The sequence below is a fragment of the Rattus norvegicus genome, chromosome 15 (genome assembly GCF_036323735.1).
Source record: "Rattus norvegicus strain BN/NHsdMcwi chromosome 15, GRCr8, whole genome shotgun sequence".
Taxonomy (NCBI): domain Eukaryota; kingdom Metazoa; phylum Chordata; class Mammalia; order Rodentia; family Muridae; genus Rattus; species Rattus norvegicus.
Genome location: NC_086033.1, coordinates 32,678,676 through 32,750,764, shown reverse-complemented (window position 1 = coordinate 32,750,764; position 72,089 = coordinate 32,678,676). Strand labels below are relative to the sequence as shown.

The window sequence follows — 72,089 nt, the reverse complement described above, 5'->3', positions numbered from 1 at the left end:
CTCTTTTTCGAACTGCTGTTCTATTAATAAAACTAAGATCATGCATTCTGATTGTCCGGAGCTTCCAAATAGGTTTTCCTTAGTCTTTGTCCCCAACTTTTACATACATTTATAAGATACCCTTGATTTTGCCACTTTGCCCAGGATTCATGACATAGAGGTCTATTTGTAGCTTTATGATTTCTTTGTTCTTCAAAGCGCTATTGTTTTTCTTAGTTAGAAGACATTTTCTTTTACTCGTTAACTACTGTGAGGGCTTGAATAAAAATGGCCCCCATAGGCTCAGATATTTAAATAGCTGTCCCCAGTCAGTGGCCCTGTTTAACTGGGTTTAGGAGGTATGGCTTTGTGGGGAGAAGTATGTCATTGGAGATGAGGTTTGAGATGTCAGCTCTTTTTTTTTTTTTTTTGGTTCTTTTTTTCGGAGCTGGGGACCGAACCCAGGGCCTTGCGCTTCCTAGGCAAGCGCTCTACCACTGAGCTAAATCCTCAACCCCTCTTTTTTTTTTTTAAATATGGAGCGCTTCACGAATTTGCGTGTCATCCTTGCGCAGGGGCCATGCTAATCTTCTCTGTATCGTTCCAATTTTAGTACATGTGCTGCCGAAGCGAGCACCCTGATGACCTCTTATCCCTCTGAGATGATAAGCCCAAACAAACCCTTCCTTCTATAAGTTGCTTGTCATTAATTACAGATGTAATTAATACAACTTCTATTTGTGAGGCCAGATCAGTGAATAGGTACAAGGGTAAAAAGGAAGTTGGTGGTGTGCTTTGCTCTTTGCCCAGAGCTTTTCTACTTGAACTTGAAAATCAGAGTGTCCTTGCCTACACGGCTGCAGAGAATGGCCATTTTCTTCTATAATCAATTGTGGCCCAAAACAAGTACTCCCTTAACTTGTATAGACCAGAACCAACTCACTTTTGTTAACTAGTGAAAACTTCCCAGGAACTTGGAAAGTTACTCCAATGGAAGCTGCTGTGTCAATGTTTACTTCCCTAGAGGTAAGACCCGGGAGAATGGGGTCAATAAATGAGTCTCATACAATAGCCAGTTTTATTCAGAGCATCAGACAATTTATACTCTGAGGGTTAAGAGGAGTCACACGAGTAAATTGTACAATCACAAGGACAAGACACACATGATGGACAAGCCACATTCATCAGAAACATATTTTCCCATAAAGGTTATTGAATAAATAACAATAACCAGTTGTAATGAGTAATCAGAAGAAAACTCACTCCTACCCATTACACCTGGGAGGAAATGGAAACGCATTCCAAGAACAATTCTGTTATGAAAACACTGAGATCACAAGATTCTTGTCTTGTTTTCCTGGAGTTTTATCAAAAGTACTCAGAATCCTCCTCTCATGGATCATGTTCTGACATGTGAGAACCTGTTCTGATTTTTCTGGTAATGGAAAGATGAATATAACCCCGTCTTTGCCCTCAATTATCTCATAATCTCATGAAGACAGAAACAAGCAGTTACAATTCACGCTAGCATAAAAACTTATCTCTAGGGCCCTTCTCCCAGAATATAGAGGAAAAGAAGCCTCTGATTCTGGGACTGGAATCAGAATTTCACAGCAAAGGAGAAGAGGACTGTGAAGCACTCACAAGTGCCCACTAAAGTAAGCTATGATCCCAGGGCTCAGAGAGGGCAGAGCCATGAGGTGAACATGTGACAAACTTATGGAGGGCATGGAGTTAACCATGGCCTCTGATACTGACCATGGGGACTCAGGAAGACTGCTGATCTGTGTTGACAGGTGAGTGAGGAGAAGGCTGAGAGCTGGTTACCTGGAAAGTTAAACATGACGGAGGAATGGTCTGACCTTCAGAGTCTCCAGTTGAGCTACAAAGGTTTCAAGAACGAATAGGTAGGTCCTAGATCTAATATCCAGGATGTTGCTGGTAACAGAGAAGGGAAGCACAGTGCGGGTCCAGGAATCACAACGTAAAGTCTTAGCACAGACTGGGAAGGACCAAGTAAAGCCTTGCTTCATCTATAGCTCACAGATAAGAACAGACATACAGCAGATCTGGGTGAGCTGACCTACAATCAGGCAGTCATGCTATAGAGTCCTTGCTTCCTTGTGTGGCCTTGTATGTCTGTGACAAGTTACCCACAAAGCAAAACAGGTTGTGGTAATCATTTCATGGGGTCCCTTAAAGGACCAGATAAATGATACATGCAGGACACCTCGCATGTTACCTGGCCCATGGCGAATTTCATTGTCTGTGTTACAACTGATATCCAGGTCTCACCATTAACTCAAATGCAGCTATGGCAGGAACCAATGGCAGATTCTGGACTCTCTTCCAACTCTTTCTTGAGATAAAAAGGAGGGAATAAGAACCTGTAGTAAATTACACAATGAATCACAAGCCAGGCCAGGCGGTTGAAGGACTGGAAACCCTCAGCGTAAGGGGTTATAAGATTCTCTTCTTTTTCCTCTGTACCTTCTGAAATAGTAAAGCTGGTTGGGGGGTGTTGGGGATTTAGCTCAGTGGTAGAGCTCTTGCCTAGCAAGCACAAGGCCCTGGGTTCGGTTCTCAGCTCCAGAAAAAAAAAAAGAAAAAAGAAAAAAGAAAAAAGAAAAAAAAAAGCTGGTTGGGGACAATTTAAGGATACCACACTTAGTAGAATTACAAAAGGCACCTGACAGCACAATTTGGGTACATGCAGTTATTCTAGAACTTGAACCTTTTGATAGAAGAAACAAGTAGATACAAGCATAATGTTTTTGTGAACTGTGTAAAGGTTCTCCTTGGTATTCGAATGCTGAGTTCTCTGCCTTCATATCTTGTTTCAACCCAGATATGGTATTGCAATGCTTACGTCAAGAATGTTCTGTCTCAAGCTTGTGTAAACAATGCTTACCATTTATTCTCTGCCTTGTCAGTAAATGCTGACTGCCCAATGGCTTAGCAGAAGAAAGAATAGGGCAGGACTTCCACCAGGCAGGGAAAGGGGAAGGAGAGGAAGACGGATTTAGATTGAGCAATGAAGGGAAGGAGGAAGGAGTTCATGAGAGTTCAGCTGAAGAAGGGGAGGCACCAAATGCGAGTATTATGGGGATTTTGGCTGGAAAGTAGCCATGTTAGCTAAGGGGATTAATATAGATTATTGACTACCCAGGTATTGAAGTAAAGTTTGAAAATAAATCTTGGTCTTTTTTGTATCATTATTGGGGAATTAGCGAGGATAAAGTAAAACAGCTGCTGTATTAATGTACAAATACAGTTATATTAAAATTACCTTTTACAGGTAGACTTGGGGCATGTTTCTCCATTACCTTCCTCACCACACGAGAGTAGGAAAATAAACAGAGATTACAAGGGCCTCATCCTAAGTAGAGTACCAAGCCTTAGGGGAACAGGTCGGCATTACACCGGGTGGGGAGCTCTGAATTGATGTCGAGAAGTAGAAAATGCACATAGAGAAGAGTTCAAAATAGAAAATACATGCAGGGAAGCTTGCAAAGCTTCCTCCCTCCGTGACAAATCATGGTGCCAAGCTCTGGTCACCTTTATTGTAGACACGTTGCTTACTTACCAGTGTGTGCTCACACAGTTGAGCGGTTTTGCCTGGTGCCCCACTGCCTCCAACATTAAAACACACAGATGCAGCTGCAGGTCCTTCAACAATGGGATAAGGGTGTGAGACCCCGGTGATCTGGCATGGACCAGGTGGAAGGGAGCTACAACTGAAGAGAATCCCTGCAAGAACAGGAAGTACTAGCAGAGGCAGGGAGGCAGGTACCAGCATCTGAGTGTAGGAGTCTTGAATGTTCTGCAGAAGGATGTTTAGACTGGTCAGGAAAGCCCAGGTCTCCAGTGCACCCCAAGTCATCTCATAAAAGGAGAAGTGAGGTTCCATGGTTTTTACTTCTTCCCTTGTGGTGTCCAGGTGCTACTGAACACCAAATGGGAAAGAGTGGAGCAGAACTGAGTTCTGGTGTCCAGACTCTGGTAGAAAAGGCAGAAGTGAAGTCTGGCATGGGTGGGTCAGACCCTGGGGCAGTGAATGCTGGAGGGGGTGGTGGAAGCGTTTCCTCCAGAGATCTCAGTGCTGAAGCAGCTCCTTCAGAGGTTATTCCACAAAACAGCTTGTTTGTGTACACTGTATTCATGGTGAACCAGGGGTTATACAGTTTTGGAGAAGGGGCTGAGTATATCCAGGGTGGGCAAGGGTCAATGGCTGAAGGCTAAGGCACTAAGATGCCTCATTAGCATGGGGAAGCACACCAGGAATCTCAGGTAGGTGGTAGTGTCTGGGATCCCCCAGGTGGAGAAAGGGAAACCCCACTGACAAAGGGAATCTGCCATTTTGTGCCAAGATCAGGGCTTTCCAGTAACGCCAGACTTTGACCTTAGCCGCAGGGCTTCCTAATAGACGGATAGTGGCTCCATTCAGCGGGGTTGAAGTCAGATTGTAACTTCCCAGTCTCTGCTCATCTCCGTTCTTTGCCTCTCCAGGATCACAGAGCAAGTAAGGAAGGAAGGAAGGAAGGAAGAAATTGCCTCTACCCATTTCTGCTGCTCTAACAAAACATCGCAGAGGAAGTGACTCATAAATAATGTAGATTTATTTCCCATAGACATGGAGGCTGGTGAACCCCAAGTCAAGGCACCAGCAGGTTTGGTGTCTGGGGAAGTCCATCTCTCTGTTGCTTATTTTTGTGTCTTCTGGTGGGGGCGGATGCTGTGCCTTCATGTGGTGACAAGGTCCTAATGGAAGGAAGGATCCATCCCGATCCATCCCTGAGGGCAGGGAAGGACCCACTTCATAAGAAGTCACAGTGGGATTTAAATGTCTGACATTTAAGTTTCAGAGGGGCAACATTCAAACAATACGGGAAATAAGGTGATAGATGATGAGGAAATAGCAAAATACAAATCAAGCATCCTGTGGGGGCTTCGGGTTCTAAGCTGAGTCAGGACCAAGCCAGAGCATGGGAGAAATCTTTAAATTGAATGAGAGTGGAACTTGGACATGACTTTCTGCTACAACCAAAACAATACTTCGCCATCAAGGATAGACACTGCCTCAGGATAAAAGGGTGGAAAAAGTTATCCCAAACAAATGACCCAAGAAGCAATCAGGGATAGCTATTTTAATATCTGACAAAATAGACTTCTAAAAAATGCACCAAGAGTACATTGCACCAACAAACATTTATGCACCAAACACAAAAAAAACCTACCAGGACAAGTTAAATCACTCATCGACACACAGTGATGGTGGGTGACATCGATACCCAACTCTTACCAATAGGCAGGTCTTCCAGACAAAAACTAAACAGAGAGATGCTGGAACTAACTGGTGTTATAACCCAAAAGATCATAGTAGGATTTTACAGAACATTTCTCACAGACAAAAAAGAACGCACCCTCTTCCCCATAACTGACCACATACATACTGACACAAAACATGCCTCAACGGATATAGAGACAATTGAAGTGTCCTCTCTGACCACTGCTGACTGAAGCCCAATGCCAACACCAACAGCTACAGACATGTTTACGAACACTAAATGACTCACTGCTGAAAGGAAAATGGGTGAAGACAAAAAGTTAGAAGGAAATTGAAAGCTTTTTAGAATTGAATAAAAATGAACAAAAAACATCCCAAAGCCTGAGAGGCACAAGGAAGGTGGTTCTAAGAGGCAAGCGCACTGCACAAATGCCTGCATTAAAGAAAAAAAAATTAGATCTTACATCGGTAACTTACAAGCACACACGGGATCTCCAGAGCAAGACAAAGGGATAGATGGCAAGAAATACTCAGACTCAGGGCCTAAATCAATGGAATTTAAAAAAAAAAAAAAAGAATCAATGAAACAAAGAGTTGTTTCTTTAAGAAATTCAATATGATTGATAAATCCTTAAACAAATTAACTAAAAGACACAGAGAGAAGATACAAATTGATAAAATTAGAGACAAAAATGAGACCATCACAATAGACACCAAGACAATCCAGAGTATTATAAAAATATACACTTTAAATGCCCACACTATACCATACTTGAAAACTTGGGTAATTTTCTTAATATATAAACTACCAAAGTTAAACCAAGATCAAATAAGGAATTTAGAAAGACCCATAGGCCCCAGTGAAATCAAAACAATAATTAAAAGTCTCCCGACTTAAAAAAAAAAAAAAAAAGCTCAGGGCCAGATGGATTCAGTACAGAATTCTATAATGTTTTCAAAAGAGAATGAACGCTAATACTCCTCAAATTACTCTGTAAGACAAAAACCGAAGGAACATTGAGTGACTCTTTTTATGAGGTCACAATTACTCTGATACCTAAACCATACAAATATCCAACAAAGATTATGAAGCCAAGGCCTGGAGAGATGGCTCAGCAGTTAAGAGCACTGGCTATCCCCTGCAGCCGCTGCCGCCGCTGCCCGCGCGACCCTCACCCTTCACCCTGCTGGCGCCGCCGCTCCCCCGCTCCCCCTGGCCGCTCCCCGTCCCCCCCCCCCGCTGCCGCCCCTGCCTCCGCTGCCCTACTTCTTCCTGTCACCGCCCTGCTGACCTCCTGACTCCGCGGGGGATACAAGCGGGTAGCCTGGGCTCGGGTAACCAAGTGGATGGCAGACCTCTTCGGCACTCAGGAGTGGTATCAGGAAGCCAGCCTTGACCTTGGGGGACCTCTGAGAGCCCAGGTCCCATCAGCAAGATCAATTTTTTTAAATTAGATTCCTGTGACTGGAATAACAAATTATGCAAACTAGGTGGACGGACAATAGTAATGTGTTCTCTTAACAGTGCAGGTGGCCAGAGGTCTAACAAAGGATCTGCAGTGTCCACAGCAGCCTGAGACGTGGCCTCCCTTTCTGCCTTTGACAGGACCTTGTTCTTCCTCTGTGTCACGCGCCCAATGTCCCGCCAGCAAGAACGACGCGCGGCAACAGGATTCTTCTGCGAGCAAACCTTTACTGTGTTACAGCTCTTCTCAGTGTTACAGCTCTTCTCAGTGTTACAGCTCTTCTTAGTGTTACAGCTCTTCTCAGTGTTTCAGCTCTTCTCAGTGTTACAGCTCTTCTGAACAGGAAAATCGCTCGGCTTATATAGACAACAGTATGCTAATTATCTCTCAGGGATTGGTGGGGCTTGGATCACCCCACTACTTGTCCTCCAGGGATTGGCGGAGAATGAATCACCTCATTAGCATATTAATGGCCAACTAACACCTGGTGCATAAACAGCACATGTGCAGTACCGCTGTTCACCACTAGAGGGAGCCCTAACAGGGGGACAAGCCTGCACATGTGCAGTAAGTCGTTTATATCCAGACAAGGCTGGATGTTGGCGCCATCTTTGTTTCGCCGCGCAGCTCTCTACACCTCTGGTGCTAGGGAAGTATTTCCTTTACCCCAGCTTCTAAGGTCATTTCCTTTCTTAAATCTGAGTTGATGTTTTCATATTGAGATCCTCCATTGAGCCATGGTACTTTGATCAGCTGGATGTGGTGGCACATGTCTTTATTTTTTAAATTAATTTATTATATATAAGTACACTGTAGCTGTACTCTCAGACACACCAGAAGAGGGCATCAGATCTCATTATAGATGGTTGTGAACCACCATGCGGTTGCTGGGAATTGAACTCAGGACCTCTAGAAGAGCAGTCAGTGCTCTTAACCACTGAGCCATCTCTCCAGCCCAGCACATTTCTTTAATCTCAACATTTGGGAGGCAGAGACAAGTGGATCTCTGAGTTCAAGGCCAGCCGGGTCTACATAAAGATCCAGGCTAACCAGAATGATAGAGCGAGAACTTTGAGAAAGCAAAGCAAAGACACTCATCACATGAGGTCTCACACCCAAGCTCCATCAACCATCCAGTTTGCATAGGCTAGGCCTTCTCTTTAGTCCAGGCTACCTTTGAACTTGGCACCTAAACGCTTCTGCTACCCAAGTAGCTGGATTATAGGATTGGGCCGCCAACCCTGGTTTAGGCACCTTCTACCTGTCTCCTCAGAACTTAACTGTTTTCTAGGCCATGTTCCTCACTGGCCTGGGGCCTTGAGTGGTCTGAGAGCCCGTGGGCAGTAGCTGACACACTGACCCTGGTATAGGGAAAAATATGCCTGCTTTTCATAGTGCCTGACTTTCTGCTTCTCTGTCTTCCTAGTGCCTCCTTGGTCCCCACCCTATTGTCTTTCTGTCTTTCTGCCTTCCTACTCTCTTTCCTGATGTGTGGCTCTCCTCTCCCTGCTGAGAAGCAGAGACGATCAGGAGAGATGGTAAGTGCTATCTTTTAAAGACAACTCTTATGGGAGCCCAGTTCTCCAGGCTTGAGAGCCATAACTACTGCTGGGGGTTGAACATTGATCAAGACGGATAATAAAGTTAATCGTTACCCCCCCCCAAAAAAAAAAGCACTGGCTACTCTTCCAGAGGTCCTGAATTCAATTCCCAGCAACCACATGGTAGCTCACAACCACCTGTAATGGGATCTGATGCCCTCTTCTGGTGTGTACTCATATACATAAAAAATGAATACTTCTTTAAAAAAAGAAAAAGAAGGAAATTACTGAGCCATTACTAACATAGCAAAAATTCTTAATAAAATACCAACCAAATCCAAAAACACATAAAAAAAAACTATCCACCATGATGAAGGCTTCATTTCAAGGAAGTTCAATATATACAAATCAGTAAATGTAATCCACCACACACACACACACACACACACACACACACACACACACACACACAAAACCCAGGAAGACAAAAACCACATCATATTCTCATTAGATGCAGAAAAGGCTCTGACAAAATCCCTTCATGATAAAAGTCCTCAAGAGGCTGGGGATGCAAGGGACATACCTCAACAACATAACAAAGGCAAAAATTCACGTCAAACGCACAGTGAATGTCAACCTAAATGGAGAGAAACTCAAAGCATCTCCTTTAAAAGCACAAACAAGACAAGGTTGTCTACTCTCTCCACATCTATTCAATATATACTTGAAGCCTTCGTTAGAGCAAGAAAACAACTGGAGGAGAACAAGGGGAGAACAAATTGGAAAGGAAGAAGTCAGAGAATATCTTTACATGCAGATGGCATGATGTTATACATAAAAGGTCCCAAGAAGGGTAGCATGGTAGAGTTGACCTGGTTGTGGGGATGGCAGTGGGGTGGGGTGCACTGGCCTCCAAGGGTGTGAATGAAGGACAGCTGGCCCTGCCACTTGTCAGTTGTGTGGTGGCATGGGTGAAGGAGAGAGGCCTTCTCCTCCCTAGCTCCTTTGTCACCTGCAGCAGGCAGGAGAGCTGGCCCTGGGGCAATGAGAGTGGGGAGAGCTATCTCTGCTTCTCATTTGCTGTAGCACTCAGGAGAGTGGTCCCTCACCTCTCCTGGGCAGCACAGTAAGGCTGAACCTGGTGGTGTGGACACTGGTGACCCAACCCAGAGGGTGTCAGGGTGGAAGGCCTGGCTCTGTCACTTGTCTGTGGTATGGTAGCCTGGGCAAAGGAGAGTTGCCCTTCCCTCCTCTGCCCCTTGCCACCTATGGCAGGTGAGAGAGCTGCCCCGTCCCTGTCCCACACCAGCTTTCAACACTTGGGAGAGCAGGTTCTGCACCTCACCTGGGCAGCACAATGGAGAAGGTCCTGATGGTATGGGCACAGGTGAGCTGGCCCCAAGGGCAGAGAGCAGGAGAGATAGATGGCTCTGCCCCTTGCTGGCTATGGCACTGGGTGAGCTAGTCAGGACAGTGCTTGGTATGGGTGTAGGAGAACTGCTGGTATCACCCAGGGCTGGATCCAGGCCTTTGTGTTGGCCTGCCCCAACATCTACCCCATTGGTAAACTGCTAGAGCACATAAAAGAGCCCATCTTACAGATCCAAAGCTGCAGGGTCTCTGTGATACAGGGCAACAACAGGACATCCAAGAGGAGTCCAAGTGAGATTCCGGTATTGATGGTGTAGCAGAAGCAGAGGCCTTGAACCAGACCAATGACTCAATGTAATGAACATTTGTAAGTGAAGATGTGTGGACAGAGGGGGAAATGTGGAACACACTGTGACACACTATACCTTCCATGATGAGGGTTTTTTCTTTTTCTTTTGGTGGTGGAGGTTGCAAGGGCAGAGAGCAGGTCTGAAGAGAGGGGGAGATGAGCAGAGTGGGATTGGGGTGCATGACGTGAAATTCACAAAGAACCAATAAAAGTTAAATTTAAAAAAAGATTCTAGAGGAATGGATACAGAAGATGTGGTACATTTACACAATGGAGTACTATTCAGCTATCAAAAATAATGATGTCATGAAATTCATAGGCAAATGGGTGGAACTAGAAAATATCATCCTGAAGAGGTAACACAATCACAAAAAAGGAAAACACACATGGTATGCACTCACTGATAAGTGGATATTAGCCCAAAAGCTTGGATTGCCCAAGAAACAATCCACAGACCACAAGAAGCTCAAGAAGGGGGGCTGGGGATTTAGCTCAGTGGTAGAGCGCTTGCCTAGGAAGCGCAAGGCCCTGGGTTCAGTCCCCAGCTCCGAAAAAAAGAACCAAAAAAAAAAAAAAAAAAAAAGAAGAAGCTCAAGAAAAGGATGACCAAAGTGTGGATGCTTCAGTCCTTCTTAGAAGGAGGAACAAAAATCTTCATAGGAGGGGATTTGGAGGCAAAGTTTGGAGCAGAAACTGGAGGAATGGCAATTCAGAGCCTGCCCCACCTGGGGATCCAGCCCACATACACACAGCCTCCAAAACTATATAATATTGCTGATGCCAAGAAATGCATGCTGACAGGAGCCTGATACAGCTGTCTCCTGAAAGGCTCAGCCAAAACATGACAAATACAGAGGCAAATGCTAGCAGCCAACTATTGAACTGAGAACAGGATCCCTGTTGGAGAAATTAGTGAAAGGATTAAAGGAGCTGAAGGGGCTTGCAACCCCATAAGAGCAACAATACCAACCAACCAGAGCTCCCAGGGACTAAACCATTTCCCAAAGACTACACATGGACAGACCCATGGCTCCAGCTGTATCTGTAGCAAAGGATGGCCTTGTTGGTCACCAATAAAAGGAGAAACCCTTGGTCCTAGTGTAGGAGAATGTTGGGGGGGAGTGGGAAGGGAGGGGTGGTTGGGGAGGGGGAACAACCTTATAGAAGAAGGGGAGGAGAATGGGATAAGGGGCTTATGTCCGGGAAACTGGGAAAGGGAATAACATTTGAAATGTAAATAAAAAATATCCAATAATCAAAAAAAAAAAATCCTAAAAACTCCGCCAGGAAACTTCTACAGCTGATAAACACTTCAGCAAAGTAGCATAAAAACAAATAGCACACAGACTGAAAAATCAGGGGAATAATACCTTTCACAGCTGCTTCAAAAAATATATAACTTTTGGGATAATTCTAACCAAGCAAGTGAAAGACTTGTATGATAAAAATGTCAAGTCTTTAAAGAAAGAAATTGAAGAAGACATCAGATGGGAAGATCTCTCAATGCTTAGGGAGTGGAAGGATTAATATAGTAAAAATAGCCATCTACCAAAAGCAACCAAGGCAAACCCCATCACAATTCTGACAACTGTTCACAGAAACCGAAAGGAGACTTTTCAGTTTCTCATGGAAACACAAAACACCCGTGACAGACAACGCACTCCTGAACAATAAAAGAACTGCTGGAAATCTCGCCACCTTCCCTTTCAAGTTGTACTATCAAGCTCTAGTAATAAAAACAGCTAAAAACAGACACACTGAGCAATGACATCAAACTGAACACCCAAACGCAGGTCCAAGCATCTGTGGACACCTGATTTTTGACAAAGTTAAGAATGCACAGTGGGGGGGGGGAACGACAGAATCTTCAACATATGGTGCTTGTCAAACTTGCTGCATGTAGAAGAATGTAAATAATCCATATTTACCACCCTGCACGACGCTGAACTCCAAACGGATCAACGACCCCAACATAAGGCCAGATATCCTGAATCTGACAGAAGAGAAAGTGGGGAATGGTTTTAAACTCACTGGCACTTTCTGAGCGGACACTAAGAACAACAATAGTTAGTAAACGGGGGCCTTATAAAACTGAAAGGCTTCTGTATGGCAAAGATACCATCACTCAGACAAAACAGCAGCCTACAGAACAGGGAAGGTTCTTTACCAAGTGCCTAGCCAAGGATTATCATCTTAAAAAGTATAAAGAACTAAACAAACTAGACATCATGAAAACGAACAGCTCAATTGAAAAAAATGGGGTACAGAACTAAACAGAATTCTCAGAACAGGAAACAAAGATGACTGAGAAACAATGTTTAACATCCTTAAGATGTTGGGGAAAACGCAACTCAAAATTACTTTGAAATTTCATCTTACCAATCAGAATGGCTAAGATCAATTAAATAAATGACAGCTCATGCTGGTAAGGATGTGAGGAAAGGGGACCATTTATCCACTGTTGGTGGGAGTACAAACTTGTACAGCCACTATGGAAATCAGTGTGGTGGTTCCTCAGGAAGCTGGGAATAAATCCATGTCAAGATCTAGCTACACCATGTGTATTGGCTATGATTTCTTTTGCTAAGGTAAAACACTGTAACCAAAAAGGGTTGGAGAGGAAAGGATTTATTTGGCTTACACTTCCATATCACCTTTCCTCAATCAAAGGAAGTCAGGTCAGAAACGTATGCAGGACAGGAACCTGGAGGCAGGAGCTGATGCAGAGGCCATGGAGGGGTGCTGCTTATGAACTTGTTCCCCATGGCTTGCTCTGCTCACTTTCTTATAGAACCCAGGACCACCAGCCCAGGGATGTCACCACCCATAATGAGCTGGGCCCTCCCCCATCAATCACTAATTAAGAAAATGCCCTACAGACTTACCCAGGAGCCTGATCTTATGGAAACATTTTCTGTCTTTTTTTAATTGATAATATATTTTTAATTTATTCTTCTCTTATACAACATATCCTGACTGCTTTCTCCTCTCCCCTCCTTCTGATTCCTGCTCCCCTCACCCCCAGATGAACGTTCCTCCATTTTTCTTTTTTTAAAAAAAAGGGTAGTCCTCCCAGAATATCCACCAAACATGACCTAACAAGACTCAATAAGACTAGGCACAAACCCTTGTATCAAGAATGGATCCTCATAGGGAGAAAAGGGTCCCATGAGCAGGCAGAGGAGTCAGAGACAGCCCCTCTCCCACTGTTAGGAGTCCAACAAAAACTCTAAGCTAAACAACCACAGTGTATGTGCAAAGGACCTAGTGCAGATCCACGCAGGCTCCATGGTTGCTTCTTTAGTGTCTGAACTCCTATGAACCCTACTTGGTTGATTCTATACATTGTGTTGTCATAGTGCCCTGAAGTGGAAACTTAAGGGTTCTTTGGAAAGTCAGTTGGATGGTGTTTTGCTGGGGTGAACAGGTGAAGGAACATTTCATTAAAGCAGACACAGAAGAGTGGATGTTCTGCTAAAGCAAGCGTGTGAGAGGATATGTGATGAAAGGTTACTTCCTAATAACACATATGTATTGGTCTACCTTACACTATGTAGTTGAGCTGCAGTTGTCTGGACGACATGGAGAGAAGCATGCCAAAAGCCTTCTGGTGTCATACTACAGTTTGTTGTCACTTCTGAGGACTCAGGCTGATTGGGTGCACATGATAAGGCAAGACCTATGCTGAGGCAAGGCACGTAGAGGGCACGTGATGTTTGGAGGGTATAAATAGGGCTCCATGGAGTGATGGAGACAGAGCTTTGCTTGCTGGTATAGCTAGCTGTGCAATGCTTGTTGGTCTCTCAACTTTGCTGATCTTTACTTCCCTAAGAGAGGTATAGCCAAGAACGGGTGGTTCCTGTTGGTCCCCCCTACTGACGTGAGCCGAGGCTGAGAACTGGCTGTCTTTTCTAGGTCAGATCACCGCTGTTGGTGACCCACCTCTACTGAACAGGACTGCTGGTATAGCCACGAAGTGTCTGTGAATGGATCGAGCTACTGGCGGACTGAACTGCTGATTTCCAGATGACACAGTTGGGAAGTTGCTCCAGGGAACCTTTCTGGACAGGTCCATGTCCCCTTTCTCTAATGAGAAAGAATTCTCATTAGAATCTCAAATGGCTGAAAACACATAAAGAAATGTTCAACATCCTTAGCCAGAGAAACGCATATCAAAACTGCTTTGAGATTCCATCTGTTAGAATGACTAAGATCAAAAACACAAATGAGACTCCATGCTTGGGAAGATGGGGAGCAAGGGGACCACTCCTCCATTGCTAATGAGAGCGAAAACTTGTACAGCCACCATTGAAATCAATATGGCAGTTTCTCAGAAAACTGGGACTCAATCTTCCTATCTTTTGGACATATAACCAAAAGATGACCCATCGGACTCACAGGACACTTGCCCAACTGTGTTCATAGTGGCTTTATTCATAATAGCCAGAAATCAGAAACAATCTAGATGTCCTTCAACCAAAGAATGGATAAAGAACATATGGCATATTTACATAATAGAATTTTACTCAGCTTTTATGGAAAAAATGACATCATGAAATTTGCAGGCAAATAGATGGAACTAGAAAAAAACCATCCTGAGTGAGGTAACCCAGACCTAGAAAGACAAACATTATATGTGCTCATTTATAAGTGGATATTAGCTCTTATGTAAAAAAAATCACAGTACAATCCATAGGTCCAGAAAAGTTAAGTAAAGAGAAGTCTAGGAGAAGAAGCATGGATCTCCCTGGGAAGAGGAAATCAGATAGATTTTGCGGGTGGGTTGAGGGCAGGTAGAGATGAGAACAGGAGCAATCAGGCTGGGGAGGGAGGAACCAAGGAAGAGAATATGAAGAGAGATTCTGGGGATAGGTGGGTATTTAGGGGACTATGTGAAAACCTAGTAGAGGTGAACCTTTTGGAGCCTATGAGGGTGACCCTAATGAAGAATCCTGGTAATAGAGGAGGTGGAGCCCAAACTGACCATCTTCTTTAGCCAGGCTAGGCTCCTATTGGTGGGACTAAGGCAGCAACTCAGCCATGAAATCAATGACCCACAACTTGTTATGTCTGCAAGATATACTGGGGCATTGGTGGCTCAGAGCTTGTGAGAGTGGCCAACCAATGACTGATCTAACCTGAGGTCCACACCACAAGAGGGAGCCGTGCCCAACACTGCCTGCATGGACAGGATGTAGGTGCCTCATAGACCCAAGGTAGAACCAAATGTGACTGACCTCCCTCCAAAGTCAACCAAAAGATTCCTAATGATGTTCTGCTATGCTTAAAGATTGGTGCCTAACCCAACCATTATCAGACAGGGAAGGAAGTATCTCCCAGTGAAGAGGAAATAGAATATATAATTAGTTAAGAGACAGAGGGATCTTGGAAATGGTGGATTAAATGAGAAAGGAGAGGAAAGTGTGGGGAGGGTAAGAGAGGGACTACAAGGAGGGACAAGTAACACCAAGACATTTGAAGGGTCCTATGGAAACCTACTTCTGTTGAAGCATCTTAAAATATATACATGTATGAGGGAAATCTAAACAAAGTCACTGAACAATTGAGAGAGACAATGCTCCAACTAGATATCCTTTGCCACTAAGTGAAACTTCTGTGCCAGGAACGGGTTATATAAAATTAAGTTGTTGGCCACAGAAACCCCAAACAACTCAGGTTATTATCAAGGCTGTCGGTTGCACTCTGCAGCCTGATAGCAAAGCAATGCTCTATTGCTAAAGACAACATGTATAGTCCATTGAACGTAGAGAAGTTGACCTGAGGCCTAACTAGGACCTTCAGTCCTACTGACTGGTGCTCAAGGTATTGGAAGGTTTTCTGCATGCTACCAGAGGAGAAAGGTAATGGTCAATCCAGCCTTAAACCTGTAATCTACAGTCTGCCTGCTTTATAGACTGGTGCGATCGTGGCACAAATGTTGTCCGAGTAACCAGCCACTCTCTAATTGGATTTAAGCCCCACTCCTTGAGATGGGACCCATACCCAAAATTGTTCAGGTGGCCAAGAACCTGAGAGTAGGTAGGCCATGAGTCTAGAGGAAAACCAAGTGCTAATCATTATGCTAAAAGTACATCGCAATAAAAGGACCCATGACATTCTGCTGTACCTGTAGATCAGTGCCTTCCTCAGCCATCATCACAGAAGCTTCTTTATACAGTAAATGGGAACCATTGCGGATATCCACAGCCTGACAATGTGCAGAGGGTCAGAGATTTTGAAACACTCAGTCCTAAATGGGATGTTTCTACCAACTCCTTTCCCGGGTCTCAGGGAGCTACGTGGAAGAGGTGGCAAACTGTAGGAGCCAGAGGGAATAGAGGACCACAAAGAAACAGTGTCCTCCAGATAGGATAAATATGATGCATTTATGAACTCATAGAGACTGTGGCTGTATGTACAGGGCCTGCATAGGTTCAAGAAATATGGGATCCTAGAACTAAGAGGGAGCAAGTAGACAAGGGCCCCCAGCTCTAACCGAGATGCTCTCTGAAGCCCACACTTGTTTGGAAAGGAAAAACTAGTCTTCTCTTATGGAGTCTCGCTGGGTATGTTAGCCACACTGCAGGCTAGGCCTCATGCCAAGGAGTAATTGGTCAACACAAAATGAACTCAATGGTATTTTTGTAGAGTTTTTAATTTCTCTATTGCTTTAATTGCATTTTTGTTTTATTCATCTTTTTGCTTATCTATCTTGGTTTCCATTTTTTGTTTATGTGGGCTTATGTGTGTGAGAGAGAATTTCTTTTGCTGTTATTCTTTATTTGTTTCGGTTGGGTTTTTGTTGTTTTTTTTAAAGCGAGAGAATGAAGGGATGTTGAGCTGGGTGCCTGGGGAGGTGGGGAGAATCTGCAAGGAGTTGGAGAGGAGAGTATAATCAGGGTATATTGTTTGAGATACTCCTTTTCAATATGAACCAGGACCAAAACTGTTAATACTTAGAAAGTAAAACTATTCGGTAATAACTGAAAATGCTCAGGAAAAAAAATATTGGGTCCACGCAAGATTTTATTACAATGTGGAAAATGGGGTAGAACATGGCACAGAAGCCAGGGTATTGCGGATAGTCCTTTCCCCTGCTGTAAAAATAGATATTGCAGAAGGGCTCCAAATAGAGGCTACAGCAGCTTCCTTTCTCACCACCCAGTGTGCAGCACCTAGACTCAGGAGAGGTACCCTGTTCACACACTAGAAGTTTTATCTCTTCTTTGACATTCTCTGAGGTAAAATAAAACCTGTTCCTGAATGTCTATGTTAGGTGCTTGTCTTGTTGCTAAGCTCAAACACCAGACAAAAGAAGCAGGAGGAAGGGAGGGCTTGCTTTGGCTTCCAGTTAGAGGGGATACATTATTTCACGTGGGAAAGGCACAGCAGTGGGAGGAGCAGGAGGCTAGCTGGTCACATTGTGTCCACAGTTAAGAAAGGAAGAATCACAATCCTCACACTCAGCGTTTTTTCTCCTTTTTATTCAGGACCCCAGACCCTGGAATTTGGATAGCGCTGTCCCTCTAATTAGAAGTTGCTCTGTCATTCCCAGAGCTTTGTCTTTCACGCACCTGTGGAGCTGTGACTTTGATAATCGTTATAAAACCACCACAGTCTCTAATCAGTTAATATATGGGTTCTGGCATCATGCCCTCTGTAAAATAACTTGCGTTCACCTGAAGTCTACTCTCCTCAATTTACTTAAATTTATCTCCAAAATGCTGAGATATGGAGGTGTGAGGTGATAAATCCCCCTTTCCCTCCCTCTTTCACGGGAGTCTTGCTATACAGCCCAGGCGGGCCCCAAGCTTGCATTCCTCCTGTCTTAGGTTCCTGGGTGCTGAAATAACAGATGTGTGGTATGTTACATTGCCCAGTTTAGAAGACCTACTTTCAAGCATTCACCTGGGATGACAAACGTATTTTGTAAAAATAAGTGCCATTTTTATGCGAGGTAATTATGTATTCTTCCAGAGAGTTGCTAATTATATAATGTTCTGAGGTTCAGTGTGATGTTTCAGTACATTTATACATAACATATTGATCAACACGGGAGATTTAGGTTAGCCATCACCCCAAGCAGTTATTATATCTTTGAAATGAGAGCATTAAAAAAAACCTTTTCCAGCTATTTTTAATAGCTGACATAATAATATTACTATAGCCACCCACCTGGAACACCAGACCTCCTGTCTGGATGTTCTGTGTCTGTTAACCACCCTTGAACTTTCTGACCACTCCTCACCTTTGGTAATTACTGTTTCCCTTCTGTGAGCTCAGGGTTCCTTGATTCTTCATAGGAGAGAAATCACAATGTATTTGTCTTTCTGCAACTGGTTTGTCTCACTTAGCACCGTAATCTTTGGTCTTATCCAGGGTGCTGCAAGAGACAGTTGTTTTGTGTGACTGGCATGCCACGGCACACAGACATTTTCTTTGTCCGCTGGCTTATCAATAGACACCTGGATTAATCCATATCTTTACTATTGTGACAGGAGATCAGAGTCTCCTTCATATGATGGCTTTCTTCAGTTACATGTTCAGAAGTGGGATAACTGGATCACTTAATCTTTTTGTTGTTGTTGTTCTTTTGTTGTTTGTCCTTATGACTCTCCTTACAGTTTTCCACAATGGTTGGGTTATGTAGATCGGCACTAAGTCTGTAAGAGCTCCCCTCTCTACGCCTCCAGCAGCTTATCACTTCTCTCTGTGATTATAGTCATCTAATAGGAATCAGATACATTGTTGTGAACTGGATTTGCATTTCCCCCTGATTAGATGCTGGCTGACCATGCTTTCTGATACTTGTTTAACACGTATCTCTTCCCTTGATAAATACCTTTTCCGGTAATTTTCCCACTTTTAAGTTGGGTTATTTGGTTCTTTTTATTAAGTTTTACATATTATGGTATCAATCTCCTGTCAGATGAATACTTTGCAAATGTATCCCCCATTCTGTAAGCATTTCTTTAATCTGTTGGGGTTTTTTTGTTTTTTTTTTCCCATTTGGTTTGCTACAGATCAGCCTATGGTTTGATTTATTGCCATGTGTCTGGTTTTTTTGGTTTTGTTATCTGTGTCTTTACATCTTGTGTGTGTGCAGTTAGTGCAGACCAATGGTCAACTGTGGATGTCATTCCTCAGGAGCTGCCACAAAGTCCCTAATTTGGTCTAGAACTCATCAAAGCCAGGTTGATGGTGCACAACTATAATACCAGAACTCAGGAGGCAGAGGCAGAAGGGCATGAATTTGAGGCCAGGGTAGGCAACACTCTGTCTCAAACAAGTAAACTTACTACATCTAAAATAATTCTCGACTGCACAGGGAACATTCTTCAGAATGAACCTGTATGTTGGGTCATAAAACAAGTCTTATTTTTTCAGAAGATTTAAATCCTATAAGTAATTTTTCTGCTCACAGTGGACTAAAACTAGCAATTAGTAATAGAGGAAATGGTGCAAACCGTGGAAATTGAGCAGTACACTTTTGAATGACCGATGGGTCAATGAAGAAATTAAAAAGGATATTTAATATTTTTGACGTAGAAATCGGAACACAGCAAGGCAATGTAAAAAAGCAAAGTCAACAGCAGTAGACAACCAGATAGGGAAACTCAGGAAAACATCAAATTAATTAACATCCCACCTCAAGAAATTAGAAAAGGAAACGGAAATAAAACCCAAAACCAGTAAAGGAAGAAAAAGAAAATAAAGAATGAGCAAAAATAAACAAAACAAAGACTTTAGAATACAAAGAATAATTTAGAATATAAAGAATAATAAAGTGTAGAACTTGAGTTTGAACAAGAAAACAAAACCAAAAACCCTTTAGTTAAAGTAAGAAGAGAGAGAGAGAGAGAGAGAGAGAGAGAGAGAGAGAGGGAGAGAGAGAGAGAGAGAGAGAGATTCAGATACCAACTAAAGAGTTGTGGATGATGCTGTACTCCTGAGATGGAGGCGGCCAGATGAGGCATTCAAGGCTGGTACCTAACTATGACCGAAAGAGGAAACGTTACCACAGAGATGGAGATGCTGGAAACGTAAGCTGAGAGTTGGTAGAGTGAGACTCTGGGACTGGCTTGGGCCTTTGAAACCTCACTTCCTCCAAGGGCACACCTTCTAATCCTTTCAAATAGTGCCTGTAACTTTAATATTTTCAAGTCCTATTTTTTATTCTATTTATTGGATATTTTTTATTTATACTTCAAATTTTTTTATTTATACTTCCCCCCCACCCAACCACACACTCCTTCCTTCCTTCCCGCCCTGACATTCCCCTACACTGGGGGATCCAGTCTTGGCAGAACCAAGGGCTTCTCCTCCCATTGGTGCCCGACAAGGCCATCCTCTGCTACATATGCAGCTGGAGCCATGGGTCTGTCCACATGTACTCTGGTTGGTGGTTTAGTCCCTGGGAGCTCTGGTTGGTTGGTATTGTTGTTCTTATGGGGTTGAAAACCCCTTCAGCTCCTTCAATCCTTCCTCTAACTCCTTCAATGAGGACCCTGTTCTCAGTTCAGTGGTTGGCTGTGAGCATCTGCCTCTGTATTTGTCTCTAGCAGAGCTTCTCAGGAGACAGCTATATCAGGCTCCTGTCAGCATGCACTTCTTGGCATCCGCAATATTGTCTGGGTTTGGTGGCTGTGTATATATGGGCTGGACTCCAGGTGGGGCAGACTCTGAATGGCCATTCCTTCAGTCTCTGCTTCAGACTTTGTCTCCACATCTCCGATCTCCTCCTATTGAATATTTTTGTTCCACATTCTAAGGCCTGAAGCATCCACACTTTGGCTGTCCTTTAGTTTCATGTGGTCTGTGGATTGTATCTTGGGTGATCTGAGTTTTTGGGCTAATATCCACTTATCAGTGAGTGTCAAATCCTATTTTTAACGATGGTTCTTAAACACCTGAACCTTCCTTGTAGCCCAACACCCACCAGAGGTAGAAGGAAAGAAACAACACAGGGAAAGTGGACCGGTTTAGAAATGGTTCTTTGCAGCAAACCCTATCTGTGTTGTCAGGAAATCAACAGTTCAGTTCACAGGAACCAGCAGCAGCAGCTCGATCCACTTGCAAACACTTCACGGATACACCAGCAGAACAATTTGGTGGAATTGGGATGGCAAACAGAAATTAGTAATGGTAGCACTACTTAGCAGAGACAGCCAGGACTTGGCCTTGGCTTGAGTCAGCAGGGGGGACCTGGAGGCATGCTGGGATCTCTCAGTGAAGTGAAGATCAGCAAAGACACGAGACCACAAGCTTTGAACAGCTAGCTTTATAAGCAAGTCAAGCTCAGCCTCCATCAATGTCACCCTCCAATCATCACGTGACCTCCACAGGTCTTGCCTCAGCACGTCTTCTGTCTCAGCTGACATGATTCTGTCAATCAGCCCAGGTCTGAAGAAATGGTGAGAAGCCTCAACGCATCACCACAAGGTTTTTGGTGCATTTCTCTCTATGGAGTCCTAACAAATGTAGCTCAACTATGCAATGTAAGGCAGACCAACACATACGTGTTGTTAGCAAAGAATCCTTTATCACGTGTCCTTTCACGTGCTTGCTTTAGCAGAACATCCTTTCTCCTGTGTCTGCTTCAGCAAAATGTTTCTTCACGAGTCTGTCTTAGCCTTCCACCTGTGTCCACTTCAGGAAAATGTTCCTCCACATGTTCGTCCCAGCATAACACCATCCAATACTGTTGACTTTCCAAAGAACCCTTAAGTTTCTTCTTCAAGTGCCAGCCCCTGGTAACCAAGAATTCAAATCTATGAGTCTGTGGGATGTTCTTATTCAAACAACCACATAGGGTCTCCATATGTAGCCCTGACTGGCCTGGAACTCTGTGTAAATCAGTCTGGTGGTTTGTTTGGTTGTTTGGTTTTTGTTTTTGTTCTTTGAGACAGGGTCTGGAGATGGGAGCCCCAGCCTTAGCCTCCCAAATACACCAGCATAATTGGCTTTTATTCTCGTTTTTGAAAGACACAAAGCACAACTCCTTTTGTTTGTGTCTCTTGGTTCCTACATTTAATTTCTCATTTGTAATTACATTTTTAATCTCTCAATTTTTTTCTTTGATCTTTCTTTTATATTTTGTGTATCGTCAAGGCCTGAATCTGGTGCCAGCAAGCACACACAGCTATCCTCACTTTCTTAACATGCTGGGTATTAACAATCATGGTAGGTTCTCCTTTTGGCTATAACCTGTTCTAGCCTTGCTTACTATATATTGCAGCCTTGAGCAATCTTTTCAAAAGCATCTTGCCTGCCACGTTTTCTAAGATTTGAGGCTGTCTCTCCATATTTCTCCATACACGTAGCCCCATACACATGGCCCAACGTGGTCAGCTTCTCCTGAGTAGCAGTTGTCCTTTGCCTAGAAGATGTCCCCCTATCTCATCTCGGATTGATCACTGCGGTGGAAAAAGTCGCAGCCACGTCCATAGTTTGTTCCATGAAAATGATCTACTTCTTTTCTGCTTGGAAACTTGCAGAATTCTCCCTTCCCTCTTGTGCTTTAAATTTTTATGAAACTATGTTATGGTGTTGCTTTTACTATCGATTCTTCCTGAAACTTTGGTAGCACCCTTGTTACTTCTTTTTTCACCCCCAAAGTATTCACCCCCAAATCTGAGAACTGATTCTGATCTTCTTGTCTGTGTCCACCACTCTTGGAAACTTCCTTCGTAAATTTGGTCTCTAAATTTAACAAGTTCTGATGAATCTTACTTTTTACTTCCCTTTCATCCTGGATAGCGTAAGTACAAATGCAGAAGGGTAAACAAATTCTTTTAATATAAGTAATATACACACTGACTGTCAACCGGGAGGCCCCTTCAATGAACACAGGTTGACAATCCTATCTGGCTAAACCAGGAATGGTATGAACTATTCCGACCATTTTGCAGAGTGAAGGATTTACAGGTTTCCAGAAAGGTACAGAAAGTGGTGGGCCACTGCAGCTAAACACAGTGTTTGGAATCTGCCACAGGTCTCGCACCTCTCCAGTCTTGCAATAATTCTTCATATGATGGTCAGAGAGGCGATTAGAAGGCAAATGTGGATAAATTCTTCTCGTGAGGAGCTCACCCAAGAGGACTCGAGGTTGTGCCCCGTGTGTAAACCATGGGGAAATCATGCACATGCAGGTGAGCATCCCAGCATGGCTTACGACTGGCTTTTCTGGAGAGGGAAAGCAGGGGATTACATCATAGCAGCTTAGTATGTCTGGAGTCCAAGGCCAGCTCTTGTCTGGTGGTCTGCATGAAGCCTGGATCAAGGAGTCAACAGAGTCCTGGTTAATGGGCTAGGACAACACAGAGGAGACCTCCATACTCCTTTCTCCCGGAAGAGCTGCCAAGACCCTAGCCCCAGGCTCTTACCAGCTCTGCCAAAGCATGTTACTGGTTTTGAGAAGAAACTATATTCCTTCTCCATATATCAGGGCCTCAGGGAAAGCTCCAGTGGGTCAGTCCAGCCCTCCACAATCTGCCTGCATTGGCTTGTACATAAAATAGAAATATGTGGCTCACACAATTGGCTCTTTCCATAAAGGACTGGATAGAGATATTTAGATATTCAAGGTCAAGTGGCCTCTGTTAAAACTTCCCAACTGTCTATTGTAACTATCTAATGTGGTGTGCAAGCAGCCACAGGCAATGTGTGAATGAATGGCATTGCTGGGCTCCAATAAAATAACATTTATAAAAGCAGGCAGCAGGCGTGATTTGGTCTGTCCCTGATAGGTGACAGTTGGTGACTCTTGTGGTGACACTACAGATTTGGAAGTTAATACATCACTGCACATCTTCCCCAATTCACCTTTTCCTTTGGTCTCCACCAACATCACTGAGTGGCATCGGGCACAGAATAGGTTCTCGGTGTTGAATGCAGAGCCTGGCTGCATATGACTGGTGTTTCTGGATGGACACAAAACCATGCTTCTGGCCCAAAGTTGACAGAAGCCCAATGTGAGTTCCTTGCACAGTGCTGGGAGCAAGAAGAGGGTTGCCCCCTCCATAAAATTAGGATAAGAAAAAGGTTCTCCACTGGTCCCCTCTTGTCTTCATGATAGGACTCAATGTTCCTGACTTCCCATGAGGGTCTTCATGGCCTGGTTTCTGCTCCTATCTCTGCCCTCACATCCTTCCTCTTGGCATCTGATCACTGGTATACCAAGCTGCGTCCTCTAAGTGCTTTGTGATTTTACACACACTGTTCCCTCTGCCAATAGTGCTGTCCCCCTTCCCATCTCCTCGGCATGTAAGTACTGAGAATTGTACTTTTCAAGTCCCCTTCTCCCAGTAGTCCAAATTCTTTTTGTTGTGACAAACATCTGAGAAAAATCTCCTTAAAGAAGGAAATATTTATGGTTTCAAAGGTTCTAATCTAGGTCACTCCTTTTCCTTGATCACTCTTTTCTCTGTGATATCTCCAGCTTGGGTCAAGTTGACACACAAGACCAGCCAGTACAGTATCAAACACAATAACTTATGTCACATTCATGTTTCCTATAAAGAGAAGCCAGTTCTTTTCTCCTCTGTAGCGAAACATCCTTGGCTCCACTTGAGCCTAGAACATTGTTGGAGGGCATCGTAGAGCAATGTGAACCAACTCAACCCCTGGCTTATTTTCTGCTAAGAGCTTCTAAATGACACCTGACCATATACCACGGATTTCCAGCGAGATTCCACTTGCCAGTGTTTCGTCCCATTTCCTTCACAAACAAACTCATGAGTTTAAAGTCCTGTTGTTTGAATGCGGCTGCTATTAAATATCCAACTTCACTCTTCTAGGTAAGGACCCTGGCCTAAACCGCCAGCTCACCCATCTTCTCAGCCCGCCCTCCAGTACCACAGCCCTGCCGGAGACCATCTATTCCTTACCTGCTGACTGGACTTTCTTCACATAAGAACCCCAGAGTGGCACTGCTAAGTCTAACCCATGCCTGCAGCCTACCAAAGACTTTCTTTCACAATGGACTGTGATGTGGGTATGTGAGGCGGAGAAACCTTTTCTTTCCTAAGCTGTTTTTTGGTCCTGGTGCTTATCACAACCATGGGAAGCAAACTAGGATGGTAAAGCCATTTTTAACTTTCAGGTTATGATGCAGAGCACCTCACAATGGAATTCTCACAATAAAAAAAACGTTCCACGGAGGCAATCGTTTCTGTAGATTAACACCCTAATGTATAGATATAGCCATCCAGGCCGATAAGCAGACATTGCCAGCATTGCCCTTAGAGTCCCTTCCTTTGCCACATGGAGTCCTTTCTTCACCACGAACCCGCACCCTTTTGTGATAGAATTATGTTTGCTTCTCCCCACATTGCTATTTCCTATCCCCACCTGTATCCTTAAACACCTTGATTAGTTTTGCAGGTTTTTCCCCTTTTAGCATCACGTAAGTGAAAATCATATACTATGTAATCTTTTGTTTGTTTTTAAAGTGTAATCATTTTACTCTATTCTAATTTGACTACATTGTGTCTGTTTATTGGAACTCTGTTCTCTAGGGAATGGCGTGGTCACTGATATGTGACCGGGCCTATTAAGAACCCCTGGCACAGGTGGGGGAGAGAAGGTTATCATACCCTCACCTGAGTTTCCAGCCACCATTCCCTTCTCCCCTAACTGCACTTCATCCTGCCACATCTGCACATTGTCGTGGGGGAGGGGCTAAGCTATATAGAAGGTAAAATGTTGACTGTGGTAGAGATGATGTGGCGTTTATAAATTGTCACCTAGACCTAGAAGCTTTTCTGGTGATGCAGCTGCCCCAGAGTCACCCACACTCCCCTAAGTAACCCCTCACCCATGTTCCTATAGGTGATCTCATGTTTATGGTCCCCCCTGTAGGTTAGTGACCTTCTCACCCACACCCCTATAGTAACCCAAGAAAACTCATTTCTCTACCAAGCTGAGCAGGATGGAATTGTTTCCTGAATCTGTCGATGCCCTATTTGGAGTGAACAGGCATTTCTTTATATCTCCTCAGGAAGTCACACAATGTGTTTTCAGTTCCTTCGTTTTGATAGGGTATTTATGAATAGACCGTTTATTTATACATTCTGCTGCTAATGGATGTTGGGTGGTTTCCGTATGAGTCAGTTATATACAGAGCAATACAGGTGCATATAATTCTGTTGCCTAGGAACCAGATGAGAAATTGCTGTTCCGTATCAGGTGTGGTCAAACCTGTGCACAAAACCATCACAGTGGTGTCAGGTTTCACGCCAATGGAAGCGTTCAAAGGGCTCCCATTACTCTGAGTCTTCGCCAACACGTATTCTCAGGTGTACCTTACCTGGGTTTTGTTTGTTTCTTTGTTGTTTTCTTTTGTTTTTTTCAAGTTTTCCAGGTTGGCTGAGCGCATTTTTATGCTGTTTATAAGTGTTTGGAAATGTGTTTTGTAAAGTGTCTCTTCATCTTGTCCTTTCCTTTGGTTAGTCTTAATTGTCTCCTCCCATTCATGCTTTTCCTGTGTCATCATGAAGATATGCCCATTTCCCCAAAGGCTTCCGTGCTAGAAGGTGGTTCCCAAGGCATGCAGTGTTGATGGGTGAAGTTTGGGGCAAATGACAACATCACAAAGGCTATGGCTTCATGATTAATCCACCAATGAGAATAAATTTAAATACATTATTATTGAGTGGTAAAACTGTCAAAGGCATAGCCTGGGTGGGGGAAGCAGGCTTGTGGGGCGCTCCCTGGGAAAAATGTACTTGACTCTGACATGTTCAACCTTGCACGACGCCCCCCGCCCCGTGTGCCTCTGTCTCTCTCTGTCTCTGTCTGTCTCTCTGTCTCTCTGTCTCCTTCCTGGCTGCTCGAGACTGAGAACCCAAATAAATCCTTCCTCCCTTAATACCTTACCTCAGGCATTTTCTTTTGTGGTAACGAAAAACTACCATGCTAAGGTGGTTTGAAAAATGCCCTCATAAGCTCAGGCACTAGGGCATTTGGTCCCCAGTTGGTGGTCGTGTTTGGGGATGGTTAGGAGGACCATCCTTCCCTGAGGACATCTGTCAATGGAGATGGCCTCTGAGAGTATAACGCGCTGAAAACTTCTGGTACTGTGTTTCCTGCCTGCAGATGTGGTCTCTCTGCTCCAACTCCAGCTGCCATGCCGGCTGCTTGCCACCATGCCTCCCACCAAGATGGATTCTGCTCCCTCGGGACCTGAAAACCAAAAGAAACGCTTTTTCCCGTAAGTCGCCACAGTCATGGTGTCTCATCACAGCAACAGAAAAGTGACTGATTCCAATACGTTTTTACTTTCCTAATAGTGTACTTTACATTTGTAACATGTTACTAATTTCAGTATTAACCTTTGCAGGTGGTAGGCTTTCTTGTATGCTGTCCAATGTTTCCCTATCCAGAGCCCAGAAACATGTCTCCTAAAAGGTGCACTAGCTGCTTCATTGAACTTGATCAAGTTGCCCAAGATATGTGATTTTAAATCCATCAAAGGGGGAGGGGGGAATTTGATTTTCTTACTAATCTAGAATGCTTACTCTCTGTCTCCCGGCAACCTTCAGGTTCACATAGCAGAGGCTATCCCACATGATCTGTGGTAACTCTTTCCCTCCCTCTCACCCGCTACCCCTGCCTCTCCTCCTCTTTGCTCTCCTCCTCTTCCCTGATATTTGCGCACAGCCTCCCAGTAGCTCCTTCCCCGTTGCCTCTTCAGCAAGTCCACTCTGGCCTTTGCCTTCATGGTACAGCAGTTAACCCAGCTGTTCTAGTGAGGCTTCCTATTGCTGTGATAGAACACCGTGACCAAAAGCAAGTTGGGGTAGGGGGATGGTTTATTGGGCTTATACTTCCTTTTTACTGTCCATCATTAAAGAAAGTTAGGACAGGAACTCAAACAGGGCGGAAACTTGGAAGCAGAATCTGATGTAGAGGCCATGGCGGGGTGCTGCTTACTGGCTTGCTCCCATGGCTTGCTCAGCTTGCTTTCTTGTAGAATCCAGGACCACCTGGCCAGGGATAGCATCACCCACAATGGGCTGGGCCCTCCCCCACCAGTCACTAATTAAGAAAAGACCCTACAGACTTGCCCACAGCCCAGTCTTATGGAGGCATTTTCTCAGTTGGGGCTCCTTCCTCTCCAGGGATTCTAGCTTGTGTTAACGACATAAAACAAGCCAGTACACCAGCCAAGTCACAAGACATGTCCTTCTAGAGAGACAGGCAGGGAGTTAAAGTTCTAGAAGTCCTTATCTGGGGACTGCTCTGGCTAAAACCCCTAATCCCAGCACACGGTCTTTTCCACCTCCATAACTTGTAAGCTGTGAAGACAGGATGGGGCACACACATCTCCTTGCATCATGATGCACTGATCACTACTGGCCCGTCTGGGGCGCCCTCTTATTTAATTTAATTTATTTTTCCTATCAAGCACTTCCATTGCTATTTCTCCATCTTTCACTTTTATGCAGTCATACTCGCCCATGTTGTTTTGTGTGAACACATTTTCCCTTCTACAGACAATGTTGTGACATGGATTTTACTCTGTGTTTCTAGCCGTGTGGATGCACATGTACGCATGTTTGGACATCTCAAGCTAAGTGTATGCCCGGTTCACTGAATCGTGTTATACCCAAAGCCCCTCTAACTGCTGTCTCACAGGCGGGGGGAAATCAAGACAGGGCTGAGACATATCACAGTGACGCATTCAGAGATGTATACAGTGCTACCAATGCAAAGGGGCTGACCTTGAACTGGCCCACTGAAGTGATCTAAAAAGCAGTGGCTGTGCCCAGCTGAACAAGCAGTTTTTGGAAGAATCTCAGACTTCCCTGGGATCCCTCTAGGTACCATTTTTATCTTTCTTCCAGCCCAACCCCAAAGACTCCCTGGAACACAGGAGAAATGAAGGTGCAAAGTGTTGAAGTAAATGGAGCGGGGAGTTACAGGAAACACCTGACTTTGGGGACATGGACCTTGCTAAGAACTGGTACTGCTGTTCCCATGGTGGTGGCGCTTGAGATCTTTGATTGTTGTAGACATAAAAAATAAATAACCTGAGAGGCTTTGGCAGGTGACAAGGAGATCACTAGTACCAGGATTCCCCCTCCCCCAGGGTCAGCATTTACAAGCACAGGCAGCAGGGGAACAGGTCACAGTGGAGCCAGGAGCTCTTCTCACTCACCCCTGGGGTAAAAGCCAAGGACCCAGCCACTGGTGGTGAGTCACAGGGAGGAGCCAGTCATATCTACTTCATTGATGGGTTCAAAGAAGTTGAGAATTAGGTGGAAGGAGACAGGTGAGAGTGACAGTCAGAGTCGCCTCCGAGAAGTTAAATTTATTCAAATTTAGAATGAAGCGTCTACTCCATTCTCTCTGAGTTGGAGGCATCTAACAGAGCAGGACAAACACGATGCATCCAGTGAATTCCAAGCAGCCCCGCTCTAACCTCGAGCAGACAGCTGACTAGATATGGCACCAATAAGCCTGCTTGCTGGACACGAGAAAGTCATTTGAGTCCATTCTGCCTAAATGCAGGTAGCAGGGGGTGAAGGGAGGCAGAGGGCTGCCTTGCTTTTATAAACCACTGTGCACCGAGAGTGAATATTGGGATGTTCTTCAACTAAAATGAGAATGGAAAGAAATAAAAAAGCAAGCAGAGAAGGAAGTAGAGAGGAAGACACGTTTACTCAAGGGTGCTTTTGTAAGAGGTCAGTGACAATCTCCTGGATGGGCAGAAGAGAAAATGGAAGAAGGCGATAGCATCCTCCTTGAAGATTTCCTGGGAAGCTCATGAGCATTCTAGCCACTAACCTGCGGTACAAATGGGAAGAAACCACAGTGACATTTTGGGAACAGATGGGCTCCCATGACAACCTTCTCCCTATCACCTTGGGGATCTTAATCTATATGTTGGCAACCCTGCTGATGGGGCTGCAACACTGTAAGTTCTCCAGGGTCCCCTGGTGGGCATGGGACTTTCCTACTTCTCAGATTTACTCTGCTATATATTCATGGTGCCTAAAGGTCTTGTGGCTGTGGCCATGGAAACAGAATGCTCCTCCATAGGCTTCAAAACTGCTGAGGAAACGCCTTTGCCTAGTTATAAGTCCAGTTGAGACCACTGTGATCCCCAGTGTCCAGCAGAAAGAAGTCTTCACAGTTAGGTGTCTGTCCATTGAAGATTCAGACACACACCTCTCCACTCCTCAAAGACCTAGAAAAATTTTTCTTAAAACAGAAAAAAAAAAAAAGAATAAAAAAGAATAGTTAATCCCCCAGGTGTAGCCAACACAGCAGCCACATTGCAGAAAACAAACAAAACCACACACACACACACACACACACACACACACACACACACACACACACACTAAACCAGGAGTCAAAGAAGAACCCTTGAAGATATGGCCGAGTGCTGGATATGTGCAGGGTCCAGGATCCAAGCTTTAAACATCCTCAGAGGCTTACAGTGGAACCCCAGTGTGTGTGCCGACTGCAGAAACACTTGTAGAGCCACTGAGACTGTAACTGCACAGAGCGAGACAGCAGGTGGTTCTTGGCCAGCTGGGGAGATGTGAGTTTGAGCTGAGTTTGCCATTTGGCTTGCTTTGACTTCAGATTGAAGGACTCAAGGGGAAGGGTAGAAGAGACGAAGGCCCAAGTGGATGTGGAGGGATTCCCTCATGGGCTGGAACAGAAACAAGCACAAGCAAGTGGCCAGCCGGACTGAAGGCGTAGCATCCCACTGCCAGGGTGGGGTGTGTGCCAAGGCCATTTCTTGGAGCAATACCCAATTTCCCTCTGGGGAAATCAAGGCAGCAGTTTAAGTATCTATGGGGACTTGGAGGTGTGGCTCAGGGAAGAAGCACTTGCCTGGCTTGAATATGGCCTTGGGCAAATAGCCTTTCTCCAAGTAGCCACTGGGAAGGCAGAAAAGGGTTCTGAGAGAGTAGGGCAGCCTGAGAAAGAGTTAAAAGGGAGGGTGACAGCTGATGGTGTAAGCAGGGAGGTCGGTGACAAGGACAGAGGGACCCTGGGACTCGGCTATATAAAGCATCTTATGTGGGGATATTCTTGAGGCCTGGGACCCTTTGAAGATGCTCCATTTCCCAAGCTTCATTGATCCATGGTAGGAATCTGCTTCGGTCCATTGCTACAAGAGGAAGGCCATCATGTTATTGTGGTGACAAGACTTACAGAAGGAGAGCTAAAACCTCCAGACAATGTTGACCTGGTTGCCAGAGACTGGGAAACACTGAGTGGTATCTCCCGAGAGCCCCAGGAGAAGGCTGTGGCACCATCCTGTCCTTGTGTAATAGCCAAAGACACTGAGCCCAGGCAGGTGCAGATAGCGGCCAAGGAGGGATTCACTTGTAGGTGGGAAGGCTGGAGAAAACTGTGGGGATTGTCTGGTGTCAGTGTCCTTCTAAGGGTGGGCTGCCGCTGTTTAGATAAGGCTTCTCTTACCAGGATCTCAGGACACTCAGACGCTGGTGACAAATATGAGGAAAGGAGCCCCTCGAGATGAAAACCTTAGAAGACAGAGGGATTGGACCCTTGAAACAGGCGTGGTGTCTGCAGGCAAAGAAGCTGCTAGGATTTGCCAACCACACAGGAAGCTAAGTTGTGTGAGGAGGCTCACAGGTTTATTGTCAAAAGAAAAATAAAATGTGGATTCAGGCTCAGTGGTTCTCAGCAGCAACTCTCTCTCTCTCTCTCTCTCTCTCTCTCTCTCTCTCTCACACACACACACACACACACACACACACACACACACACACACACACACCATTCCCTACACTGACTGCCTCTGTCTTATTTTCCTCACAGTGTGAGGGACAGAGCCCAGGACCTTGTGCAAGCCAGACAAGTGCTCTACCACTGACTCTCTACCCAACCCCTGGCACCTACGACATTGATTCCTTAACAGGCCTGGCTGTCATTCAGTCTTCTGGCCAAACACAATCCTGGCCCAAGGGTTATGCTGTAGCTGCACCCAAAACTACATCCTCCATGGCCGTGTACCACCACAGTGTTCTCCCTCATGGTAGAGCTGACATCTGGACAGCTCTGGACTGAACTCTGCTTAGAAGACTCGAACTGAGGTCTCCACCAAGCTCTAATGCACGCTGACTGGTAACCCCGATGCTCTGGACAAAGGGTCTCACATGTCCTCAACCCCTGAATCTCATGCTTTAGGCCCCCAGGAAGATGTACTGTAGGAGGGATAGAGTGGGGCCCCCTCCTACCTTACAGATTTTAATCCCATCCTACACAAACTTAAGCTTAGTGAGAAGAATGTCCGATGAGCAAAGACAGTCAGGGATCCCAGACTCCCGAAGGAGACGGCCTTCCCCCTCCACACTTGCAGACACCTGTCAAGGAGTTCGCTAGAGTCTCCAACCTGAACAACTCAGAGGGCCAGGCCTAGACAGGACTGCAGAAGGAGCAGAGATGATGCCAGGAAGACGCGTGGCTTTGCAGGCAATGGCCTGCTGAGTGCCAGGCTGGGCTCTCACTGCTCTGCTCTAATAGAGATTAGCCCTGCCCCCGCTACAGGGAAATGAGAGGCTGTTAGTCTGGGGGAGGGGTGGGGCTTAGCCTAGCCAGGGAGAGCACAGAGGACTGGTGTGGGAGCAGCTGAAAGCTGCCAGGGCTCTGCACGAATCAGTCCTGGCAACAGGTACCTCACCTGGATGTGCCATGGAGCCAGCTCTACAAAGGACAGGCAGGACAAATTGTGTTTATATTCTAGGCCTCCAGCAGCTAAGGAGAGTGTTAAGTTTAAATCTGAAATACCAGAGGCTGACATTTGAACAACTGGTCCCTAACTTGTGGTCCTTCTTTCTGGCCAGTAGAAGCAGGTCAGAGAGGGCGAGTCTTTGACTGTTCCACTGCCCCTGGCCCCAGGCTACTCTTTCTCCCTACTGGTCTACACATATGAATAAGCTACTGTCACACACCACCTGAACCCTAGCCAAGCCCTTCCTGCTACCGTGCCCTCCCAGCCGTGATGAGCAGACATCCCTTTGAAGCCACCAACCAAAATCAACCTTTCCTCCCTTAAGGTGTCAGTGATGTTGGCCACAGAAGTAAGAAAAGTAGCTAATGCAGAAAAGAAAGGAAGAAAGAAAGAAAGAAAGAAAGAAAGAAAGAAAGAAAGAAAGGAAGGAAGAAAGAAAGAAAGAACTAAAGAATGAAAGGAAGGATAGAAGGAAGAAAGGAAGAAGGGAGGAAAGGAAGAAGGGAAGGAAGGAGGGAAGAAGGAAAGAGAAAGAGAGAGGGGATGGGAGAAAGGAAGGAAGGAAGGAAAAGAAAGAAAGAAAGAAAGAAAGAAAGAAAGAAAGAAAGAAAGAAAGAAGAAAAGAAAGAAAGAAAGGAAGGAAGAGTATACTCTTGTGGAAGAAGAGGGTCCTTGCTGGACCTCCAAGCCATGGAGAGCAAATGTGCTGGCTCCTGTCCACAAACTCAGATGTTTCTCCCAAGGCCCCCTGGGAACCGCAGAGAAAGCAGCAGGAAGCCTGCATTGAGAGATAATCCGGCAAGACAAAGGCTATTTGCTGGCTCTTGGCTCAGACAGAACTGAGCTGAGAAGCCCATAGCCCATCCCTGTGTAAACTGACTACCCTCAGACACTTCATTTCTCTGGGTCTCAGTTTTCTCTTCCGCTACACCGAGTTTCCTGGTCTGGTTCCACTGTAGCGCCGGCTTGGAGGAACACTGTGGTCTACAGTGCCCCCTGCTGTGAGGTTTTGAAAAAAATCTCTCATCTGTGTTAAAGTAGCTCTTCCTGGGGGCTTGATATCTTAAAGCCACTCTGTCCTTCAGGCTAATGAAAGAATTTTGTAGTTTCAGTTATCTTTGGCCTGAAACAAAACAAAACAAAACAAAACAAAACAAAACAAAACAAAACAAAACAAAGAAAGCCCCCAAACCAGGAGGTTGGAGCTAGATAGAGCAGTTCACTGAGAAGAATTCATTCCAAGGTACGTTGCCTGCAAGTAGAGAACGAGTTCGGCTCTCGATCATTCCTAGACTAAGTGGCTGGAAGCCCGGGGGATTGATAAAAGCAATCAACCCAGTGTCCTGGTTTGTTTTCTGGTGCCGTGATAAACACCATGAGTGACAGCATTGTGGGAGAGAATCCGGTTTAGTTAGCTTCCGTACATCACTGTCCATCATGGAGGAAGTTGGGGCAGGAACTCAAGCAGGAACCTGGAGGCAGGAACTGAAGCAGGACATGAAGGAACACCGCTTACTGGCTTGCTCTCCATGGCTTGCTCAGCTTGCTTTCCAAGACCACAAGCCCAAGGACAGCGCCAACCACATTGAGTTGAGTTCTCCCACATGAAGTATTAAACCAGGAAGCTGCCCCCCTATGGACATGTCCACAAACCACCTCAATGGGAGTAATTCCTCCAGCTGAGATTCTCTCCTAAATGACTCTCGTTTGACTCGTTAACAAAAAACAACAACAAGCACACGTGCATGTGTGTGTGTGTGTGCATGTATGTGCCTGTGTGCATGCATGTGTGTGTGCACATGTGTGTATGTGCATGTATGTGCATGTGTGCATGCATGTCTGTGTGCGCATGTGTGTGTGCATGTGTGTGTGCGTGTGTGCATGTCTGTCTGTGCATGTGTGTCTGTGCATGTGTGTGTGTTTAATATAAACACAGCAATGTTGTGGCATTGGATTTTATTATCACATGATATTTGCTTCCAAACTGCCCCAGCACCCGCTCCATGAGCCTCCCCTGACCCACGAGGTACACAGACACCAGCAGTGATGATAAGCATTGGACAGAGCCTTCTGTGAAGATACACAGGTGTAATAAGTGGGCGGTGAGCTTACCCAAGCCTGAAGCTTCCAGAAAGATGGGGCTGAGGGTAGGAAGATGAAGGAAATCGGGGAGGTGGGGAGGCTGGTGCTAGGATCTCCTGGGAGAGTCAGTTCTTTGGGGAAGTTACCTCAGAGAGTCCTGATACTATCTCCTCCCCAGTTCTCCACAGCCAACCACATGATGGCTAGATAGCAGCTGGAATTCCAGAGCACATGACCTGGGGACATACAGCCATCCGTGGGAAGCCTGAAAAGTGCTCCACCACCTAGGAAGGCCAGTCCCGCCAGAGAGATCCGTTCATAGTAACATGGGTTCCGAACCTCACCTGAGCAAACTAGGTTGCTGGCCACAGGCTCGGGGGACCACAGGCAGGGAGCTGCCTCACCAGGGACTGAGGGCAGCCTCACTTGAGATCGCATCACATGGGCCCGTCCCTTGCAGTTGCCACTGCCTCCCTACTTTCAGAAGATGGGGTACATCACAGATGATGGGGACCCCTCCCCCCGGTGGCCAAATTCCCTCCAAATGTCCTATCCTTGTGTCGATCACACACTGTGAGGAAATGTGGACACATGGCTCAGGAAGTGATAAGAAGATGGTGAGATGGTTCAGCAGATAGACTCTTGCTGTCTAATAATGCAAGCCTGATGACCTGAGTTCAAGCCCCAGGACCCACATAGAAAGATAGAAAGATACAATTATCCTCTGGCATCCACAAGCCTGCGGTAGTACTTCCCCCATATCACTCATCATCATCACCATCACCACCATCATCACTATCATCATCATCATCATTGCTATCATCATCTATTAAAATAAGTGCCAAGAGAAAAGTTCTAGCACATGGAACATACTCCTAGCTCCTCCCTCTGGGACATTTCATTTCCTGAACTCCTTCAAGTGTCCCAGAAGAGAGCAGAGAACAAGGCAGCTTTGGAGACCCTTATTTCCCCCCTCACTCCAACAGGCAGGGCCTCTCCCATCATGCTCACCGTCTGGACACAGACCAGGGCATGCAGGGCTGTTGGGTTATCCAGAACCACTGCTTCCTAGACACCAAAGGCCAGAGTGGCTGTAGGGAGGAGCTGGAGGTTGGCCTGCTTCTCCATATGACCCCAGAATGGTGCAGAAGGGACTTGGGGATCTTTCTGGCTTCCAGGAATACTCAGGACAATCTTGCTAGTGCCATGGACTCCACAGACTGGGCCAGGGTATAGCACATTCCAGGAAAGCAGGTCAGAGAGCCCAGGAAGGACGCTAGGAAAGCTGGTGTGTCAGTGTCTGCCTTAATGAGTGAATGTGAGAATTCACACGCTGTAAACAGTAGCTCTATACCGATGCCTTGGGAACGCTGGGGACTGGGAGTGGCTGGTAGCCACAATGGGATGGGTGAGTGGAGGACCGTGGCTTGATCATCACCTGACCAAGCGCAACGGCACATGATTAAGGTCAGCCTTGCGTGCCAGCTCTACTGAGGCCCAACATCCACAGACCCTCTCCGTGTAACACGCTCACTCTATGTACACCATGTGACCATCCTAAGCCAGATGCCAAGCAGTGGCAAAGCCAATCCTGAGAGAGTTGGTGACACTTCCTTCCTCCCATCATTCTTCAGAGGTCTGCTGGTGAGACATGATATCCACTCCTCAAGGTCCCAGTCTCAACAGGAAATAACACCAGCTAAGTACTCGAACTGTGTCAGGCCTTCCCACTGTCCTTTACAAAGGCCCCGGGTGAGTAGGCTTGGAACCTAGATTCCAATCTGAATCGGGGTGCAAACTACCCGCTCTTGCCACAGTCTCCCATGGCTTCTGAGAATGCAGGAGACTGAAGACAGAAATTCATTTGGGAAAGAAGACCATCCTTGGAGCTGGACAACAAGACAGGAAGTCGCTCAGGGGTGTGTTAGAACCATAGATTCCACTCTCTGCCATGGATACCCCAGCAACCTCCAGACACATGCAAGCCATGGACTCCCATGTATTTACCCTTCTTCTCACCTAGTGATGGTAACCACTTGGTTGGCCACTAAGTGAGGCAGGTACCTCCAAGGGCAAACTGATATCAATGCGCCTTCCAAAGGGCCTGCCTCCCTTTCTCTTCTCAAGATTCATGGTCCACACTGAACTTGCTACGGGCATTCTTGTCCATCATTTTAACCTTTTAAACACACGCTCCATGACCTTAAGTTGAGCATACTTTAGAGTCACGCCTTGACTGAGCATGCCAACTGAGCACATGCCAACTACCATGCAAGATGTTTAGCCTCCCTAGATAAATCCCCATGTTTCCTTTGAGGAGGACTCTGAAATTCAGGTCACACCATCTTGTCCCAGCTCAAATCTGTGTCCGCTTCTCAGCCTTCTACCCACCAATTTGGGATTCACCTGACTATGGTCTATATGTATTAACCAAAACAATGAACATGTATGCAAACTAAATGTGAACTGAAGTAACTTCAAAAGATGTGATTTAAGGGGTTGGGGATTTAGCTCAGTGGTAGAGTGCTTGCCTAGCAAGCACAAGGCCCTGGGTTTGGTCCCCAGCTCCGAAAAAAAAGAAAAGAAAAAAAAGATGTGATTTAAAATTAATTTCTATGCTGGACATACTCCTGGAAATGACTCCCACTCTCTCCTGCTACAAGTAGTTTTCTCTACAAGTTTTCTCTACTCTTTCAGGTCTTGGCTGTGTTTATCTTGGTTTTGCGTTCACCAAGAGGTAAACCCATGACACTTGGTTCCAGATAGGGCAGAGCTCCTCTCTTTCCTGTTTTTGTGAATCTTATGGAAAGAGCCAGGGAGCAAAGAAGAGTCTCAAAAATCCATGGTAGCATCACTGAGTGTGGTAGCCAAGTGTCACACTCCTGACCTATGAACCCAATCCCGAGAAGACAGACAATCAGGATGATAGATTGCATGTCTCCATGGTGTCTTCCTGATGGTGCCTTCTATTGCTAACCTCACAGGAAATCCACAGAACGCACTTCCAGACTCACTTCCCTGTCATAGCAGCTGTACTGGCTGGTTTTGTGTGTCGACTTGACACAAGCTGGCGGTATCACAGAAAAGGAGCGTCAGTTGTGGAAATGCCTTCATGAGACCCAGCTGTAAGGCATTTTCTCAACTACTGGTCAAGGTGGGAGGACCCAGCCCATTGTGGATGTTGCCGTCCCTGGGCTAGTGGTCTTGGGTTCTATAAGAAAGCAAGCTGAGCAAGCCAGGGGAAGCGAGTCAGTAAGAAACATTCCTCCATGGCCTCTGCATCAGCTCCTTCTTCCTGACCTGCTTGAGTTCCAGTCCTGACTTCCTTTGGTGATGGACAGCATGGAAGTAAGCTGAGTAAACCCTTTCCTCCCCGACTTGTTTCTTGGTCACGATGTTTGTGCAGGAATAGGAACCCTGACTAAGACAGCAGCTTATCCATTATCAGTGAAAACATGGTAAGGTAGGTACACAGGTCTTTTTTGACCACTACCTTGTCTTAGCCACTGATCTATTGCTGTGAAGAGATACCATGACCAATGCAACACTTATAAAAGAAGAACCTTAATTGAAGGCTTGCTTTCAGTGAGCTAGCCCATTACCATTATAGCAGGGAGCATAGAAGCACACAGACATGCAGGCATCACTCTGGAGTGTGAGCTCTGTATCCTAATCCATAGGCAGCAGGGACAGAAAGAGACATGGGGCCTCACATGAACTTTTAAAACCTCAAAGCCCACTCCCAGTGATGTACTTCCTCCAATAAGGCCACACCTACTCCAACAAGGCCACATCTCCTAATCCTTCTAATCCTTTCAAAGAGTTCCACTCACTGGTGACTAAACATTCAAATATACGGTTTAAGAGGACCATTCTTATTGAAACCACCACATTCCACTCCCTGGTCCCCAAAGGCTTGTAGACATAGCAGAATGCCAAAAAAAAAATGCATTTAGTCCATCTTCAAAAGCCCCTATAGTCTGTCAAAGGCTCAACACTATTTAAAAGTCCAAAGTCTCTTCTGAGACTCAGGACAATCTCTTAACTGTAACACCTGTAAAATCAAAATAAAAAGGCTGATCAGGTACTTTTGACATACAGTGGCACAGACTTGTATTACTGGTTCAAAAGGAGCATAATGAGTAAGTACTGGACCAAAGCAAGACCTAAAACCAGCAGGGCAAACTCCAAATTCTGCCTCTCCATATCTGATATCAAAGCAGTCTTCAGATGTCCGACTCTTTTTAGCTTTGTTGACTGCAGCATACTCCTCTCTTGGTCTGGTTCCATTCAGTCTGCTTTATTTGTCACATATCCCATGACACTGCCATCTACAACACCTTGGGGTCTCCAACACAATCTAGGCTTCACCTTGGAAGCTTCAGGCTATGGCCTCCCTGGCTTTCCATGCAGAGACACCCTGACACATGCCTGGCCTCAAAGGCCACAAAAGGACATTCCTAAGCCACTGATTGGGACTTCACTAACCCTTTCTTGTATCCTTGACTTTAAAGCCAGAACCACATGGCCAAAGCTGCCAAGTTCTTCTGTTTGTTGGGGCTGGAACATGGCCCCCTCACTCAAGTTTCTGTGGCTGGTGGTTTCCCTCACTTCTTTAGTTTCTTTTCACAAGTTGGAAGCTGAGCTAGGTGGGGTCTTGCCCTGAAGTCACCACTCTCTTTATTCCATTTAGCATTGGGCTTATCTTTAAATATTTCATCTCGAGTCCTGGACTTAGCTCCATTATACTTTCTGGTGCCCCTTTTCTCCTCGCACTGTACATTTTGGGTTTTTTTCTTGTTTTTTTTTTCTTGCTCAGCTTATTACTTTCCATTATAGATCTGTGTAAGACTGGCCACTAATAACCAATGACAGAGCCAATGCTAGGCTGTCTTGAAATCTTCTCCACAAATGCCGTTAATCCAATACTCTTCAATTTAGCAATTTAGCCTCAGACAGATGTTTTAGGACAATGGCAAAAGGCAGCCACATTCTTTGCCAAACCATCACAAGAATGTTCTCTAGGTTACTCGCTAATATTCTTCACCTCTGGAATTCTTAAGTTGGGCTCCCACATCCATATTTCTCTCAGTATTACTCTCTGGCATGTTCCTACTAAGATGGCCCATAAAGATCTTCTTAAAGCATTCAACCACTCTTCTAGTTTAAAATCCTAAAGTCTTCCATATCCCTCCAACAAGCAGCATGGTTAGGCTTATCACAGCAATACCCCACTCCTGATACCAACTTTTGTCTTAGTCACTGTTCTGTTGCTGTGAAGAGATACCATGACCAATGCACCACTGTAACAGAAAGCATTTATTTGGAGATGCACTGACAGTTTCAGAGAATTAGCCCGTTATCATCATAGCAGAGAGCATGATGGTACACAGGCAGACACAGCCCTGGAACTGAGAGCTTTATATTCTGCTCAATATGCTGTGGGTTAATGTCAGTGGCTTCAGTGGATTTGAGGTAGATTTCTGAGTTTATGTACCGATGAATAAACTAGTCTTTTGAAGCACATGGGAAACCAGCTGAGCCTGTTAGTCATTCTGTTTGTGCGCATGTTGTTCACCTATGTGGGACAGATTAGCTCTCAGGCTACTGTGTGTGCATCTTTAGGTAGTCTAAGCTCAAAGGCAAACAGATTTGCCTGTCAGAGACCCAGTGGGAGGTTTAAAGGTTGTTCTCTGTGTAGGGTTTTTAAATTAAACTTTACTCTTTCAGAAACAAACAAAACAATCAAGGAGCCATGTTTTTTTTAAACCACTTTTTAAATTTTAAATAATAACGCTATTTGCTAACGTTTAACGAGCTTCAAAACCTTATTTTTATATAATTCACACCGTATGAATCACTCTGATTTGTCTGTTCCACATATCCATGCAAAATAATTTGTTGAAATGAAATGCACCCAATTTTTTCATATTTAACTAGACATATCTATGTTGCAAAAATAGACTCAATTTTTATAATTATGCTTTTCTATATTGTGCGTTTTTTTCAACATAACATTTTTACTGATCTGGGAATTTCATATCATGTACATATCACACTCCCTTCCCACTTCTTCCATATATGCCTCCCTGCCTTGACTCTTCTAACCTCCCACCAAATAAAACCAGAAAAAGGTAAAATAAAAATAAGAATTAAAAGAACATAGAAAACAAGTCCAATTGTGTTATTTCTACCCTCACTGGAGCATGGTCGAACGCTCAGTTGCCTGCCCCTTAAATAGAACTTAGTGCTCCCCCTCTCCACCCCAACCAGAAGCTCTCAGTTGTGGAAAACTGCCCTTCCCCATCTCCATCACACACACTGAACAACAAAACAGCTGGCAATTAAATAACATACCTTTTGTTACAATGCCTTTATTATTCTTCAGTTAAAGAGGAGGCTAAAATGTAATTTGTAAATATTTATAAATAAACAACAAGAACGTGTCACATTTTTACCTGCATGTTGGTATGTGGTACCACAAAACATGCCTGGTGCCCATGGAATCAGAAGAGGACGTCAGATCCCCTGAAACTACAGTTACAGATGGTTGTGAGCCACCATGTGCGTCCTGGAAACGACCCCTGACCTTTGGAAGATCAGTTAGTGAGGATCTCTCCAGCCTCCAGTACTATTTGTAGCAAAAGAATTTTAAAAATAGATTCATTAGTTAGAAACTATTTATGAAAAGCTAAGTATTATAAAAGTAAGATTTTGCCACAAGTAGCTACTAAAAGAATAGCAATAAACTCAAAAGAGAAAGGACATTAAAAAGATAAAAGCAGGGGATGGAGAATGACCCGTGTTTAAGAGCACCGGTTGCTCTTCCAGAAGATCTGGGTTCAATTCCCAACTTGCACATGGCAGCTAACATCTGTCTGTAACTCCAGTTCTAGGGGATCTGACAGCCTTACACAGACATATGCAGGCAAAACATCAATTCACATGAAAAATAAATCTAAAAGAATAAAAGTATAGCTGCAAAAATATATATATTCATGCAAATAACTTGAAAATTGCTAAACAATTGCATCCTAGTTCTTTTTTTTTTTTTTTTAATTGAATGTCCTGACAAAAGCAACTTAGGGGAGAAAGGGTGAGCTAAAATAAATCCTTTATCCAGCCCTCCCATAAAACAAGGTAAAAGTAGAAATCACTAAAATTGAAATTAAATTTGCCAAAACATTAAAGGTATTTTCCATGGGTATTTTTACTAGCATTTGTATTTCTACCGAGGTTTGCCTTTTCTCCACTTTTCACTTTTCTTCTCTTACTAAATTTCTCTAAGGTAAAAGAAATATTACTTTTGCTTTTAAAATCCTCTTTCTTCTTAAATGTCCACAGAGGGTTGTAAAGCGGTATTTATCTTCAAACGGCAACACTCACGCAAATGCTGCACTCTAGAGATATCCTGCCGTGAAATCTGTTCTTAGAATTTGCACAAATTGCACATGAATAGTTGGGTGACTTATGTGACGACTGGACTTCCAAACATTTTCTGCAAGACTGCTGTAGTCTAAACCTACTATGAGAAACCTCCACCCAGACTTCCAGGACAGAGGCAATGGTGGGGGTCACAAGGAATCCTCCAGAGACATTAAAGACAGTTCCTCTCTCCTGAGAAGCATGATCCTTTGGGAGCAGTGACCAAGCCTTGTGGGTCCACAAAAAGGAAAGACTCAAACCTCTAAGAATGATCTGGAGTGCCACAGGTTAGGGCCCATAGATTCTGAAGCCTGAAGGGAGGTTTGAATTTTATTCCTAGAGATTTCAGGTGGCCAGAGTGGTGTCACATATGCTCTCCTGGTCCTCCAGAAGGCAAAGCAGAAGATGAGGCATTTAATGCCAACCTGGGCTACACAGAGAAGCCCCATTTCAATGGGATGGGATGGAATAGGCTAAGAAAGGAAAGAGAAGGGAAGGGGAGGGAAAAGGGAGAAAATTAGCATTCGTTCCCATACAGATTGTTAGTAACAGCTAATTAGGCTTAAAATCCTGTCACTGAACTGCCAAGCAAGTTGTTATATCTGGCAAAGGTCACTTAAAATTGATAGGGATAAAAGAACACATTTTATTTATTATATGTTTATGATCACCGTGTCATACTTGAAGCTGAATCCACCGATCCCCTGACCATTGTAAGCTTGTTCTTTGTATATAGTAGGCCCATAGAGTGCTTCGAGTCTTTAAGAATTAACTTTTGGACTGAAGAAATGGCTCAGTGGTTAAGAACACTTGCTGCTCTTTCAGAGGACCCGAGTTTGGATCCTTGAATCCTAGCACCCACATCGGGCAATTCACAGTCACTTGTAACTGTGCCTCCAATGAGGGGATCCAATGCCTCTTCTAGCCTCCATGGGCACCCCACACACACATGGAATACACTTATACACACACACACACACACACACACACACACACACAAATATAAACAAAAATAAATCTTAAAATGAATTCAAAGCCTCTGTCTAATAATTCTCTGAAGGTATTTTTCAAAGAACAATCACTGTGTTGTTGATCACAGGCCTACAGAAAACTGAGACAAACCTAATGTGTTTGGCCTACAAAGAAAGAAAAGATCCAAGTCCTCTCACAATGTACTTCTCACTGCCCTGGGGGAGGGGCCCTCTCTTGTATGGCTTTGCAAACACAGGAAGAGCAGATAAACAGAGTTAGGGGGTGGTGGCGCATGCCTTTAATCCCAGCACTCAGGAGGCAGAGGCAGGCAGATCTCTGTGAGTTCAAGGCCAGCTAGGTCTACAGAGCTAGTTCCAGGACAGCCGGGGCTACACAAAGAAGCCCTGTCTTGAAAAAAACAAACAAACGGGGGAAGAGGAGGGGGAGAGAAGAGGGGGAGGAGAAGAAGACAACCTACCGTTCTGAATAAGGAGCAAACCCTGAATAAAATCTTCAACTCCCAGAATAGACAGGGCTGTTATTAAAGGAAGTATCACCATGTTGGTCACCAATCCATTGTCCCATTGTAGCAAATACCTGAGATGATCTCTTTAGGAAGAATGGATTAGTAGTATTTGCCCAGAATGTATAATGCCCTGGGTTTGATTCCCCAGCAACACATACGCACAAGCACACGCACACGCATGCAGGCACACACTTTTGCGGGGTTAGGGCTGTGGTTGGAGGCTAAGAACAAATAAGCTGGGGAGGGGCTGGTTCATAATATCAGCTTGCCGAGATCAAGCACTACGCAGGAGACGAGCCTCCTGGGAGAGTAAAGGAGAGCTAGCATTCCTTACATCTGCTCTTTAACTGCAGGTACAACATCACCAGCTGCCTCAAGCGCTTGCCACCGTAAATGCACCACTGTGATGGACAATACCTTTGAGCTATAAACCAGAACAAACTCATTCTTTCTGAGGTTGCTTTTTTGGGGGGAGTATTTTGTCATAGCAACAAGAAAAGTAAAATAGGAAATCATACAACCAAATTTCACTGTAAGAAATTCTAGCCTGTCATAGTGGTGAATGCCTTTAATCTCAGCACTAAGGAGGGAGGGAGGGAGAGAGAGACTGAGAGAGAAAGAGGGACAGAGAGAGAGAGAGAGAGAGAGAGAGAGAGAGAGAGAGAGAGAGACATTACAGCATCATGCAGGGTGGGGGAATGAGGCAGAGCAAAAACCCTTTACCTTGTGGCCAGGCTGAAAAAGGAGTGGGGTGGAGGTGGGATGGCAGCAGAGGAGGAGACCAGAGTCTTGCAATCTTCTTCAAACATATTCCCACACTGACCTGAAGAATTCCCACCCATCCATCCCCATCCCCCATCTCCCCTCTCTCATCTCCCATCTCTTAGGAGTTTCTGCTTCCTCCCTTATAGTAGCACGCTCAGGCAGAGCATCAGTAAGTAGGCTTTGGGATAACATTCTAGATCCAAACCACTGCAATTTCCAGCTTCTCATGGCTCATGAGATAGTAATCTATCAGTATCTGCCATGCCGGGAAGAATTACTAGAATGTAGCCTTCTTGGGTGTCAGAGGGCGTCATCTCAGAAACATCTAGCAACTCATATCAAGGAAAAGTCAGAGAAACCATTCAGAGGCCCACGCTGCTGGAGCCCGCTGGAGAGCTGCTCTGTGGACCACCAGGGGAAAGCTGTGAACCGGAAGTGCTGTTCAGAAATAACGGAAAAACTCTTACCCCTCCGGCACCACCCTAGTGCTAAGGCTGGTGACGCTAGGGACAAGTGCTACTATGGTAACACATGCATGCAGTCACAGGAGTGGGTTTGGAGAAGAAAAGAGAGGAATTTAATAATGAGAGCAATCTCTAGCCAACTGATGACCTATTTGCTTCACTGATGTGTGTATCCTTTCTGTGCTTATATACAATTATTTCAAGAATGTCTCAAGAAGTGGAGTCCAAATGTTCAATTTCCATCTTGAAAAGGATATTCTATTTGGTGGGGGGGGGGAGTCTAGAGGAAAGGAGTTAGAAAAAAATAAATAAATCAGAGAAATATGAAAAGCAGGAAGTGGTATGGCTGTTACAATTACATTATTTGGCTTTTAAACCCACTGCAATCAGCAGAACACCAAGCTGCAGGACTCAAAACCCAGGTTCCGTAGCTTTAATATCTTAATACCGTTATGTCTTGGATATGAAAATGCACCCCAAAGGACTCCTGTGTTGAAGGGTTGGGGCTCAATGCGTCAGTATCCAGAAATGGGGCTTTGGGCTTGGCTCACAAGGGTTTCTGATGCCATCAATGGGTTAACCCATGGATGAATTAATAATTTGATGGTGTTTATGAAAAGTGGTGGGAAAGTTAGAGTCTAGTGGGAGGAAGAGTTCTCTCTGGCCCATCCCTTGCCCTCTCTAGTCCCTCCCCCTGCTCTCTCTTGGCCCTTCCCTCGCCCTCTCTTTCTTCCTGATGTCTGTGAAGTAAGGGCTCAAATTTTTTCCACATGTTCCTCCCATCGTGGTATCCTGCTACAGCATTAGAGCCAGCCAGCTATGGACCGGAAGCTGTGACACTATAGCCCAGAACTCTCTCTTTCCTTTTAGTTCCTTTCTTCTTTTCAGTTCCTTTCACAGCACTGAAAAATGAACACAGTTACAATACAAATGGGTTTGGTTTTTAACGGAAATGATGCTTTCCTAAGAGTGATACTATCTTCTCTGAGTAACCTAATGGTGGAAAAGGTCTCTAGCTTGTGAACTGACCAGGAAAGATGCCCAGTCAATTCTGAGTGAATGAATGGCAATCCACAGATAGTGTTTCTCCTTCCCCTCCTTCCTCTGGACAGATAGAGCTGGAGTGGTTGACAGGCAGTTGACAGATACAAAAGCTAAATGTCTCTCTTTTCATTGTTCACTGCACTAACCTGTTCTGGGGAAACTTGAATAAACATCTGCTGACCCCATCAAGACACCAATGACAGAAGCAGAAATTATTCTACTCGTCCAGCTTGGCGAACCAATGAGTTTGCCTACTTACAGGATCACGGACGAGGAGTATGGGAAACCGAGTGTGGTCGGTGACACCACTAAAGGAAGCCTCCCCACAACACCAGCAACTGCTTACATATCCTTGAGGAGAGGCCTCATGAACACCTCATGGGGTGCTTGAGCATCCTTTGTTCTCGGCCTCACAAGCCTTGTAAGCTCCTCTTCCCCACCATGAGAGATTGCTGGTCACCCTGATCTTGAGAGGGTCTCATGTGTGCAATCACACCTACTCAACTTTTAAGGCAGCAATGATCCTGCCATGCTTAGAGGACAACACAACGCAGCATTCTCAACTGAGAAAATCTCTCTGTAAGATTGACCTGTGGGTGAGCCTGTAGGGCACTGATGCAGGAAGGCCTGGTCCATGTTTGTCTTGGGGTTACTATTGCTGTAATGAAACACTGTGCAATTTAAGGAGGGGAGGGTTGGTCTGACTTATGTCTTCTGATCGAGGTCTATTGAGGGATGCCAAGGCAGGAGCTCAAAGAAGGCAGGAGCTGGAGGCAGGGGATAAGTCAGACCATGAGGGGTGCTGCTTACTGCTTCCGTGGCTTGCACATCCTGCTTTCTTATAGAACCCAGGACTGCCAGCCAAGGAGTAGCATCACCTGTAATGAACCCTCCTCTGTCAGTCACTGATTACGGAACTGCCTTACAGGCTTGCCTGCAGCCCCAGCCTATGGAAGTGACTTTCCAATTAAGGTTCCTTCACCTCAAATGACCATAGCTAGTGCCCAGCTGACATAATACCAGCAATCATGATGTTTATCATAACAATAAACCCCCCAGTAAGACAATGGTAATACATTGCAAAATAATGTGAGGTCTCTTCCTTCAAGAAAGTCACATCTGGGCTGAAGAGGCGGCTGGGTGGTTAAGGCGGTGGCTCTTCTTCCAGAAGAGATGGGTTCAATTCCCAATACTCACGTGGTAGCTCACAAGTGCCTATAACTGCAGATCCGGGGATCCAATGGCTTCTTTTAGGCTTTGCAGACACTGGGCATGTACACGGCATACAAACATGTGCAGACACTGGGCATGTACACGGCATACAAACATGTGCAGACACTGGGCATGTACACGGCATACAAACATGTGCAGATGATACATCCATACACATAGGAGAAAATTAAATTTCAAAACTAAGATTCAAATATTATAAAAAAACAAACAAAAGCCAACCAACCAACAAAAACAAGAAATTCACATCTGTCAGGCATGCTATAGGTACAAACCTATAATTTCACAACTCAGGAGACAGATGCAGGGGGATCAAGAATTGAAGACTAGCCTTAGCTACATGAGACAGTGCCAAAAACAAAACAAATCTAAACGTTTTCACAGTCGGTTACAAGACTGATTAGATGTTTTTGAAAAGCATGTGTCAGCATGGTATAGCCATGCTATATCGTGAGTAACTATAAGGTACAATGGGGAGTAGGGTATGGGCTTTAATCCTAGGCTTCAGATTTAACAACGTCAAGTGAATGACAGGGTAGGAGAAGATGTGGTAATTTGGGAATGTTCAAATATTCAGTACAGCAAAAACATAGAATCATTATCGAGGTAAAAGATTAAGATCGAAGGGCATGGTGGACAATGGGAGCTGTACACGCCCATCTGCATTAAGGAGAAATGGTTTGCCCTGTTTGCAGAAAGGATTGAAGAGGAATAAGGCTGGGTGTGAGGAAAGCATAAAAACCTGCAGCAGAAACTTAAGCAAGACACTCCAAGCTTAAATCAGGCCCTGGGACCATCTTCAGGGAGATCTGGGAGCTGGGGCTCACACAGTCCCGGGCCAAACTGAGGCAACACAGTAGGAATAAATATGTAGTTACAGAATTGAAGAAAAATCTGTGAAACATTAAAAATCTGTGAAACAGAATCCTACGAGAAGGTAAAGAAACAGTGTGGAATGGTGTACAGACTTCTTACGAAAACAAATGCTCACATACGGTCATTTTGGAATGGTAGGAGAAGAGCGTACTTGAATGGACAAACAGTGGAAGAGAGGTAAGAGAGTTTGAGAGATGTTGATTTGGGGGCGTCTAAAGGATGTCTGAGGGATACAGTGGACTACAGATCACGAGAGTCCAGTCAAACAATAAAAACCTGGAGGAAATCAGTGTACAGATAGCAACAGAAGGAAGCTTGGAGAAGAAGAAAGTCACCCCAAGGGTGATGTTGGTAGATTAAGACTCTCCTATAGAAGAGCCAGGATCACACCGCTGGGAGCTAACCATTTCAGAGATGTACACAGGCTTGGAAACTAAGACAAGAGACTAGCAGAAACAACAAAAAAAAGAAGAGTACCTCTCAAAAAAATCAATGAAAGACAAAAGCTGTAAACAGCATTAAGTTTAAAGAAGAAGTCCATAAAAGTGAAGTTAGAAAGATACATCACCTTCAGACATGAGAGAAGACAGGAATAGGGAGGATTCATCACAGACAAGTAAAAGAAAACAGGCTTCTGTATAGGGACAGCTAAACACACAGTTGAACTCTGCCTTCTGTGTAAGTACCAGCAGCCTGACTGAGCTCTTGGCAAGATGGGGTTTGTTGTGTAGCATAGACAAACAGCACAGAGACAGAGTTGCTTTTTTTGACAGCCCCTGGCAGATCGATAGCCATTTAGAAACGGCTCTCACAGCTGAGCTAGCTCCATAAAAGTCTCCTTTTGCTTTGTCTAAATCTTTTCAAAATTAATGTTGTTTAAATCTGAATGCAGACCTTGTCCCTTCTTTCATAATTAGTGTGATCATCAACCTTCATCATCAATGGATTTAGAATCCCCTGAGAGCTCCAGGATACACGGAAGACCAGCTGTACATTCAGCCTGAGCAACTACTGGATTCTTGGACTTTCCACTCATAGGCAACCATTGCTTGATTAGTTGGACCACAGCCAATAAGTCATTCTAATACATCCCCTGTATGGGGGTAGGGGGTTAATACAGGGGAGATGATAGATAGATAGATAGATAGATAGATAGATAGATAGATAGATAGATAGATAGATGATAGATAGATAGATGATAGATAGATAGATAGATGATAGATAGATAGATAGATAGATAGATAGATAGATAGATAGATAGATATTCATTCTATACTTTCTGTTACTCTTGAGAACCCTGACTAATACAATAATTATATACAGAGAGATGATAGATCTTCTGTCATCCCTTAGGTCTTCAGCATACCTTCTGTGAGGTCCGAATTGAGCCTCTTCCAGGACCTCTTGAATGAGACTCATGGAGGCAGTGATCGATGCAAAAGCAAGAGGAGTTTAATTCCAACATGTTGGGGTCATCCCACTTCAAGGGGAGATGACCCTGAGCAGACTCTAACAGGGAGTTATATACCTTGTAAACAATTGGAGAAGAATTCAAACAGTGGAAACTAGGCAGGGTACTTTTGATGGGGTAAAGCAACTTTCAAACTGACTCATGGTCAGTGAACCATTTTGGACTTTCCTTGGGGAAGGACAGTTGGGAGTCACGGTGGCTTTGTTTGACAGTTTGGCTTGCAGTTGCTCCAGGAACTAAACTAACCCTGCCCTCCCTGAAAGAGAGGGGGTCTTTGTGCTTAGAGGTTTGTGGTAGAATTCTCCCACTGGCCTCAGATTGACCCCAATTCTGGCTTTTTTACTTCTACTTAAAGTGCCAGACCAATCTACTGAATATGACACAACTATGGTTACAAGTTCTGAAAGAGAAACAACCAAGTGTGATGTCATTATTGCATCCAACCCATTTCCATCTCAAGCCTTTTTTTCTTCATGAGTATGAAACCTATGCCTGAATAATGCATGCAACCCATCCCTCAACAGATACAAATGAAGGAGGAAAATAAGAGTAACCTGAGCTAAAGACACCTAGCAAAGGAAAGAAAGGTCAATGAGTAGCAGCTGTCACCCCAAACAGGGGGAGTGGACACTCTCCTCTTAGTGAGGAAGTAAAAATATTAGTCACCCAGTATGGCTGCCTACAGTCCTGCCCACTGGATAGAAGTCCTCTGTTACACACTGCCCTTCCTGGAAATTCCTGAAATACCTGGAGGGATGTGGGGGAAAAGAGTCCCTTCTAAAGACCAGACTTCTTTAGCAGACAACTTGCTGTTGGCTCAGTTTATGAGAAGGACTCCAGGGCTGTCTCTGAGGCTGAGAAAACATCAGAATTCATTTGTCTCCCTTGACATTTCACTGATAATCAAGACCCCTAAAAGTTTAGTTAGAACATTTTAGTGAGTGCTGGGGATTGAACTTAAGTCCCCAGGCTTGGCAACAAGCATCTCTACCCAACGAATCATCTTGGCAGCCTCTGAGTGTATCCTTTTTAATCTTATTTGAATGACAGTCCTTCTTTCGGTCTTATTTTTAGAAACATGCAATAACTTGCAGTTCAATGAAATGTAGCATTTAATTGAACTTTAAATTTTAAAATCTTTTTCAAGGATACTAGACAATGATGAACTTTATAGATAGATTGCCTTGAAATTGAGGTCTTTCATAGAATGTTAGTACTAAGCGCCAGAAAGAAAAATGAAGGCAAAGAAAGGAATATAGCCAAGGTATGCAGCTTTATAAAAGGGTTACTGTAAAAATTACATTTGAATAAAGACCTGGATGAGGTTGTGGCAGTTTGAATGAGAATGGCCTCACAGTTTATAGGTTTGAATGTTTGGGCCCCAGTTTTTAGGATTGTTTGGAAAGGATTAGGAGGTGTGGCCTTGTTGGAGAATGTATGTCACTAGGAATGAGCTTTGCCATCTCAAAAGGCTATGCCAGGTCCAGTCTTTCTCTCTGTCTCCAACTTGCCAATAATATATGAGCTCTCAGCTGTGACTCCAGGGCCATAGCTGCCTGCCTGCTGCTATGCTCCCTGCCATGATGGTCATGATTATACTCACCCTATGGAAATGTAAGCAAGGCCCCGATTAAATGCTTCTTTTTAATAAGTTGTTTAACTGTGGGGTGTCTTCACAGCAATAGAAAAGTAACAAAGACAAGGTAAAGTTAACGACTTGAAGATGTCTGAAGGGAGAATGTTACAAAGAGAGTACAGCAAATGAGACTATCCTAACAGGCCATCAGCCTCACACAATAAGAGACAACCAAGCGAGGCCCAGGTAACGTGAGTGGACTTGCAAGAGACTGGGGAAGGCCATACAAATTTTATGGAAAAATTTAGGCTTTTTCTGATATTTTTTCTGATAATTTATATAGGTTATTTCTGATGTGTTTATTTTATTGATGCGATACCTAACACTTTTAGAATTATTTCTTACTTCCAGTTCCCACCTGTGCTAGGGACCAGAGCCCCAGCACTGGACTGGATCCCACACAGCTCACACCCTAGTTGCAGCTCAACTCCAAGGTATTCTGACACATCCATTATCACAGGATTACAGGGTCACAGGGTCACAGGATCACAGGAAGAACATGCTCCACTCAGAGACAAGAAGACCAGATAACACCAGAGATAACCAGGTGGCAAGAGGCAAATGCAGGAACATAAACAACAGAAACCAATTTGATTTGGAAACATCAGAACCCAGTTCTCCCACCACAGCAAGTCCTGGATACCCTAACACACTTACAAAGCAAGATTCAGATCTAAACTCTCATTTCATGAAGATGATAGAAGACTTTATGAAGGACATAATTAACTCCCTTATAGAAATACAGGAGAATGCAAATAAACAAGTAGAAGCCTTTAAAGAGGAAACACATAAATCCCTTAAAGAAATGCAGGAGAACACAATAAAAAGGTGAAGGAAATGAATGAAACCATCCAGCATTTAAAAATGGAAATAGAATCATTAAAGAAAACTCAAAAGGAGATAGCCATGGAGATGGAAAACCTAGGAAAGAAATCAGGAGTCACACATGCAAGCATCACCAACAGAATACAAGAGATAGAAGAAAGAATCTCAGAGGTAGAAGATAGAATAAAGGATATCAACACAAGAGTCAAGGAAAATACAAAAAGCAAAAAGCTCCTATCTCAAAACCTTTAAGAAATCCAGGACACGAAGAAAAGACATAACCTGAGAATAATAGGTATAGAAGAGAATGAAGATTCCCAACTCAAAGGGCCAGCAAACATCTTCAACAAAATTATAAAAGAAAACTTTCCTAACCTAAAGAAAGAAATTCCCATAAACATACAAGAAGCCTACAGAACACCAAAGAGATGGGACCAGAGAAGAAATTCCTCTCATTACATAATTAAAAAACCAAATCCAGGAACAAAGAAAGAATATTGAAAGCAGTAAGAGAAAAAGGTCAAGTAACTTATAAAGACAGACCTATCAGAACTACAGCAGACTTCTCAACAGAGACTCTAAAGCCTGAACAGATGAAATAAAGACTCTAAGAGAACAAAAATGCCAGCCAAGGCTACTTTACCCACCAAAACGCTCAATTAACATAGATAGAGAAACCAAGATATTCCATGAAAAAATCAAATTTAAACAATATCTTTCCACAAACCCAACCCTACAGAGGATAATAGAAGGAAAAGTTCAACACAAGGAGGGAAACTATACCCAAGAAAAAGCAAGAAATTAATCTTTTCACAACAAAAAGAAGAGAAATACACAAACCTAATTCCACCTCTAACAACAAAAATAACAGGAAGCATCAATCATTGATCACTAATATCTTTCAACATCAATGGACTCAATTCCCCAACAAAAAGACATAGTCTAACAGAATGGATACATAAACAGAATTTGGCATTTTGCTGTATAGAGGAAACACACCTCAGAGTGAAGACAGAGATTACCTCAAAGTAAAATTATGGGAAAAATTTTCCAAGTAAATGGTCCCAAGAAACAAGTTAAAGTAGCCATTCTAATATCCAACAAAAGAGACTTTCAACCAAAAGTTATCAAAAAAGATGGTGAAGGACACTACATACTCATCAAAGGAAAAATCCACCAAGATGAACTCTCAATTCTGAACATCTATGCCCCAAATGCAAGGGCACCCACATTTGTAAAAAAAAAAATGTTACTAAAGCCCAAAGTACACATTGAAATTCACACAATAATAGTGGGAGACTTCAACACCCCATTCTCACCAATGGATAGATCATAGAAACAGAAACTAAACAAAGATACAATGAAACTAAAAGAAGATATAAACCAAATGGATTTAAAACACATCTATACAACATTTCACCCTAAAACAAAAGACTATACCTTCTCAGCACCTCAGGTTACCTTCTCCAAAATTGGCCATATAAAAGTCACAAAACAGGCCTCAACAGATACAAGAACATAGAAGTAATTCCATGTATTCTATCAGATCACCACAAACTAAGGCATCGATAGCAACAAAAGCAACAGAAAGCCCACATACATGTGGAAGCAGAGCAACTATCTACTCAACGGTAACTTGGTCAGGGAAGAAATAAAGAAAGAAATGAAAGACTTTTTAGAATTCAAAGAATATTAAGGCATAACATATTCAAGCTTATGGGACACAATGAAAGCAGTGCTAAGAGAAAAACTTACACATCTCTGAGTGCCTCCACAAAAAAAAATTGGAGAGATCATACACTAGCAGTTTAACAACTCATCTGAAAGCTTTAGAACAAAAAGAAGCAAAGGAGTAGGCGGCAGGAAATAATCAAACTCAATACTGAAAACAACCAAGTAGAAACAAAAAGAACTATACAAAGAATCAACAAAACCCAGTTCTCCCTCCACAGCAAATACTGGATATCCCAACATACCGGAAAAGCAAGATTTGGATTTAAAATCACATCTCATGATGATGATAGAGGACTTTAAGAAGGACATAAATAATTCTGTTTAAGAAATACAAGACTACACATGTAAACACGTAAAAGCCCTTAAAGAGCAAGCACAAAAATCCCTTGAAGAATTATAGAGGGAGTGCTAGAGAGATGACTCAGAGGTTAAGAGCACTGACTGCTCTTCCAGAGGTCCTGAGTTCAATTCCCAGCAACCACATGGTGGCTCACAACCATCTGTAATGGGATCTGATGCCCTCTTCTAGTGTGTCTGAAGACAGTGACAGTGTGCTCACATATGTGAAATAAATAAATCTTTAAAAAAAAAAGAATTACAGAGGGATAAAAAAAGAATTAATGAGAGCAATCACTGATGTGTTGACAATCATCAAAAATAAAAAAAAAAAAGAATTACAGGAAAACACAGTGAAGGAATTGAACAAAACCATCCAGGATCTAAAAATGAAAATAGAAACAATACAGAAATCACAAGGGGAGACAATCCTGGAAATAGAAAACCTAGGAAATGATCAGGAGTAATAGATGCAAGCATCACCAACAAAATACAAGAGACTGGAGAGAGAATCTCAGGGGCAGAAGATTTCATAGAAAACATTGACCCGATAGACAAAGAAAAAGCAAAAAGCTCCTAACCTAAAAATCCAGGAAATCCAGGACACAATGAAAACACATCTATAGAACATTTCACCCTAAACCAAAAGAATATACCTTCTTCTCAGCACCTCATGTTACCTTCTCAAAAATTGTCCATATAAATGATCACAAAACCAGCCTCAACAGACACAAGGAGATTGAAATAATACCATTCGTTCTATCAGATCACCATGGACTGAGGCTGGTCTTCAATAACAACAAAAACATCAGCAAACCCCCATACACACGGAAGCTGAACAACACTCTACTCAATAACAACTTGGTCAATGAAGAAATAAAGATAGACTTTTTAGTATTTAATGAAAATGAAGCCACAACATCCACAAACTTATGGGACACAGTGAAGGCAGTGCTAAAAGGAAAACTTACAGCTCTGAGTGCCTCCAGAAAGAAATTGGAGAGAGTATACACTAACAACTTGAAAGGACACCTGAAAACTCTAGAACAAAAAGGAGCAAATTCACTAGAGAAGTAGATAGCAAGAAATAATCAAACTCAGAGCTGAAATCAACCAAGTATAAACAAAAAGAACTATTCAAAGAATCAACACAACCAGGAGCTGGTTCTTTTCAGATAGATAAACCCTTAGCCAGACTAACCAGAGGTCACAGAGACAGTATCCAAATCAACAAAATCAGAAATGAAAAGGGAGACATAACTACAGAAACCAAGGAAATCCAAAAAATCATCAGATCCTACTACAAAAGTTTATACTCAACAAATCTGGAAAACCTGGGTGAATGATTTCCTAGACAGATACCAGGTACCAAAGTTAAAACAGGATCAGATAAACCATCTAAACAGCCTCATAATCCCCAAAGAAATAGAAACAATCATTAGAAGTCTCCCAACCAAAAAAAGCCCAGGACCAAATGGGTTTAGTGCAGAATTCTATCAGACCTTCAAAGAAGACCTAATACCAATACTCTTCAAACTATTCCACAAATTGGAAACAGAAGGAACACTACCCAATTCATTCTTTGAAGCTACAATTATGCTTATACCTAAACCACACATAGACCCTACAAATTAAGAGAACTTCAGACCAATTTCCCTCATGAATATTGATGCAAAAATACTCAATAAAATTCTCACAAACCGAGTCCAAGAACACATCAAAATGATCATCCACCATGATCGAGTAGGCTTCATCCCAGGGATGCAGGGATGGCTCAATATATGGAAATCCATCAATGTAATCCACGACATAAACAAACTCAAAGAAAAAAACCACTTGATCATCTTATTAAATGCTGAAAAAACACTTGACAAAATTCAACATTCCTTCATGATAAAAAGTCTTGGAGAGATCAGAAATTCAAGGTCCATACCTAAACATAGTAAAAGCAGTATACAGCAAACAAGTAGCCAACATCAAACTAAATGGAGAGAAAATCAAAGTAATCCCATTCAAGTCAGGAACAAAACAAGGCTGCCCACTCTCTCACTACCTATTCAGTATAATACTTGAAGTTCTAGCCAGAGCAATTAGACATCAAAAAGAGATCAAAGGGATACAAATTGGGAGGGAGGAAGTCAAGATATTACTATTTGCAGGTGATATGATAATATACATAAGTGACCCCAAAAGTTTTACTTGAGAGTTTCTACAGCTGATGAACAACTCAGCAAAGTGGCCAGATATAAAATTAACTCAAACAAATCAGGATCCTTCCTCTACTTAAAGAATAAAAGGGTTGAGAAAGAAATTAGGGAAACAACACCCTTCACAATAGTCACAAATAATATAAAATATCTTGGTGTGACTCTAACCAAGCAAATGAAAGGTCTATCTGACAAGAACTTCAGGTCTCTGAAGAACGAAATGGAAGAAGGTCTCAGAAGATGGAAAGACCTCCCATGCCCATGGATTGGCAGGATTAATACAGTAAAAATTGCATCTTACCAAAAGTAATCTACAGATCCAATGCAATCCCCATCGAAATTCCAACTTCATAGAGTTAGAAAGAGCAATTCTCAAATTCGTTTGGAATAACAAAAAAACCTAGGAAAGCAAAACCTATTCTCAACAATAAAAGAACTTCTGGGGGAAATCACCATCCCTGACCTCAAACTATACTAGAGAGCAAGAGTGATAAAAACTGCATGGTGTTGGTACAGAGACAGGCAGGTAGATCAAAGGAATAGAACTGAAGACCCAGAAATGAACCCACACACCTATGGTCACTTGAACCTTGACAAAGGAGCTAAAACCATCCAGTGGAAAAAGACAGCATTTTCAACAAATGATGCTGGTTCAACTGGTGGTCTGCATGTAGCAGAATGCAAATTGACCCATTATTATACCAAGCTCAAGTCCAAAGGGATCAAGAACCTCACATATGCTGAATCTAATAGAAGAGAAAGTGGGAAGAGCCTGGAACACTTGGGCGCAGGGGGAAACTTCCTGAACAGAACACCAGTGACTTATGCTTTAAGAGCAACAATCAACAAGTGGGACCTCATAAAATTGCAAAGCTTCTGTAAAGCAAAGGACACTGTCATTAGGACAAAAAGACAACCCACAGGTTGGGAAAGATATTTATCAATCCTACATCCGATAGATGACTAATATCCAAAATATAGAAAGAACTCAAGAAGTTAGACTCCAGAGAATCAAATAACCCTATTAAAAAGTGGAGTGCAAAGCTAAATAGGGACTTTGCAACTGAGGAATCTCAAATGGCTGAAAATCATTTAAAGAAATCTTCAACATCCTTGGTCATCAGGGAAATGCAAATCAAAACAACCCTGAGATACCACCTCACACCAGTCAGAATGGCTAAGATTTTTTTCTTTTTTCTTTTTTTTGGAGCTGGGGACCGAACCCAGGGCCTTGCGCTTGCTAGGCAAGCGCTCTACCACTGAGCTAAATCCCCAACCCCAAGATTTTTTTATCACACAGGTGACAGCAAATGTTGGGGAGGATGTGGAGAAAGATGAACACTCACTCCTCCATTATTGATGGGACTGCAAGCTGGTAAAACCACTTTGGAAAGCAGTCTGTCAGTTCCTGAGAAAATTGGAAATAGTTCTACCTAAGGACCCAGCTATACCACCCCTGGGCATACACCCAAAAGATGCTCTAACATATAACAAGGACACATGCTCCACTATGTTCATAGTAACCTTATTTATAATAACCAGAAGCTGGAAACAATCCAGATGTCCCTCAACAGGAGAATGGATACAGAAAATGTGGTACATTTACACAATGGAGTACTACTCAGCTATTAAAAACAATGACTTCATGAAATTCTTAGGCAAATGGATGGAACTAGAAAATATCATCCTAGATCTGTGTCATAAAAGCCAGGCTCCTGGTTGCTGCCGCCGCAGAGAGCCCTTGGGCAGCACCCCGCGAGCAAACTTGAGCCTCAGGACCACAGGTAAGACCAACTTGTCTGCTGCAAGAGAGCTGCCTGGTGAGATCGGGACACACAGAGGCAGAGTTCATCGAGGACCGGGCACGTCCTGTGTTTGCCGGAGGTCCCACGCCCGCGGATCCCGGGCCCGCGGCAGCTCTCTGCTCCCAGACCCTGTAGGAAAGAGACCTCACCGCCTGATCAGGTGGGCACTCCTGAGGCTGCAGAGCGGAAGAGACCACCAACACTGCCCACCCCTGCCCACATCCCTGGCCCGAGAGGAAACTGTATAAGGCCTCTGGGCTCCCGTGGGGGAGGGCCCAGGAGCGGCAGGACCCCTGCCTGAGACACTGCCGGAACCTGAGGGAAACAGACCGGACAAACAGTTCTCTGCACCCAAATCCCGTGGGAGGGAGAGCTGAACCTTCAGAGAGGCAGACAAGCCTGGGAAACCAGAAGAGACTGCTCTCTGTACATACATCTCGGACGCCAGAGGAAAACACCAAAGGCCATCTGGAACCCTGGTGCACTGAAGCTCCCGGAAGGGGCGGCACAGGTCTTCCTGGTTGCTGCCGCCGCAGAGAGCCCTTGGGCAGCACCCCGCGAGCAAACTTGAGCCTCGGGACCACAGGTAAGACCAACTTGTCTGCTGCAAGAAAGCTGCCTGGTGAACTCAAGACACAGGCCCACAGGAACAGCTGAAGACCTGTAGAGAGGAAAAACTACACACCCGAAAGCAGAACACTCTGTCCCCATAACTGACTGAAAGAGAGGAAAACAGGTCTACAGCACTCCTGACACACAGGCTTATAGGACAGTCTAGCCACTGTCAGAAATAGCAGAACAAAGTAACACTAGAGATAATCTGATGGCAAGAGGCAAGCGCAGGAACCCAAGCAACAGAAACCAAGACTACATGCCATCATCGGAGCCCAATTCTCCCACCAAAACAAACATGGAATATCCAAACACACCAGAAAAGCAAGATCTAGTTTCAAAATCATATTTGATCATGATGCTGGAGGACTTCAAGAAAGACATGAACACACTTAGGGAAACACAGGAAAACATTAATAAACAAGTAGAAGCCTACAGAGAGGAATCGCAAAAATCCCTGAAAGAATTCCAGGAAAACACAATCAAACAGTTGAAGGAATTAAAAATGGAAATAGAAGCAATCAAGAAAGAACACATGGAAACAACCCTGGATATAGAAAACCAAAAGAAGAGACAAGGAGCTGTAGATACAAGCCTCACCAACAGAATTCAAGAGATGGAAGAGAGAATCTCAGGAGCAGAAGATTCCATAGAAATCATTGACTCAACTGTCAAAGATAATGTAAAGCGGAAAAAGCTACTGGTCCAAAACATACAGGAAATCCAGGACTCAATGAGAAGATCAAACCTAAGGATAATAGGTATAGAAGAGAGTGAAGACTCCCAGCTCAAAGGACCAGTAAATATCTTCAACAAAATCATAGAAGAAAACTTCCCTAACCTAAAAAAAGAGATACCCATAGGCATACAAGAAGCCTACAGAACTCCAAATAGATTGGACCAGAAAAGAAACACCTCCCGTCACATAATAGTCAAAACACCAAATGCACAAAATAAAGAAAGAATATTAAAAGCAGTAAGGGAAAAAGGTCAAGTAACATATAAAGGCAGACCTATCAGAATCACACCAGACTTCTCGCCAGAAACTATGAAGGCCAGAAGATCCTGGACTGATGTCATACAGACCCTAAGAGAACACAAATGCCAGCCCAGGTTACTGTATCCTGCAAAACTCTCAATTAACATAGATGGAGAAACCAAGATATTCCATGACAAAACCAAATTTACACAATATCTTTCTACAAATCCAGCACTACAAAGGATAATAAATGGTAAAGCCCAACATAAGGAGGCAAGCTATACCCTAGAAGAAGCAAGAAACTAATAGTCTTGGCAACAAAACAAAGAGAATGAAAGCACACAAACATAACCTCACATCCAAATATGAATATAACGGGAAGCAATAACCACTATTCCTTAATATCTCTCAACATCAATGGCCTCAACTCCCCAATAAAAAGAAATAGATTAACAAACTGGATACGCAATGAGGACCCTGCATTCTGCTGCCTACAGGAAACACACCTCAGAGACAAAGACAGACACTACCTCAGAGTGAAAGGCGGGAAAACAACTTTCCAAGCAAATGGTCAGAAGAAGCAAGCTGGAGTAGCCATTCCAATATCAAATAAAATCAATTTTCAACTAAAAGTCATCAAAAAAGATAAGGAAGGACACTTCATATTCATCAAAGGAAAAATCCACCAAGATGAACTCTCAATCCTAAATATCTATGCCCCAAATACAAGGGCACCTACATACGTAAAAGAAACCTTACTAAAGCTCAAAACACACATTGCACCTCACACAATAATAGTGGGAGATTTCAACACCCCACTCTCATCAATGGACAGATCATGGAAACAGAAATTAAACAGAGATGTAGACAGACTAAGAGAAGTCATGAGCCAAATGGACCTAACGGATATTTATAGAACATTCTATCCTAAAGCAAAAGGATATACCTTCTTCTCAGCTCCTCATGGTACTTTCTCCAAAATTGACCATATAATTGGTCAAAAAACGGGCCTCAACAGGTACAGAAAGATAGAAATAATCCCATGCGTGCTATCGGACCACCACGGCCTAAAACTGGTCTTCAATAACAATCAAGGAAGAATGTCCACATATACTTGGAAATTGAACAATGCTCTACTCAATGATAACCTGGTCAAGGAAGAAATAAAGAAATTAAAAACTTTTTAGAATTTAATGAAAATGAAGGTACAACATACCCAAACTTATGGGACACAATGAAAGCTGTGCTAAGAGGAAAACTCATAGCGCTGAGTGCCTGCAGAAAGAAACAGGAAAGAGCATATGTCAGCAGCTTGACAGCACACCTAAAAGCTCTAGAACAAAAAGAAGCAAATACACCCAGGAGGAGTAGAAGGCAGGAAATAATCAAACTCAGAGCTGAAATCAACCAAGTAGAAACAAAAAGGACCATAGAAAGAATCAACAGAACCAAAAGTTGGTTCTTTGAGAAAATCAACAAGATAGATAAACCCTTAGCCAGACTAACGAGAGGACACAGAGAGTGCGTCCAAATTAACAAAATCAGAAATGAAAAGGGAGACATAACAACAGATTCAGAGGAAATTCAAAAAATCATCAGATCTTACTACAAAAACCTATATTCAACAAAACTTGAAAATCTTCAGGAAATGGACAATTTCCTAGACAGATACCAGGTACCGAAGTTAAATCAGGAACAGATAAACCAGTTAAACAACCCCATAACTCCTAAGGAAATAGAAGCAGTCATTAAAGGTCTCCCAACCAAAAAGAGCCCAGGTCCAGACGGGTTTAGTGCAGAATTCTATCAAACCTTCATAGAAGACCTCATACCAATATTATCCAAACTATTCCACAAAATTGAAACAGATGGATCACTACCGAATACCTTCTACGAAGCCACAATTACTCTTATACCTAAACCACACAAAGACACAACAAAGAAAGAGAACTTCAGACCAATTTCCCTTATGAATATCGACGCAAAAATACTCAACAAAATTCTGGCAAACCGAATCCAAGAGCACATCAAAACAATCATCCACCATGATCAAGTAGGCTTCATCCCAGGCATGCAGGGATGGTTTAATATACGGAAAACCATCAACGTGATCCATTATATAAACAAACTGAAAGAACAAAACCACATGATCATTTCATTAGATGCTGAGAAAGCATTTGACAAAATTCAACACCCCTTCATGATAAAAGTCCTGGAAAGAATAGGAATTCAAGGCCCATACCTGAACATGGTAAAATCCATATACAGCAAACCAGTTGCTAACATTAAACTAAATGGAGAGAAACTTGAAGCAATCCCACTAAAATCAGGGACTAGACAAGGCTGCCCACTCTCTCCCTACTTATTCAATATAGTTCTTGAAGTTCTAGCCAGAGCAATCAGACAACAAAAGGATGTCAAGGGGATACAGATCGGAAAAGAAGAAGTCAAAATATCACTATTTGCAGATGATATGATAGTATATTTAAGTGATCCCAAAAGTTCCACCAGAGAACTACTAAAGCTGATAAACAACTTCAGCAAAGTGGCTGGGTATAAAATTAACTCAAATAAATCAGTTGCCTTCCTCTACACAAAAGAGAAACAAGCCGAGAAAGAAATTAGGGAAATGACACCCTTCATAATAGACCCAAATAATATAAAGTACCTCAGAGTGACTTTAACAAAGCAAGTAAAAGATCTGTACAATAAGAACTTCAAGACACTGAAGAAGGAAATTGAAGAAGACCTCAGAAGATGGAAAGATCTCCCATGCTCATGGATTGGCAGGATTAATATAGTAAAAATGGCCATTTTACCAAAAGCAATCTACAGATTCAATGCAATCCCCATCAAAATACCAATCCAATTCTTCAAAGAGTTAGACAGAACAATTTGCAAATTCATCTGGAATAACAAAAAACCCAGGATAGCTAAAGCTATCCTCAACAATGAAAGGACTTCAGGGGGAATCACTATCCCTGAACTCAAGCAGTATTACAGAGCAATAGTGATAAAAACTGCATGGTATTGGTACAGAGACAGACAGATAGACCAATGGAATAGAATTGAAGATCCAGAAATGAACCCACACACATATGGTCACTTGATTTTTGACAAAGGAGCCAAAACCATCCAATGGAAAAAAGATAGCATTTTCAGCAAATGGTGCTGGTTCAACTAGAGGTCAACATGTAGAAGAATGCAGATCGATCCATGCTTATCACCCTGTACAAAGCTTAAGTCCAAGTGGATCAAGGACCTCCACATCAAAGCAGACACACTCAAACTAATAGAAGAAAAACTAGGGAAGCATCTGGAACACATGGGCACTGGAAAAAATTTCCTGAACAAAACACCAATGGCTTACGCCCTAAGATCAAGAATTGACAAATGGGATCTCATAAAACTGCAAAGCTTCTGTAAGGCAAAGGACACTGTGGTTAGGACAAAACGGCAACCAACAGATTGGGAAAAGATCTTTACCAATCCTACAACAGATAGAGGCCTTATATCCAAAATATACAAAGAACTCAAGAAGTTAGACCACAGGGAAACAAATAACCCTATTAAAAAATGGGGCTCAGAGCTAAACAAAGAATTCACAGCTGAGGAATGCCGAATGGCGGAGAAACACCTAAAGAAATGTTCAACATCTTTAGTCATAAGGGAAATGCAAATCAAAACAACCCTGAGATTTCACCTCACACCAGTGAGAATGGCTAAGATCAAAAACTCAGGGGACAACAGATGCTGGCGAGGATGTGGAGAAAGAGGAACACTCCTCCATTGTTGGTGGGATTGCAAACTGGTACAACCATTCTGGAAATCAGTCTGGAGGATCCTCAGAAAATTGGACATTGAACTGCCTGAGGATCCAGCTATACCTCTCTTGGGCATATACCCAAAAGATGCCCCAACATATAAAAAAGACACGTGCTCCACTATGTTCATTGCAGCCTTATTTATAATAGCCAGAAGCTGGAAAGAACCCAGATGCCCTTCAACAGAGGAATGGATACAGAAAATGTGGTACATCTACACAATGGAATATTACTCAGCTATCAAAAACAATGACTTTATGAAATTCGTAGGCAAATGGCTGGAACTGGAAAATATCATCCTGAGTGAGCTAACCCAAACACAGAAAGACATACATGGTATGCACTCACTGATAAGTGGCTATTAGCCCAAATGCTTGAATTACCCTAAATGCCTAGAACAAATGAAACTCAAGACAGATGATCAAAATGTGAATGGTTCACTCCTTCTTTAAAAGGGGAACAAGAATACCCTTGGCAGGGAAGAGAGAGGCAAAGATTAAAACAGAGACTGAAGGAACACCCATTCAGAGTCTGCCCCACATGTGGCCCATGCATATACAGCCATCCAATTAGACAAGATGGATGAAGCAAAGAAGTGCAGACCGACAGGAGCCGGATGTAGATCGCTCCTGAGAGACACAGCCAGAATACAGCAAATACAGAGGCGAATACCAGCAGCAAACCACTGAACTGAGAACAGGACCCCCGTTGAAGGAATCAGAGAAAGAACTGGAAGAGCTTGAAGGGGCTCGAGACCCCATATGTACAACAATGCCAAGCAACCAGAGCTTCCAGGGACTAAGCCACTACCTAAAGACTATACATGGACTGACCCTGGACTCTGACCCCATAGGTAGCAATGAATATCCTATTAAGAGCACCAGTGGAAGGGGAAGCCCTGGGTCCTGCTAAGACTGAACCCCCAGTGAACTAGACTGTTGGGGGGAGGGGGACAATGGGGGGAGGGTGGGGAGGGGAACACCGATAAGAAAGGGGAGGGGGGAGGGGGATGTTTGCCCGGAAACTGGGAAAGGGAATAACACTCGAAATGTATATAAGAAATACTCAAGTTAATAATAAAAAAAAAAAGAAAAAAAATAGAAAATATCATCCTGAGTAAGGTAACGCAGTCATAAAACAACACACATGGTATGTAGTCACTGATAAGTGGATATTGGCCCAAAAGTCTACAATGCCGATAAAACAACCCACAGACCATATGGAGCATAGAAGGGCGGAAGACCAGGGTGTAGATGCTTTAGTCCTGCACTTGATGGGAGAACAGGACGATTGTGGAAGGTGGAGGGAAAGGGGGACTGGAGAGGGAAAAGTGAGGGGGAGGGAGTAAAGGTGGCAGGATCAGGATCTGGAGGAGATATGAGGAGGTACAGAGTCAGGAAATTGAGCAATAATATTTAGTGGGGGGGGGATGAGAAACTGAAGATAGCCACTAGAGTGTCCCAGACACCAGGGAAATGTGAGGATCCCACGACCCAACGGGGATGAAATGCACAAAAAAGGAGGAAATAGATCCTATAGAGACCTCCTCCAGCAGATAGGCATGGCCCCCAGCCAAGAGATGGGGACACCCACCCATCTCAAAGTTTTTAACCCAGAAATGTTCCTGTCCAAAGGAAGAACAGGGACAAAAAAATGGAACAGAGACTGAAGGAAGGGTAACCAGGGACTGCTCCAACTGGGGATCCATTCTGTCTGCAGACACCAAACCCAACACTGTTGCTGTGGTCAAGAGGTGCTTGGTGACAGGAACCTGGTGTGGTGGTTCCTGAGGAAGTCCGTCCAGCAATGCAGATGTGGATGCTTCAACCATCAGACAGAGCCCAGGGAACCTGGTGGGGGAGCTGGCAGAAGGACTGGAGGAGCTGAGGTGGGTTGCAACCCCATTAGAAGAACAACATAGGCTGGCCTGACCACCCAGTTCTCCCAGAGTCTAAGCCACCAACCAAAGTACCTGGAGGGATCCATGGCTCCAGATGCATATGTAGTAGAGGATGGATTTGCCTGACAGCAATGGGAGGGGAGGCTCTTGAACCTGGGGAGGCTTGATGCCCCAGCATATGGAGCAGTGTGGCAGGAGAGTGTGTGTGGGTGGGAGAGCACTTGAATACAGGCAAAGGGGAGGGGGGGCGGATGTGGGCTGGGGCGGCTGGTGGAAGGGTAACAGGGAAGTGGGATATCATTTGAGATGTAAGTGAATGGAATGATTAATTTTTTTAAAAAGAATTATTTCTTTTGAAAGACTCTGATAAGTAGAAATCTTAGACTGAATGGATTAAGGGTTTTCACTCATAATGCCAAGTCGATTTCCTAAGACACCGTGTGTTTCAACTTCTACCAGAAAGATGTGAACACTGTCATTATGTCCTCCATCTCTAGCAAGCGTTATCTCTGTCAATGTGATGAGCAGCAGTGGTGGTGGGGAAGTTAAGATTTCCCATTTAATTTCCTTGTCACGAGCTTAGGATATGTTGGCTCAAATTCAAGACTAGAGTATACTACCCCCAAATAGGCCTCTTTGGCTTGGGGACTATTTTGAGCTGACTGTAGTGAGAAACCAAACACTGGAGAAACTCTGAAAAGTTAGCATTTTAAAGACATTCTCAAGTGTGCATGTCCTGTCCTGGCTCCCATGCTGTGGAGTTAATGACAATAATAGCAGGCATGTATTTATTCTAGAGGCAGTAGGACCTAGGAGGAGCATGAAGCCCATAAATGAGGTGGACTAAAGTCTCACACAATAGCCACCTTTATTCAGAGCATCAGACAATTTATACTCTGTGGGTTAGGAGGAGTCACATGAGTAAAGTACAGTCACATGGACAAGCTCCATGTGGCAAAACCACGTTTTTCCACAGAGACATACAAATAACGGTATCAGTTGCGATAAGTAATCTGAAGTAAACTTATTCCTTTCTGCTACACCTGGGAGGGTCATGAACGCACGTTTCACGAATGATTCGATGTTTTTGAAGAAACTGAGGTCACCAGACTCTTGTGTTGTTTTCTTGGAGTCTTCTCCCACTCGGAATTCTCTTCACGCAACTTCATTTTTGGACCGTGTTCCAAAAGACATGCTATTATGGATGGGGAGGTCTCATGGGACCCTAACTCCTAAGCAAGAGCTAATGAGTGCTGAGTTATCCCCAGGGATAGACCACACCTGTTCTCCAACACCACGTGGTCATCGCTGAGATCAGATAACACACAAGGAACATGGAGCGGACTAACCGGGTCGTATTTATGTAACTTCACATTTCATACATATGTAATTGAAGAAGAGGCTGTGAACTAGAGAAAGAGCGAGGTGGGGTTCGTGGGAGGGGTGGGAGGAAGGAAAGAGAAGGGAAAAATAATGCCATTATGTCTTAATTTTAAAAATATAAATATATGGGCTAGAGAGATGGCTCAGTAGTTAAGAGCATTGACTGTTCTTCCAGAGATCCTGAGTTCAAATCCCAGCAACCACAGGGTGGCTCACAACCATTTGTAATGAGATCCGATGCCCTTTTCTGGTGTGTCTGAAGACAACTACAGTGTACTTATGTATAATAAATAAATAAATCTTTTTACAAGTATACATATTTAATTTTTAAAGACATTTCACCCTTAACCATTACAAGAAATCTCAACCTGTAGAGGTGTCTCCCCTCTGCACTATGGGGAAATGCTAGCCTGTAGAAAGGTGTGATTTACACATGGCCAACAGGCCTTACCCTTGCCACAAGGACCTTTCCTCATACCTGCCTGTCTTGTTTCCCATAATAGGGAAGATATAAAGTGTACAGTCTAAGACAATCTTAGGGATCTACTATAGACGTTCCCTGACTCCGCTGCAGTTTCTCCTAGGTTAGATAAACATGTCACTAAACTGCTTGATTTTCTCGTATCAATCTGTCTTCTTTTTAGACAGGAAGCCTTAGTTAAAAAACATAAAAGTTTTGGGAAGGAAGTAATTTTTCTCCTCTATGCTTTTATGTAGTGTTTATCATTATTGACTTAAGCAACAGTAAGAGTTTATCCATTTACACAGTATCTTTGTTTGCTTGTTTAATCTCATCTGTTCCTTTCTCACAGTCTTTCGGGGTAGTACACAGAAGTGGTCCAGTGTGCTGTCTACATGGCCTGCCTATGATTATCTTAGATATCATTGACATTAGGATATCTGAAGACCCAAGGTTCCTCTGCTGGTGGGCTAACCCAAACTAGTTCAGTCTAAGAGAGCTGCCAGAACCAACACCAGAGGACCTGTAACTATCACGATCTAATTTCTGTGCTAAAGATATCCCCACCACTAAAGTGACTGAAGTAACAGACCAGAAAAGTGCTCCCCAGTGGTGGGACACCGGGGAGGTCTCAGAGACAGAAACAGACCAGACGATCAGAACGAGACGTGTGTGTGTGTTATCTTCAGGATATTGTCACCAAATTCATACATGAGACAAAGCCAAGAATAACAAGCAAAGCTTGCTTACTGTGGAAGCACGCAGTCAAGAGGGAGCATGGGTTTCCTTAGAGTCGTTTCACAGGCATTGTTTAGTGGGCTTATTACTGATTCCAGAGGCTGTTGTATATGGTTACATAGATTACTCTAGAAGAACGATTTTATTGTAAAATAATAAAAGAAAGATTTTATGTATATGTAGAGAGTATGTTTATATGAGTGTAGGTGCCAGGGGAAGTTCAGAAGAGGCTATCAGATCCTCTGAGCTATAGTTATCGGTGGTTGTGAGCATCTGAGGTAGGCCCTGAAAACGAAACCACCATCATCTGCAAGACCAGCACACAATCTTAATCCCCGAGCCATCTCTACAAACCCCACGTCGACTATTTTTTATTCGGGCGATCTGACAAGAACAATCGTATTTCTTCATGTCAGGACACAGCCAAGAATGTCATGGTGTCTGCAGTTGAGGCTGCTTTTCCTCCCGTGCAAAGCCTAGTTTGATGGTTGTTGACCCAGTGTCTGAACATGTTTGGAGGTTATAACTCCTCTCCCTTTACATTCCTTCTGGTTTCTCCACAAGTTCTTCCCTTTGACCCCTTATTGTTCCTTAGTTAGTCCTTGTCGAAAAAGGAAGTGGAAAAGGTCAAACCAAGATTCACAGACACCCAAGAAAATACAGCCGAGCTGTCACCTGTCGTCCCATCCCCCCACGTCCGCATCATTAAACATACTTACTTTCTCCTGTCCATCTGCCTTTATCAGCCCATTGCCCTCTATTATGATTTCTCAACCTTCACTGGGTTGAAAATTTGCTTTTCGAGGGAGGGTCCCACTTTCCGGTTGTTTGACACTCAGAATCAGTCCCTTCTTGGATGTATGATGCCAAACCGAAAAGACCCCTTGCTGATCCCTCAGAAACCAAAAAACTATTGGTAAAAATCCTGCTCAACATCCCCCCATTGCCCTGTATCCAGCCAGAGGCTCATCCAGCAAGCCGTGACTTATGCACTGTCTCTCCGTTCATGTTCTAACTGTACCCACCATCACTCCAATCCTTCCTCCTTCAAGTCCTACCGTGTTTGCAGGTCAGCTCATTAACTGTACTATGCAGTCTTCTTCGTTATAATATGATTTCTACAAATGCGAGAGGTTTGTTTCTATGGTGATGGTAGAGACAGTCTAGGCAGAATTGTAGCAGCTGGAAGCATTCGCTTACTCTGAGAGCTCATTAAGCTGGCTGACGTGAAAGGCTGGTGGAGATCCTGCAAGAGCCATCAGGGGTCAAAACTTGGCAGTAAAGTTGTCAGTAAAAGATCCCAGGTATGAAACTTTCGTACCTGTCCAACATCAACTTGACACACTCCTGATATTTCTTATGGACAACCTCGGATGTTTGGTCTGAGGCAACTTTCTAAGCTACATTGTCGGGGAAATAGAATATTTTGTGGCAGCTATGGAATGGTAAGGGACTGCAGGAGAGTTTTCTCATTTAAAAATGGAAGGACAGATACCTTCTCCTATGAAAGGTGAACAGTGGGAAGGACCGCATAATTAATAAGAATGTTTCTACTGCAAGACTGTAGCATCATTTTGTGTTTACCCCTAAAACAGCACCAAGCTGTAATTTTCAAAAAGATGACATCATATACCTCATGCACACATAAAACAAGCTGGTGTCAGTAATGGGTTTTACTTGAGCCATTTGCTACGGAGTGAACAAAATGATGTTATAACCAATTTAAAAGCATTTGAAAGGCTAAGTCATTATAGAGAATGTTAGAATAAGATTGTGAGGTCAGATACAAAACTGATTGAAGTCCAGTTTAAAATAAAAACAAACAAACAAACACATAATCTTAGGGGTCATCTGTCCTGGTAGAGAGAATGTATTTGCATCTCAAAACAACACACACTTTCCCCAGAGAATTAGAAAGCCAATCCTAATACAGCAAATACAGAGGCGAATGCCAGCAGCAAACCACTGAACTGAGACTAGGACCCCCGTTGAAGGAATCAGAGAAAGAACTGGAAGAGCCTGAAGGGGCTCGAGACCCCATATGTACAACAATGCCAAGCAACCAGAGCTTCCAGGGACTAAGCCACTACCTAAAGACTATACATGGACTGACCCTGGACTCTGACCTCATAGTTAGCATTGAATATCCTAGTAAGAGCACCAGTGGAAGGGGAAGCCCTGGGTCCTGCTAAGACTGAACCCCCAGTGAACGTGATTGTTGGGGGGAGGGCGGCAATGGGGGGAGGATGGGGAGGGGAACACCCATAAAGGAGGGGAGGGGGAGAGACTAGGGGGATGTTTGCCCGGAAACCGGGAAAGGGAATAACACTCGAAATGTAAATAAGAAATACTCAAGTTAATAAAAAAAAAAAAAGAAAAGAAAAAGAAAAAGAAAAAAAGAAAGCCAATCCCAACACTACAGTATAAATGCCCTGTTCTCTCTTCTGCCTACTTCCAAATTTCAAGTACCTTTCCTGGTATAGAGTAAAGGCAGTTTTGTAAACTATAAGAGAACAGAGAGTCCAGAAAACAACAACAACGAAAGTCATCAGGAAGCTCTGGGAATTCAAGCATCCTTCCCGATTCAGGAGAGAAATGGTAGCCAAGAGATTCCAAACCAGTGGAGAAGAGGCGCTTACAGGACTGCCTACCTGCTCCCACATCAAAGAGATCAAAGAAACAAGAGTACTAAAGAAGAAGCCATTAGGGAGCAGCTTTGCTCTCTCAGACTCGAAGAAGGAAAAAAACAGATAGAACATCTGCTCCAGGTAAGGGGTCTACAGCTAATGGCACAGTCCAAAGCAAAAAGATAATCTTACAGGGTTCCTGAATTGTATGCATGGCTCAACAGTTTGTTGAGACCTATGGTACCTGAGGTAGCAGGTCATTATTGGCTCTTTTTTGCTTTCGCCTCTGGGGGAATTGGAGAAGCTTAATAGAAAGAATGGCTGACAGGTGTTAGTTAGAGTTCAAGATGAGAGGGAAGCCTTACTAGAGCAGAGGTAGGAGGGGGAGAACACCTTCATTTGATCTTTCTAGTATAAAAAGATCCTCTTTTGGAAATGTTATAAACAGTAGAAATTCTCCCATAGATACGAGTGCAATCTTGGAAATTCGAGCTCAGGGCACCGGCTAATTCCATGTCTGAAAAGAGCTCCCAAGAGAGCACCTTGTTGCCATGGTCACCAGAGAGGACAAATTCTGTGTCCACTCATGTTGGAAGGTGGAATGGGTCAGACAGCACTCTCGATCCTCTTTTCTAAAGACACTAATCTCATTCGTGAGGGCTCAGCTCTTTAAAATCCCAGCTTTTGAGACTGTAGCTTTTTAGGTTCAGTCAAAAGGACAAGTGAGTGAGCCCCTGCCAGCTGAACTGTACTACTCCCTAGACTCAGTTCCCCAAGATCCTCCCCACCTCAACCCCGTGTCTGGCCAGACTACTGTCCCTAATTTCAGCAGAGTCCAGTTGCTCAGGTACAAGCCACACAAGTCAGAAGAACAGAGATCCCTTGCTGCACCAAAGGTCAAGCAAGTTGCTAGAAGTCAAGTCCCCAGCCTGGTCAGAGACTCCCTAGTGGTTCAGAGGCCAAGAAGACTAACATAAATCCAGGCCACAAAGCCCAAAAGACCAAAGAAGAGACAGAAACCAAGGAACAAAATACCCAGCCAACAAAGACAAACACAGAAATCAGCACCCAGACCAATAACCATCCCAAACTCAGATACCCAAATGCATCGCGGAGAGATCAGGGATATAAGGCACATAGCTAAACATAATAAAGGCAATATTCAGCAAGCCAACATCAAATTAAACTTTAAGCAATTCCATTAAAATCAGGGACAAGATCTCTCCATATCTACTCAATATAACACTTAAAGTTTTAGCTAGAGCAATAAGGCAACTAAAGGAGATCAAGAGGATACAAAATGGGAAGGAAGAAGTCAAAGTGTCTTTATTTTCAGATGATATTATGGTATACACCAGTGATCCCCAAATATTCTACCAGGGAACTCCTACAGTTGATAAACAACTTCAGTGGAATGGCTGGATACGAAATTAATTTTAAAAAGATCGAGAA

The 72,089-nt window shown here is 43.7% G+C and overlaps 1 long non-coding RNA gene and 1 other non-coding gene across 3 annotated transcripts; one reads left to right on the top strand and one right to left on the bottom strand.

Annotated features, from left to right (window-relative positions):
• Nucleotides 1–509: 509 nt before the first annotated feature.
• LOC120097297 (U6 spliceosomal RNA) lies at nt 510–616 on the bottom strand. The gene has a single exon (XR_005494507.1). It is a non-coding gene; the product is annotated as a U6 spliceosomal RNA (small nuclear RNA).
• A 12,778-nt stretch (nt 617–13,394) lies between these two features.
• LOC108352925 (uncharacterized) lies at nt 13,395–31,658 on the top strand. Of its 2 annotated transcripts, none has more exons than XR_005493964.2 (5): nt 13,395–13,502; nt 13,909–14,062; nt 24,792–24,988; nt 27,091–27,205; nt 31,444–31,658. It is a non-coding gene; the product is annotated as an uncharacterized LOC108352925 (long non-coding RNA). The 2 variants fall into 2 exon arrangements; XR_010058138.1 differs by having other exon boundaries at nt 13,909–23,144.
• Nucleotides 31,659–72,089: the final 40,431 nt, after the last annotated feature.